Source organism: Oryctolagus cuniculus, chromosome 17 (genome assembly GCF_964237555.1).
Source record: "Oryctolagus cuniculus chromosome 17, mOryCun1.1, whole genome shotgun sequence".
Classification (NCBI taxonomy): domain Eukaryota; kingdom Metazoa; phylum Chordata; class Mammalia; order Lagomorpha; family Leporidae; genus Oryctolagus; species Oryctolagus cuniculus.
Window position 1 is genome coordinate 21,000,856 of NC_091448.1, and position 67,612 is coordinate 21,068,467.

At 61.3% G+C, this 67,612-nt stretch overlaps 3 protein-coding genes across 3 annotated transcripts; all 3 read left to right on the forward strand.

The window, feature by feature from the left end:
• Nucleotides 1-32,339: 32,339 nt before the first annotated feature.
• Nucleotides 32,340-40,566, forward strand: LOC127484396 (keratin, type I cytoskeletal 42-like). Its single transcript, XM_070060702.1, has 2 exons — nucleotides 32,340-32,761; nucleotides 36,675-40,566. The coding sequence occupies exon 2, from the start codon at nucleotides 37,594-37,596 to the stop codon at nucleotides 37,843-37,845; it is 252 nt and encodes an 83-aa protein (XP_069916803.1). The 5' UTR covers nucleotides 32,340-32,761; nucleotides 36,675-37,593; the 3' UTR covers nucleotides 37,846-40,566.
• Nucleotides 40,567-40,705: 139 nt separating this feature from the next.
• Nucleotides 40,706-45,466, forward strand: LOC100344942 (keratin, type I cytoskeletal 17). Its single transcript, XM_002719383.5, has 8 exons — nucleotides 40,706-41,221; nucleotides 42,068-42,150; nucleotides 42,469-42,625; nucleotides 43,174-43,335; nucleotides 43,839-43,964; nucleotides 44,063-44,283; nucleotides 44,384-44,409; nucleotides 45,218-45,466. The coding sequence occupies exons 1-8, from the start codon at nucleotides 40,793-40,795 to the stop codon at nucleotides 45,310-45,312; spliced, it is 1,299 nt and encodes a 432-aa protein (XP_002719429.1). The 5' UTR covers nucleotides 40,706-40,792; the 3' UTR covers nucleotides 45,313-45,466.
• Nucleotides 45,467-51,660: 6,194 nt separating this feature from the next.
• Nucleotides 51,661-54,535, forward strand: LOC100341376 (keratin, type I cytoskeletal 16). The gene is made up of 8 exons (XM_002719157.5): nucleotides 51,661-52,264; nucleotides 52,706-52,788; nucleotides 52,887-53,043; nucleotides 53,157-53,318; nucleotides 53,411-53,536; nucleotides 53,810-54,030; nucleotides 54,108-54,154; nucleotides 54,277-54,535. Exons 1-8 carry the CDS (start codon nucleotides 51,746-51,748, stop codon nucleotides 54,390-54,392), a joined length of 1,431 nt encoding a protein of 476 aa, XP_002719203.1. The 5' UTR covers nucleotides 51,661-51,745; the 3' UTR covers nucleotides 54,393-54,535.
• The last annotated feature ends 13,077 nt before the right edge of the window (nucleotides 54,536-67,612 follow it).

Genomic DNA, 67,612 nt, shown 5'->3' on the forward strand with positions numbered 1-67,612 from the left:
AACTTGCCAGGCTGAGTTCAAAATGAAATCACAAGGGCCTCTTTGTTCAAAAACGGTTATGAATTTCAAGACAGCGACAGCAGAGCCAAATCCCTGTAGGTGGAGTCCTGTGGGACTTGCCTGGGTCCCATGGCCATCCGGCACGGCCGCTTCTCAGGCCGTCTCTGCTCTGAGTGGACACGTGGGTGTGCGTGGTAGGTGCTTGCTTACTGGGATCGCACGGGTCCTAGCTCTGGGCTGCAGCCTCCGCAGTCCTCCTGGACAGTCCAGGGGCAGAGGGCTCGGAAAAACACCTTTCAGTTCCAAAGGGAGCTACCGGACTGGCCTCGTTGCACAGAGCAGGGAGGTGGCCCTAGGCACCCTAGACAGGTCCTGGCTGGCCGATGCCCGGTGCACTGGAAGCGGTTATTGCCACACACACACTTTGCCCCAGGCGGGATGCAGGTGAGAGGGCAGTCCCGTGGCAGGTGCCCAGGGCAGCGGGAAGATCAGTTCTCAAGTGGCCGTAAGCTCCTGGGTGACTTTCCTCTCTCAGGACTTCAATTTCATCCCCCGGAAAAAAAAGGCCTGGCCGATTTCCTTGCTGGTGTCAGGGCTGTGGCTGTGTGCTCCTTGCTGGCAGCATTTCGGGAAGGGGTCTACTGGAGCCCATCTTCCCGAGGCGGGAGGTCGTCCCAGCCCCGGGGGCCTGTGCAGGCATCATGGCACCGGGGTTGCATGTGGGAAAGTGATGCCCACAGCGAACGCCCGCTTCCTCATCACTGTGCTCCTGGCTCTGGGGTGCTATCCCTGGAGCAGCCAAGGGCAGGGCACAGGGCACAGGTGCCGAAGTGCCCAGGGAGCACCTGCACTTCCTCCTGCCTCGGAGACTCAGCCTCTCCCAGCCCTCCTTCTTACCTCTGTGCCGTGGGTGCAGTAACATCCTTCCCTTAGCTTGTGGAGGGGATTTAAAGAGAAGAATAGGGGCTGGCGCTGTGGTGCTGTGGGTTAACGCCCTGGCCTGGGGCGCCAGCATCCCATATGGGCACTGGTTCTGGTCCCGGCTGCTCCTCTTCGATCCAGCTCTCTGCTGTGGCCTGGGAAAGAGTAGAAGATGGCCCAAGTCCTTGGGTCCCTACACCCACGTGGGAGACCTGGAGGAAGATGCTGGCTCCCGGCTTCGGATTGGTACAGCTCTGGCCGTAGCAGCCAACTGGGGAGTGAGCCAGTGGATGGAAGACTTCTCTCTCTCTGTCTCTGCCTCTCTCCGTAACTCTGTCTTTCAAATAAATCTTTTAAAAAATAATAAAGAGAAGAATATGTGTGGCCAGGCAAAAATACAAGGCTATGGCATCATCAGGTAGATTCAGCTTCTCAGAGGAAAAGGGGCAAAGAGGGCTTTTGAGAGCAGCAAGAGACAGGGACAGAGGTGGGCACCGCCCCACCGCGACCTCCATGGGAGATGGCAAGGGCATGGCTGTGTAGGACGTTCTGGAACCCTTGGCCTCAATAAGATTCCCCTGGGCCCCCAAAGCGGCACGGGAGCAGCAGAATCTGCTGGCAGGGAGGTCCCCTGGGGAGGCAGGTATCTCCATGGCAACCAGGGCAGCCAGATGATCTGGTCCCAGGGCCCCTCTGCAGCTCCGGTGCTGCAGAAATCCCCGTGACCCAGCCAGAGTCAAGAGGAGGGCTGGAGCCCTGTCGATTCCAGGATTGGGTTTTCTGAGCAGCCTGCTGGGATGCTAATTGGCAAAGATTTCTCTCGCCTAAAAGTGATGTTAAAGGAAGTCCAACCGGTGCAGTATCTCTTGCATTCATTGCTCCGGGCCTACCTCCCGTGCGTGAGAGTGACTGGAACAGCCCCTGCCCCCACGCCTCCACCGCATGCGCACTGGAAGGGCCCAGTGAATGAGGGCTGCTACTCTCCCAACTTGGAAACGGAGCGGCCTCTGGCCGCGCGCTGACCAGAGCTGCAAGGTCTGCCTGGGTCATCGTGGGGGTGCATGTCGGGTGTCGCCTGCGGTTCTGCCTTCAGCATATCGTCAGCTCTTCAGATCCACCCAGCCTCCATGCTAAGGGTGGGGACCTCATGGGGTGCTGGGAATGATTGCCCTCATCATCCAGGTGAGAAGAATGTGTGAAGTGCCCCCTCTGGGCCAGTGTGTCACTTGTATTTCAGCCCCGTGTCCCCCTTACCCAGTGCAACGCAGCCAGGTCTCTCTCTGGCTCTCACTTTCTCTCCCTTGGCCCAGGACTCACTGCTGCCAGCCCACGGCGGGCACGTGGCTCAGATCCTCCCTGCCAGTAGAGTGCCCGCCTTCCCCATGCTGCTCTGCTGCTTCCCACCCGCCCCCTCCTGCTGTAGAAGCCCCTGTAAGTGGCATGGACGGGGCAGGCTCACTGAGTGAGGAAGGCAGAAGAAAGCCACAGCCTCGGGGTGGCCAAATGGCACTGGGTGGGGACGAAGCAGCAGGGGCTCGGCTCCTGCAGGAGGCGGAGATGGCTCAGGCCTGGCATCTGGCTCCAGGAGTCCAGCAAAGGGTCAGATGCCGCTCCAGTGAGCTGGGTGGCAGGGCCAGCACAGGTGCAGGGGTAGGAGTGGGGGTTCTGTCTTCTGGCTGGGTGTGGGAGGTGGAGTGCCCTGGCTGGGCCCACCCTCGCCAGTTTGACCACCACTGCTGGCCCCTTTTCAGCCACACCTCTGCGCCCTGCCCCCAGCACTCAGCTGTTCTCCATGTGGCACCTGGAGGTGCCCAGGCCTGGGGATGTGCCACAGGTGTCAGACACACAGAACATTGAGGACTTAGCATGGAAAAAAGAAATCCTGTGAAACAGCTCAGCCATTGGGACATTGATTATGTATTGAAATAATACTACCTTGGATACATTGGGCTAGAGAAAATATATTACTGCAGTTATTTTCTCCCCTTTCTTTTTCTACTTTCTCCAACACGCGGCCACTAGGAAATTGACAGGTGTGTGCGTGGCATGCGTTATATTTCTGCTGGCCAGTGCCGCTCATGGTGATTCTAAACCCAAGAGAGACGGTTGGCACACACGGCCAGGCTGTGGTCCCAGGCACAGCGGCCCCCAGCCTTCTCTTCGGCCATCTGCACCCTCCCTGGTGCCCTGCTCTCCCCTCCAGTGCTGCCAGCAGCCTGTGTGTGTTCCTCAAAGCAAAACCAGCCCTTCTTAGCCAACTGCACCTGCACCCCACTTAGAGAGTGCTCTGAGGTTCAGGTGTCCCTGTCGCCTGGCCCTGTGCTGTGGGATAGTCTCACTCCCCCAGGTGGCTTACCTAATATCCCCACTCTGAACTGGGTCCCTCCTTGGGCCAAGAAGGTGACAGTCCCCCCCCACATCTTCACTTGCATTGGCCAAGCTGCTCCTTGGGCCAGCGAGGGATGCATGTTGCACCCGAGTGTGAGCTGGCACAGTAGGGGTGCCCACCTCACCCTTGGCCCTGAGCAACCCCAGGAGGAGTTCTGGGCAATAATTTATTTTTTATTTTGTGACATTCACAGTTACTGTGTTGTGTGTATCACCCTCTGCCCCTTGGAATCCCAACAAAGCATCGTTAGCCTGGCAGGGCCTCTCCCTGCTGCACTGCCCGGCCACCCCATGGGGCCAGGTTCCCCTGGGGAGGAGTCTACCCTCCTGGGAGGCTGGCTATCTCTTCAATGTGCCGGTGTTGGGGTGTGCACCCCAGTTCCCTGCCTGAGCCCAGCGCATGCTGCACCTGCTTGGAGGGTGAGTGTGTGAAGCCACGCAGCTGTGGCCATGAAGCTACTGTGGTGCACAGCCTAGGGTTTAAAACACACTTTTTAAAAAAGATGTATTTTGTTTATTTGAAAGGTAGAGTTACAGAGAGAGAGAGAGAGAGAGAGAGAGAGAGAAAGAAAGTCATCCATCCGTTGATTTACTTCCCAAATGCCTGCAATGGCCAGGGCTGGGCCAGACCAAAGCCAGAATCCCGGAGCTTCTTCCTGGTCTCCCATATATGCAGTGGTCCAAGTACTTGGGCCATCCTCTGATGCTTTTCCAGGTGCATTAGCAGAGAGCTGGATCAGAAATGGAGCAGCCAGGACTTGAACTGGCACCCATATGGGATGCTGGCATCGCAGGCAGTGACTTAACCTGTTATGCCACAGCGCCAGCCCCTTAAAACACCTTTGATCTTGGGAAGGTGTCCGATGAAGCGGCTAAGATGCCGCTTGGGGCTCCGTTTCCCATGTCAGAGTGCCTGGGGTTCCAGGCACACCCTGGGAGACAGCAGCTGAGGCCTCAAGTATTTGGGTTCCCACTGCCCTTGTGGGAGACCTGGGTTGAGTTCAGGGCTCCTGGCTTTGGCCTGGCTCAGCTCCGGATGTTGTGGGCATTCGGAGAGTGAACCAACAGATGGAAGATCTCTAACTCCTACTCTCTCCATCTCTCTGCCTTTCCAATAAGATGAAAATAAAGTTATAAAAGTTGAAACATTCTTATCTTCTTTATTTAATAAAGCAATGACAGAGCTCCACTGGCAGGTGCGGTGGTGGGCACAGGTGCTCCCGAGGACCCAGAGAGTGGGCAGAGCTCAGCCCTGGTACAGAAGGGCCAGCACTGGGAGAAGCCAGGGGGGGCACAGAGACAGGGCACTGGTGTGTGTGTGTCTGAGTGTGAGTGAACATACCCCCATGCTGAGTGAGAGTGTGCACACGCGTGTGAGTTTTCTTGCTCCCCGGATGCTCCCAAGGTTCTGAGAGCTTCCTGCTCCTCGTCAGCTCTGGCTGGGAAGGAGCCCCCAGGGCGTCCCTGCCGGGGGGGGATGGGGTTTGGAGACAACGGACCTGCTGGGATGCTGTGCCGCGACTTTCTGCTGTGGGTCCTATGTCCCTCCCTGTGTGTCTCAGGAACAAAGCACTCGATTTAGGAAGGAGAGAGGCTCTGGTGCTGGCAGAGTAGAGGATGAGCCAATGCCAGAGGATGGAAGACCTCTCTCTCTCTCTCTCTCTCTCTCTCTCTCTCTCTCTCCTCTCTCTCTCTGGCTTCCGAATAAATAAAATCTTTAAAACAAACAAACAACCACCAACAGGTAGGGTGATTCTTTGCTAAGCTGCCCTAACCAGACTATTGATTTTAAAAAGATTTGCTACGCTACGGCGTAGCAGGTAAAGCCTCCATCTGCAGTGCCGGCATCCCTTATGGGCATGGGTTCGAGTCCTGGCTGCTCCATGTCTGATCCAGCTCTCTGCTGTGGCCTGGGATAGCAGTGGAAGATGGTCCAAGTGCTTGGGGCCCTGCACCTGCATGGGAGACCTGGAAGAAGCTCCTGGCTTCAGGTCGGCCCAGCTCTGGCTGTTGCAGCCATCTGGGGAGTGAACCAGCAAATGGAAGACCTCTCTCTCTCTCTGTGCCTCTGCCTCTTTGTAACTCTGCCTTTCAAATAAATAAATAAATCTTTTAAAAAAAGATTTGCTTACTTACTTGAAAGGCAGAGAGACGGGGGAGATCCTCCGTCTGCTGGTTCACTCCAGTGCCTGCACAGTTGGGCTGGGCCAGCCCAGTGAAGGAGCCGGGACGCCCACAGAGGTGGCAGAGACTCATGGGCCACTGCCTCCCAGGTGTGTCAGCAGGAAGCTGCACTGGGCCGCAGAGCTGTGAGACACAGGCACCTCAGCTGTCGGCTTAGCCCTCTGTGCCCCCGCGCCCACCCCCAGCCGCGTTCCTGCCGAGGGAAGGCCAGGGCGATAAGATGGGGGATTTGGGGTAAACTGACTCTGTAGTTTTGGCTAAAACTGGGCCAAGACAGAGCCCAGGCTGGGCTCAGCCAGAGGAGCCTGTCCAGTGCGAAGTCAGGAGAGAGTGCTTGCCAGTGGCCTAGAGAGTGCAAGCACGGCCTTGAGCAAAACTAATTTCTGTGTGTGTGTGTTTTTTTTTTTTTTTTGCATTATTATGTTGTATTTTAAAATTTTACTTATTAATTTGAGAAGCAGAGAGAAAGAGGGAATTCATGCTCTTATCCCCTGGTTCATTCCCTAAATACTTGCTGTAGTCAGGGCTGGGCTGGGCTGGGCTGGGGCTGGAGGCCTGGATCTTAATCCATGTCTCCCACGTGGGTGGCCGGAGCCTAAGCACTTGTGCCATTTCTGCTGCCTCCCGGGTGTGCACTGGTTAGCAGGAAGCTGGAGTCTGGGGCCAGAGCTGGGGCGCACACTCAGGGACCCTGATGTAAGACACAGGCGCTTTAACTGCTAGACCAATGCCCACTCCTATTTTATTTAAAATTCTTGGAGCTGGCATTGTGGTGCGGCAGGTAAAGCCCTCATCCCATATCAGAGCTCTGACATGAGCCAGTGGCTGGAAGACCTCTCTCTCTGCCTCTCAAATAAGTAAACAATTAAAAAATACTAGTTCACTTCCCAAAAGACTGTAACAGCTGATATGGGCCAGGGTGAAGTTAGGAGGTTGAAACTCCATCCTGGTCTCCCACATAGGTGGCAGAGGCCCAAGCACTCGAGCCGTCCTCTGCTGCCTTCCCAGGCACATTAGTAGAGAGCTGGATCAGAAGTGGAGCAACTGAGAGATAAATAGGCACCCATATGGGACGCCAGCATCGCTTTACCCACTGTGCCACAACGCTGGTCCCCTAAATAAACAAGTCTCAAAAATTGCTAAATTCCCTTGTTGTAAAAATAATATGTGCTTTTTAAATTGTTTTTTTTTTTTAAGAATTATTTATTTTATTTGAAAGTCAGAGTTACACAGAGAGAGGAGAGGCAGAGAAGGAGAGAGATAGAGTCTTCCATCCATGGTTCACTCCCCAATTGGCCGCAACGGCTGGAGCTATGCCAATCCGAAGCCAGGAGCCAGGATCTTCTTCTGGGTCTCCCATGCAGGTGCAGGTGGCCAAGGAATTGGGCCATCTTCTACTGCTTTCCCAGGCCACAGCAGAGAGCTGGATCTGAAGAGGAGCAGCTGGGACGGGAACTGGCGCCCATATGGGATGCCGGCCCTGCAGGTGGCGGCTTTACCCGATATGCCACAAAGTCAGCCTCAAGTAATATATGCACAATATGCAAAAGCCAAACCTTTCCCATACATTCTGAACACTTCACTTTTGACACTAAATGTGGAGGATTTTTGCACACCAAAAATCAATTTTCCAGCCCCCTGACACCAGCAGGTGCCCTGCAATTCAGGTCAGTTCTGATGTGGGCTGTTGGAGTTCGCCCCAGACTGCTGGGTTAGGGGCTCAGGCCCCCTGGGGCCATTCCCGGCTCAGACACCAGGGACAAGCATGGACTTCACACACCTCTGGCCAATCAGCTGGGACCAGAGGCTCCCTCAGCACCCTGTGCTTCTGGGCTCAGGGGACATTCTGGTACTAGATGGCTAGTGTATTGTAAAAGGATCTAACCGGAAGGTCGCTCTTCTGATGGGAGAGCTGCCCAGGCAGGGGATGCAGTGTGGGCCTTTCCTGGCCCTCCTGGGGCCCCACCCTGCCAGGGCCCCCAAGAGCCCTGCGTGGGGAGTTTTGTGAGGTTCCACTGTGCTGGCTCTGGTGACTAAACTCAACCTTTGGCCCCTCTCTCCCACCCGGAGGGCAGAAGGTTCCAGTCTTCTCATCACCTGCTTGGTTTCCCGGACAACCAGCTCCCTACCCTTGGGGGCTTCTCAAGGTCACCTCAGTAACAGGGCTCCAAGGTTCCTGGGAGGGGCTGCTGTGAACCACACAGGGGGATCCTGGAGCCCTGATGACTCCAGGGCTCTGTCAGGACCTGGGGATGGAAGTGAACTCGCGCTGACCCCAGGACAAAGGTCAAACACACAGTGCCTCCTGGATCCCCACGTCACAACGCCTACTGTCCAGTTTAAAAAAGATCCGACTGCTGTGTCTGCCTGGGTAAGCAGTTTCAAGCTCCAATGTGAGTGACCGTTCTGGGGGTGGGGTCAGGGAGAGAGGGAACAGCGAGCTCAGAGGTAGAGTTGGCCTGTTTTGGCTTCACCTTGTCTTAAAGACTTCATTTTGGAACCACGTGTGTATTTCACGTAAGTATAAAGGTGTTAATTGCAATGGTGCTTGTATCAAATCTGTGTAAATTCACAAGTGCAAGGCAATAAAAGAAAACCACTACGGATCAACTTTAAAGGGTGCTGGGAAACATCTCATTATTGTGAAAACTAGAAAGTAATGGAAATGCTTTATTTCCTTGCCTTTCCTGTAACAACTGTACCTTAACAGAACCAAACTGTGGCAAGGAAGTGAGAGAGACTAGCGCAGAGAGGCAGAGAGAGAGAGAGAGAGAGAGAGATCTTCCATCTGCTGGTTCATTCTCCAAACGCCCACGGTAGCTGGGGCTGGGCCAGGCAGAAGCCAGGAGCCCAGAACTCCATGTGGGTCTCCCGCACGAGTGGCAGGGACCCAGTCACTTGAGCCATGACCTTCTGTCTCCCAGGGTGTGCATTAGCAGGAAGCTGGAGTTGGGCGCGCGGCCAGGACGCACCTCAGCCACTGTGCTGAGACGCCCAGCCCAGGGCTGATTCCTTGTGAAGGATTCCGGGGTTAGACGGCTCAGGCTGAAATCTGAGAGTGCATTTCAGCAGTGAGCGACTGGGGACTGCAGCTCCGGCCCAGACCACTTGGCCTGGGGTTAGCAAGGGGGGAGGGACCACCTCGGGCTGTTTCAACACGCAGATTTCCCAGCGTCTCCTGGGAAGGGCAAGCACATGGCTCCCTGGTTGCCACACTGGCCTGCGGGGACAAGCTGGTCCCTCCGGCAGCCACGGGACGGCCGCATCCTCCCTTCCCCACAGCTCTCAACCTCTTCTCTCCCTCGGCTTCTGTGACCCTCTCTCAGACCTCTGCCCCTGCTCCAGAGGTCTCAGCTTGTCTCCTCAATCCAACGAGGCAGCTCCTTTGATTATCACCAGTTTATAGGTTGGGGAGACCACGTCTCAGAGAGGGTAAGCGGCCAGCCCAAGGACACACAGCTCCTGTGACCTCCCAGCCTCTGGCTGTGTCCGAGGCCAGCTCTGCCAAGTCCCTTCTTTCTTTTTTTTTTTTTTTTTTTTTTTTTTTTTTTTTTGACAGGCAGAGTGGACAGTGAGAGAGAGAGACAGAGAGAAAGGTCTTCCTTTGCCGTTGGTTCACCCTCCAATGGCCGCCGCTGCAGCCGGCGCACCGCGCTGATCCGATGGCAGGAGCCAGGATCCAGGTGCTTTTCCTGGTCTCCCATGGGGTGCAGGGCCCAAGCACCTGGGCCATCCTCCACTGCACTCCCTGGCCACAGCAGAGGGCTGGCCTGGAAGAGGGGCAACCGGGACAGAATCCGGCACCCCAACCGGGACTAGAACCCGGTGTGCCGGCGCCGCAAGGTGGAGGATTAGCCTATTGAGCCACCAAGTCCCTTCTTTCTGCAAACCTTACAAAGCCCCAAACTCCTGGGCGGGCGTTGTGATGCCCTGTCAGAGCGCCAGTTCCAGTCCCGGCTGCTCCACTTCCAATCCACTCCCTGCTAATGTGCCTGGGAAGGCAGCGGGAGATGGCCCAGGAGTTGGGGCTGGGTCACACACATGGGAGACCCGGATGCAGTTCCTGGCTCCTGTCTTCATCCTGGCCCAGATCTGGTTGTTGTGACCATTTATGGGATGAACCTGAAGATGGATGATCCCCCTCCCTCCACTCTGCTTTTCAAATAAATAAACAAAACAATCTGTTGCATTGTGTGCATTTCCCCACAATCACACACACACACTCACATACAAACACATATATACACACATGCTCACACACACACACTCATGGCAACACACGTGACACCATGAACATCTCAAACTCAGGCTCCTTCCGCCCCAAGGCCGGCTGTGCCCGCTGCCCGGGGGGGCCACTAGGACCTCAGCAGGCCAAGCCCCTGTGCTGAGACCCGGGCAGCCCCTTGTGGGACCGTCTAGGGACGGGGTCCAGCCCGGCTCGCAAGGGCTCGCCCACCCCGCGCCAGGAGTGTCCCCTCTGCTCCTCGCGGCTGGCCAGCACGAGGGCAGTCGGACCTCCTGAGAACCCGTCTATCCCGGGCGGGGCATCCGGAGTGGCGCCCCTCCTGTGCGCCGGCCCAAGCCTGCAGGTTCGGGGCTCAGCCCCCCGCGCCCCCCGCAGCCCTGGGCGTGCCCTGCCGGGACCTCCTACACCGCCTTCCCCCCGGCAGGTGTCTGGAGCTGAGTTTGGGGGCCGGTCATTCGGAGCCACCCTGCGGGGCTGCACTGGCTCTCCGAGAACCCGGTCCCAGGGACTGGAGTCGCGCAACGCCAGCGACCTGGAGTTCCAGGCGCGCTTCCCGCCATGGCCACAGGGTGGCAGCACAGACCGGGTTAGCGACGCGAAGTCGCCTCCCGCGCCCGTCGCGCGGGGTTCCCGGTCCTCACCAGGCGCCCAGACTCCTTCAGGTGGGCGCAGGATGGTCTCGCCCCGCTAGGGTCCCAGGGACGAGTGGCAAGTACCCATCGCAAAGACTGATGGCCCGACCCCTGGCCGTGTCCCCTCCCCGCGGGGGGCCCGGAATGGCCCAGCTTGGCGGCTCCCCCTTGCAAGGCCCCTGATCCCCCCTCCTCTTAGAGGCGGCAGTCGGAGGGGCCAGCAATGTCAGCTGAGAGAGCTGGAGGGAGGACAGGAGGTCCATGCAGGGCCGGGGACCGGACTTGGGTGAGGACGCAGAGGGCACCCCGGGGAGCCGCTATCTCGCCGCTGGGCGTGGCCCTGAGAGGCGGGGAGTGGCCCTGAGCATCAGGGGCGTGGCCTTCCGCTCGCTCCGCCCTGCTCTGCTCTGACGTTGGCGGTGCCGGCTTGGCCAGCAGAGGGCGCCGCGAGCTCACAGACGCAGTCCAGGGTTCCCCTCAACCCTCCGCCCGGGGCTTGTCACGGTCATCCGGGGCGGGTCTCCGCGCCCATCAGGGACGCGATGCAGGGGAGGGCGAGGGCAAGGCTGGGCAGGTGCAGGAGATGGGCACCGCTACCCCCAGCACTGGGACAGGGAGAGCCCTGAGGTCCCAGGCCAGCAGGGTGTCGTGCCCGCTCTGGTGACCGTGCGTGGGCACGAGTGTGGGTGGGGCGGGAACCGGGGCCAGCTGGGCGGCCTGTGCCTGAGCCCGGGTGAGAGCTGTGGCGTAGGAATGACGTGAGGGCCGGGGCAAGGGGGGGTGGGTGGTGGGTGGCAAAGGCTGCCTGGTGCCCGGAGGCCTCCGCCCTCAGGGGCCATGGGGAAGAAGGAAGTGGACGGCCCGGTTCCGCTGAGAGGAGCCGAGCACCGGGCAGGGGAGCCGCAGGCCCTGCGGGGGTCTTTGGAGCCATCGCGTTCGATTTCCCTCGCTCCACAGGGGGAAATTGAGGCCCGGGAGCGAGGGGAAGCCCTTTCCTCCAAACTGGCTTCAGTTCTGGGTGGCATGTGTGTTTTTTTTTTTTTAATCGAGTTTGTTCATTTATTTATTTGAAAGGGGGAGAGAGAGAGAGAGAGAGAGAGAGAGAGAGAGATCTTCCATCCACTGGTTCACTCCCCAGATGCCTGCAAAGCTGGGGCTGAGCCTGGCCTAAGCGGGGGGCTGGGGACTCAGCCTGGGTCTCCCGCGTGGGCAGCAGGGACCCAGCTTTCGGAGCCGTCACCTGCTGGCTCCCAGGGTGCGCACCCGTAGGAAGCTGGAATCAGGAGCTGGCACTCGCACCCGGCACGCAGGTGTCCCAAGCTGCGTCTGCAGCGCCGCTGGTGGCCCGTGACAAGGTGCAGAGCACGGAATGACGGGAGCTCCCCAGGACAGGGTCAGGTGCGGAGAAACCACAGCCTTGTCCCCCGCCCCCGGTCACCACCCCTGCCCCAGCACGGCCTGCTGTCAGCGCTGTGGCAGGACTCAGGATGAGCGACAGACACAAGGCTACACAGCCGTGAGGGAAAGAGCAGGGACGCGGCCAGAGCCTGGGTGCAGGGCACCCTCCCCGGCCCCTGAGACTGCGGGGTGGGGTGAAGGCTGTCTTGGGAACTCGGGGAAGGCTCTATCTGCGCATGCCCCAAGGGCCCGCGAAGCCTGCGGACAGGGAACTCACCCTGTGGGTGGGCGGGGAACTTAGCAGGCCCCGGATTTCACCCTCAAGGAGGACAGGACATGTCGGTCGCCAGAGCTGCTGGTCTTTGAATGGCTTCTTCCCTGCCTCTTCCCAGGCCACGCCGCGCTCCTGTTACCCCCAGAGTCAGGTGACACGGGCTAACTTGGCTGCCCTGGGGGCCGCCCCTGGCCCGGTCCCTGGCTGCCCTCGGCCTCCGTCTCCCTCCCCCTCGTCCTCCGCGCCCCTGCCCGGCCCTGCCTGGCTACCTCGCCCTCTCGCTGCAGTTGCGTGTGTGCTGCCTGTTGTGGGACCCCCACACCTTCGTGGGCTCAGCGGAGCACGGCTCTCCCACAGGCCGGGGCCGCACTGTCTTGTTCCCCGCTGTTTGTCCAGCGCAGCACTTGCATAGGAGAGGGAAAGAAAGAAAAGACAGCTGCATTTGTTGCAAGGAAGAACGCAGGAAGGACTCAAGGCCAAATGCAGGGAGGGGAGCCGCGGCTCAGCCGACCACGGACTCTCCGGCCACGGTTCACGTTCTGTGCTCAGTTTCTGGGGGAACTGGTGGGCTGGTGGGGCCAAGGGCAGCAAACTTGCTAAGCCCCCTGCTGGTACCATCACACGATTTCTCCCCAAATAACAATCAAAGGCGAAATGAAACATTTTTAGAGACGCTAGCTCGAGGGCTTCAAGCCCTGCGTGAAACCATTCGCGTGTTGCTCTGGGTTACACGCACACCGGGCTGCACCTGGTGAACTTTCGCGAGCCCTTCTGGGCGTCCAGCTGCGCTTTCCCACGTGGCCACCAGGTGGCGACAGACCCTAAGAGTCTGGGCTCCTCGCGCCCCGGCCTGGTCCCGACCTCCGGCAGGGGGCGATGCTGCTCTTCCGGATGAGCGGGTGAGGGCGGCTGCAGAGGTTGGGCCTGTATTGTTTCTGCAGGGCTGGGGGAGGCTGGGCGCGGCCCAGCGTGGGTGGAGGGGGCTGGGGGTGGCAAACGTCCTAACAGCTGTGGAGGGGAAGGCTGTGGGAGCCTCTTACTCGTCCTCATTTGCACGGTGCGGACTTAACCCTCGAAGGGCCAGATGGTATTTTAGGTTGTGCCAGCCTTGCACCTGCTTAGCTCTTCCCCTGTATAAAGCAACCCACGGGCGAACGGGCCTGGCTCTGCGCGCGCGTGCGTGTTGTGTGTGTGTGTGTGTGTGTGTGTGTGTGTCTGTGTGTAAGATTTATGTTATCATTTATTTGAAAGGCAGAGCTATAGGGAGGGGAGAGAGAGATCTTTCATCTGCTGGTTCACTCCCCAGATGGCTGCAATGGCTGGGGCTGGGTCAGGGTCAGGCCAAAGCCAGGAGCCTGGAGCTCCATCCAGGTCTCCCCTGTGGGTGCAGGGCCCAGCTGCTTCCGCTGCTTTTCGAGGTGCATGTGCAGGGAGCTGGATTGGAAGTGGAGCAGCCAGGACTAGAGCTGGCTGACATGGACTCTGGCTTTGTGGGTGGCAGCCTGGCCCATGGCGCCACAGTGCGGGTTCCCAAGAGATCTTCACATGTGCTCACCACCACTTGTACCACATACGATTTTTGTTTTTCACAGAATAGTATTTTGATATATATATTAACATGTTTTATTTAGGCCGGCGCCGCGGCTCACTAGGCTAATCCTCCGCCTAGCGGCGCCGGCACACCAGGTTCTAGTCCCGGTCGGGGCGCCGGATTCTGTCCCGGTTGCCCCTCTTCCAGGCCAGCTCTCTGCTGTGGCCAGGGAGTGCAGTGGAGGATGGCCCAGGTGCTTGGGCCCTGCACCCCATGGGAGAACAGGAAAAGCACCTGGCTCCTGGCTCCTGCCATCGGATCAGCGCGGTGCGCCGGCTGCAACGCGCCGGCCACGGCGGCCATTGGAGGGTGAACCAACAGCAAAAGGAAGACCTTTCTCTCTGTCTCTCTCTCTCACTGTCCACTCTGCCTGTCAAAAAAAATGTTTTATTTACTTATTTATTTGAGAGAGTTATAGACATGGAGAAGGAGAAACAGAGAGGTCTTCCATCTGCTGGTTTACTCCCCAAATGGCCAGGGCTAGGCTGATCTGAAGCCAGGAGCCAGGAGCTTCTTCCGGGTCTCCTACCAGGGCACAGGGGCCCAAGCTCTTGGGCCATCTTCTACTGCTTTCTCACGCCATAAGCAATAGAATAGGAATAGGAAGTGGAGCAGCCGGGACATGAGCCAGCACCCATGTGGGATAGCAGCGCTGCAGGCAGAGGCTTAGCCCAGTAACCACAACACCGGCCACTATTTTGATATTTAAAAGAACTACCTAAAAATGTAAAAATCACCCTCAGTCCTTGGGCTGTACAAAAACAGGCAGCGTGGCCCCGATCTAGGCCGAGTGTCGGACCAGTGCCTGGCACACGGCGGGCGCTCGGTTAGTGGTGGGTACTGTTGGCCCCGAGCAGGGGTTCTGTGAGCCCTGTTCCCGCAGCCCCAGGTCTCCCCGCTTACAGAAAGCATCTACTGAAGCCGGCTGCCCCCGTCCTCGGGGCAGTGCACCTCGGGGCAGGCATTTGGCCCAGCGGCGCCGCCCGCTGCATGTTGGAGTGCAGGGTTCAAGTCCCGGCTCTGCTCCCATTTCCAGCTTCCTGCTCATACGCACCCTGGGAGGCAGTGGGTGGAGGCTCAAGTGTTTGGGTCCCCGCCACCCACATGGGAAACCTGGGTTCACTTCCTGGCTCCCGGCTTTGGCCAGGCCCAGTCCTGGCTGTTGTGGGCATTTGGGGAGTGAACCAGTGGATGGTCTGTCTCTCTGCCTTTTAAATAAAATAAGCGAATAAATGGTTTGACTTTATTGATGTGCTACTTACATAAAATAAGGTGTACCTGTGTTAAGTGTAGAGGTCAGGCGTTTTGACAACTGTCTACACCTACGCAGCACCATGGTCAAGGTAGGAGGCACTGAGTCGGGGGGCACCCTAGGGCTGAGGCCGAGGCTGTGGGGTGGGGCAGCGAGCACCCCCCCCACCACCAGTCAGGGGCAGAGCCGGCCTTTGTATCCCTGCCAGGACCCTGCACCCAGTGCCTCCTTCTCCGCCCTCCCGCCTGCTGTCCCCGCCCCTTTGCAGCTGTGTGCACACCTTCTCCAGGCCCGGCTGCTCCAAGTGCGGCCTGCAGCTGGCAGCCTTGGCGTCCCCGGGGGAGCAGAGTCCCAGGCCATCCCCGCCATCATGGCGGCGGCACTGCCATCTGAAGTCCTGCCCCGCCCTGGACAGCGGTGGCCACGGTCGCTTCCGCCCAGTGCTGAGGCTGCCCTGGACCTGCCCGGCCGGTGCCTGACTCACCCCTGCCCCGGCCAGGAACTCACCCCTGCCCCGGCCAGGAAATGCACGGGCTCCCAGTGGGCACCCAGCCCTCTTCCCACGGTCTGGAACTTGTCACAGAGGGACTTTGGGCAATGCTGGCCCCTCTGGTCTCAGTTTCCCTTCTTTGTAAATTCTGGCAGTTGTGGGCCACACAACTCCTGGGGGGCGGCACCGGTGGTGGGAGGGCCTAGGACTGGGAACCAGAGGTTTGGAGTGAAGGCTGTTGGGATGGGTGATGAGGGAGGCGGGCCGGCTGCCCCTTGGTGTGCGGGGGTCTGCATAGTGGTGGAGGGAAGGGGTGGGATTGGCCAGCAGCGGGTGGGGGTGCAGGGGCCTGGGTCTGGCCTTGGTCCTCACCGGCTGCAGGCTGGTCCTGCCCTGCACCTCTCTTTGCCTTCGTATGAAGGGTCCAGCCTTCCTCGGGCCCTGCCCCTGGTTTGTTCGGCCTGCTCGGGGCTTCCTCTGGAATTCAGGGGGCTTCCTGTGTGAACTGTGAGCTCCAGCGTCGCAGGCAGAACTGGAGGCCTGTCCTCCCCGGAGCCCATGTTGGCCGGGTGGGGCCCGCACCACCTGCCGCTCCGGGGGTCCAGCTCTGCAGGGCTGCAGTGGGTCCTCCCGGGCCCCGCCCCGCGGCAGCTGGCACGGGCAGGCTGCTGGCTGGGTTTTTGCCAGTGAGGCTTGGGCGAGCAGGTCTGGATCCGACTGACGCTAGCTCACCTGTTTACCCAAAGCAGAGGGCTGGGTGTCGGCATCTCCTGGAGGCGTCTGCAGCCCTGCTCAGCACCCAGAGGGGGCCCTCCTCCTCCCCCAGGACCTCTGTTCCCAGAGTCGCAATCTGGCCAGGACACCACCACTCAAGCCTCAGCTCCCCACGCCCCCTCCGCGGCCTTCTTGCACTGTCAGCGTGACCCTGTTGGCTGTGTGCTTCTTGTATGGTGCAATGGACAGGGCCTCTGTCCGCCTCCAGCACCAGCCAGGTACCCAGCTGGGGCTCCGTAAGTGATCTGTGGGGGCCGGCACTGTGGCTCAGTGGGCAGAGCCGCTGCTGTGACACCGGCATCCCATGTGGGTGCTGGTTCGAGTCCTGTCTGCTCCACTTCTGATCCAGCTCCTTGCCAGTGCACTGGGAAAGCAGCTGAACATGGCCCAAGAGCTTGGGCCCCTGCACCCTGGTGGGAGACCTGGAAGAAGCTGCTGGCTCCTGGCTTCAGCCTGGCCCAGTCCTGGCTGTTGCAACCATTTGGAGAGTGAACCAACAGATGGAAGCTCTCTCTCTCTCGGTGTCTCTCTCTTTGTAACTCTGCCTTTCAAATAAATAAATCTTAAAAAGAAGAAGAAAAGGGAAGTAACTTTGAAATGACCAAAGTTCTTAAAGCAAACAGACGGATCTGTGGAGGGGAGGTGGGTGTTTGTCCCTGGGCTGAGGCTGTGCGGGGACCTGGGCACAGGTCACCAGGGCTCGTGGGCTGTCGCTAGGCCATTGCTGCCAAATGCAGAAGAGGCAGCCCCTGCCCTGGGGGCCAGAGGCGCGCGGCGTCCCCTCCCCTGCACCAGACTGCCCGGCACTGACCGCAGTCCTGGGCCCAGTGCTCAGGAGGCATTGGCTCTGGCTGTCGGCGGGGATGTGTGGAGCCCTCACAGCCGGGGACTCCTGGGCCCCAGGATTCCCTGCTGGGAGCCTGACCCGGCCACGGGCCGTCAGCAGGAGCCTGCTCGGCTGTGACAGGCAGAGCCCAGCACAGGAGGGAGGCGGCGCTTAACAGACAGGGAAACTGAGGCCCAGAGGCCCGGGCGCAGCCGTGGTGCCCTGAGCCAGGCTGGGGTGTGGTCAGTCCTGCGGGTGAGGGCGTCACAGCAGTGGTTCCTATTGCGACCTCAGACCCGGGCGCCCCCTGAGCACAACCTGCCCTGCCCCCAGCCCCCTCCACCTGGCCTGGCCTGGTTTCCCTGAGCCAGCACAGGCCGGGCTCCAGCAAGTCTGAATCAGCCCGGGGAGCTGCGGATCCCAGCCCGTCAGCCCGACCTCCCTGCCCTGGGGCCCCGGGAGCGGGAAGTGACTGCTCCACACCCCAGGTCCTCCCGCCTGCCCTCCCCACCCACGCATTCAGCCCGGGGCCCAAACAGGGCCGGGAGCCAGGCCCTTCACCCCTCCCTGGTAACAGAGGAACAACACTGGAGACTGTCTGTCCTGCCAACGCCGCACCCCAGCCTGGGCCCCCAGCCTGGGCCTGCTGAGGAGGGAAGCAGCAGGGCCCCCAGAGCTGGAGACACTTGCCAGCCCTGCCCCCCAGCCTCCAGGCTTCGTGGGCAGGGCTATTGCCTGGCCCCCCGCCCCCAGCCCCCAGGCCCCAGCCCTGGCCTTGGCTCCCACTGGCCCTCAGCACCCAGCCCCCAGCCCTGGCCTTGGCTCCCACTGCCCCCTAGCACCCAGCCCCCAGCCCCAGCCCTGGCCTCGGTTCCCACTGGCCCTCAGCACCCAGGCCCCAGGCCCCAGCCCTGGCCTTGGCTCCCACTGGCCCCCAGCACCCAGGCCCCAGGCCCCAGCCCTGGCCTCGGCTCCCACTGGCCCCCAGCCCCCAGGCCCCAGGCCCCAGCCCTGGCCTTGGCTCCCACTGCCCCCCAGCACCCAGCCCCCAGGCCCCAGCCCTGGCCTCGGCTCCCACTGCCCCCCAGCACCCAGGCACTAGCCCCAGCCTCAGCTCCCAGCACCTTGCACCCTCAGGCTTGGGAGCAAGAGAGAGGGGCAGAGCACAAGCGAGCGGAGGGGCACGGGAGAGGTTCAAGGTGGGGGGCGGGGCAGGGAGGCTGCAGGCCCTGTCCTTACAGGTAGGGGACAGGTGGGAGACTTGGTTGCAACACCCCCCCCCCAGGGCTTGGTCCCCTGAGCCCTGTGAGGCCACTCAGCGCCATGTTTGGGGGCTGGCTGGGTGGCCAGGGAGGGGCGTGATCAGGGCAGGGGCTGGGAGGGCAACCACAGGTGTCCTGGCCCTCTGTGGCCAGGACTTGGGACCATGGGAGATGGAGAAGGGCAGCGGGGTCTCCTCTCCTGGGAGCCCCCTGTGTGGGGGACAAATATGGTGCAGTCTCCAGGGAGCACCTAGTCCGGGGGGAGCCCCAGCCCCAGCCAAGGGATCGGGATGTCCCTTAGGTGACAGAAGCTGGCCAGGTGGAGCAGGGGCTGCCAAGGCCTCACGGGGCCTGGCCAATGCGTCTGTTTCCCGGGGAGAGGCAGCTGGAGGCTGGGGGTCTCCCTGCTCCCTACCCACACGGCTGCCGCCTCTTTCTGGAGCTGGCGGCCCCCCAGGCCCCAGGCCAGATTGGAGTTGCGAGTGATTGGCCGATTTCTCCCTGGCCTCTGCCCTGCCAGCCACGCCACCCCTGCCTCCTCATACAGACAGGAGTGTCTGGGCCTTGGTGAGTCCCCTGCCCGGGTCCCAAGGGGCAGATTGCTGAGTTCCAGCACCCAGCGCCTGGATGACCTGGAGGAATGTGCTGGGGTGCGCTCCGAGGCCCACAAGGGCAAATCCCACTGCGTCCCTGCTGTCCCCAAGCTGCCCCCGCCCTCAGCCCTCTCCCAGCCCAGATCCCAGGTTCAGCCCCAGGTGGGCCGATGGGCAGGGCGGAGTGGGAGCGCCTGGCTCCTGCTGAGGCTGCTGCTGGCCCACCCAGGCTGAGTCAGAGCTTTCCCAGGGCCAGCCCAGGCGGCGTCCACATTCCTCTCCAGCGGGGTGTGCCTGGGCTTGGCCCAGCCAGGTGTGCTGCGCCCCGCCCAGGCCCCTGCCCGAGCCAGCTCAGCCCTTGGCCTTGGAAGGCAGCGACTGGCAGCTGCCTGAGACCGGCTGTGGGAACTGCTGCCCTTGCATGTTCCTGAAAGGAGGGGGGGAAGCCTGCTGGAGCCCCAGGTCCCTCGGCGGTCCCTAGGGCTCGGGGTGCCCGCTCCTCGGCCCCTACTCACACCCCTTTTCTGCTTCTGCGGTTGGTTAGCGGGAGGCTGAGGCCTGATGGTCTGTGGTCGTGGCCTTGGCCTTGTTTGTGGCTCAGTCATTGCTGGGGGCAGAAGGCAGGGCACTCTGGGAGCGGGGTGGTGAGGCCCCCGCAGAGGCTGGCCGTCCCCAGTCCCCAGGGAGGTCTCTGTCCTAACTGGGTGCCAGGTGGGACCCTGTGTCCGTAGGGGAGGGGGGACTTGATCCAACATCTGCCACCTGGGCCTGCTTCTCCCACACAGGCTGGGCTGCTGGCACTGCTCTGTAGGGGTGGGGAGGGGGTCAGGGTCAGTCCTGCCCGCTTCCTTGCTGTGAGATTCCTCCCACAACTGCAACCGCCTGTGTCCTCTGCCTCAGTATCCTCTCCTCTCACATGTTCCCCAAGGCCCTGGGTTGTTGGTGGATGGAGTGGGATCTTGGGACTGGGGAAGAGTTTGGGGGCCTGCTGGGCTCCACGGGACCGCCCCCCCCAGGGGGGGGCTCTGCCCGCCCGGCTCTGTAGCTTCCCCTTCTCAGGCCAGGCCAGGTTTCTGGCTGGGGGAGGGGACAGGCCTGAAGCTCTGGGATCTGGGGGCCCCGCCGCTGTTTGAGTCCTTGCTGCAGGGCCACTGCTGGCATCTCAGCCCCCCCCGGGCCTGGCCACGGGGGCCCCCTGGGTCCTGAGGCCTCAGTAGTTTTGAGCCCCGGTTCCTCTGCCTCAGCTACAGCCGATGCCAGGGTTGGGGGGAGGCTGCAGACGGCACTGCCCAGGCCGTGGAGTGAGCAAAGGGGCCCTGGCCCTGGGTGGGTGTGGGAACCCCTCTGCATGGGGGGTGGGGTTGGAAGAGTGAGGGCAGAGCTGGGCGGGGTGAGCAGGAGGTGGGCACAGGCCCTGCTGTGAGGGCCACAGAGCTGCTGGTGGCAGCAGCGGTGGGCAGAGCCGCCTTGGATGTCCCAGGCTGGGCCAGGGACCCCTCTGCTCCTCCCTCCGCTGCGCCCTCCCAGCCCCCGCCTGGCTGATTCTGGGCTGCATTCCGGGCAGAGGCTGTTCTGGGGGTCTCTGGGCACCCCAGCCCCCTGCCCAAGCGCGCAGTCTTCACTGCGGGAGGTGGAGCCTTGGCCTCGGAAAGCTGTGCTGTGGCTCTGTGTGTGCGTGTGTGTGTGCGTGTGTGCATGCGTGTGTGTGTGCATGCGTGTGTGTGAGCATGTGTCTGCTCAGTGCGTACCCTGGACTGCATGTGTGTTGGTGGGGGCAGGCGACTCCTCGCATATGTAGGTCAGGGCCCTGCAGTCGGATTCTGAAGCCTGAAGGATTCTGGGAACTGGCCCTGAGCGCTGGGCCCAGGGCAGCCTGGGAAATCTAGAACAGGTGAGAACAGGCGGGAGGGGTGTGCCCAGCAGGAATGTGTGGACTCCACCCCGCCTCAGCCAGGACTGGGCCCCAGCCAGGGAGCCAGGCCCCCGTGCCGTCCTCCTGCTGTCCCAGCTCTGCTCTGCCTGTCCCCTGCTCCCTCCTGAGGGGCACTCCCCCCACCTTGCTGGCTGTGCTGCCATGTTTGGGGACACTGGCTACTTTCCTGAAGCTCCCTGGCTTCCTGGGCTGTGTGTTTCTGGCACTCTGCACTGACGGAGCCTTCCTCAGGGCCAGGGCTTTCGCTCCTGCGTGTCAGGACCACGCCGGGCCTGCGAGGGACAAGGGTCCCCTGAGCCAGTACTTGGGACCTCCAGGGGAGCTCTGCTCCAGGGGTGGGTGCTGGGGGCAGCCTGCCAGCCCTGGGAGTCTCTGCAGAGCGGCCCTGCCCTCCTGCCCTGCACACCGTGGCTTCAAGAGCGAGCCCATGCTCCTCAGGGCAGCCTGCCAGGCCCCTGCCACATCCCCCCAGCAGCTCTCCTGTCGGCCACTCTTCCCTGAGGGCGTGGGCCCCCGTGTGCCCCTGGCTTTGGCCTGGGCCGGTCACCATGCCTGGAAGGCCAGGGTCTACTGCGGCCTGGCTGTCCCAGGCCTGCTCAGACGCCCTCGCCAGCTGCTGCGTCTGGGGTGCACCAGGGACCCTGTGGGCGCTCCCACAGCCCAGGCTGCCTAGGCCCCAGGGGCTCGTGGGAAGACCCGTGAGGCCCAGGTGTCTCCTCTGGAGTCCACACTCCCCATGCTCCGGTCCCCAGGCCCAGCCCCCTCATGAAGGGAGATTGGGAGCTGGGGAGTCCCGGGCTCTGCCTCTGCTTCCTGCAGCCCCAGGGGGCCGCCCCTGCCTTGGGAGGGGTCTGCTGACACCCCTCTTGAGAGCAGAGAAAGTACAGGCTCCAGCCTCCCCACCCCCATGCCAGGGTCACAGGCCGGAGCGGCAGTGGGGGCTTTGTGCGAGGGTGGACGAGTGTGCAAAGTGGGGTTGTGGAGGCCGCCAAGCGTCTGGGTGTGAATGTGTGTGCGTCTGGGGAGGCTGTGACCGTGCTGTGCACACGTGGGAACCTGCATCCGTGAATCCACGAGCGTGTATGTGCAAGTCTGCGTGAACGTGTGTGGGAGCTGTGGGTTGAGTGTGTGAACGTGGAGTCTGCGTGGGAGCCTGGGAGAACGAGTGTGAGTGTGTGTGAGGGCCACTTGTGAGGATGGCGGCCTGAGTGTGACCGTGTGTGAGCTGTGTGTGTCAGTCTGTGAGTGGGTGACTGCACACCCATGCGTGTGCCAGGGTGTGGGTGTGCAGCGTGGCCTGCAGGCGTGCCAGCCAGGACCCAGGGAACCCTGGCGTGAGCGCTGGGGAGATCGCGGGCTTTCGGGGCTCAGCTTTGCTCCAGGAGAGCAGAGCGCACTTAGAGGGGCAGGCGGTCTTCCCACGGCCCGGAGAGAGCTCAGCGGGCAGTGTTTATTTTTATACAGGTAATACGGTGTCGATTGGAAATAACGTTGACAAAACAGGGGAGGAGTTTTTAAACGACGGTCCAACGCACACCGGAAATCCCCCTCCAAGGTCAGCACGCGCCTCGGACGCCCGTCGGTCCTCCTCGCCCCTCCGCCCCGCGGCCGCGCCCCCAGCTCCGACTCAGTCTGATTCTCCTTTGCAGGTCCAGCTGGAGACCGGACTCGGCTCGGGCGGCTCGGTGCTGCCCCCTGCGGGCGGCAGACGCCGGCTCCCTGCTGCTCAGCCCGGGTCTGCGGAGGAGCCGGGAGAGGCGGGTGCGGTCGCCCCGCGCACACGCACACGGCGCACGTGGCTGCAGGTGGCACGTCGACCACCCCGTTCGTTTGCTCTGGGCCCCCAAGGGGTTCCACATCCTGGGTGCGGGGCTCCTGCAGCACCTGCGCTTCACAGGGAGCTCGCGGGCGGAGGGCAGGGGGTCCCCACGGCTCCCCCCCAAGCAGGGGCCCTCAGCGCTGCGAAGGAGGCTGGCTTTTGGGGAACAGCTTAATGGAAAAACCTACCGAGTGTGCGGGGAGGAGGGAAGTGTTAGGGGGGTGGGGAGGCATGCCATAGGCCGGCTTCAGGCGGGAATTTTGTGCCCATGGGTCAAGAGGCAGGGGAATGGGCACAATGGCTCGCTAGGCCTGGAGACATGGGGTTCATGGGTCTGGAGAGGAAGGGGCAGAAGTTGGCAGGGGAAGGGTACAAGTGCGTCCCTCCCCCCGCCGCAGGCGGCTCCGCCCGGGACGACGAGTGCCCGGCCTGGCCGCCAGAGGGCGCTCCCGTCACGGGCTTGAGGCTCCCGGTCTGGTTCTTGGAAAGCGCTGGGGCCCGGAAGTCCCGTCGAGAAGTACGGGGTGGGTGCAGCTCTTTCCGCCCTGCTCAGGCTTCCGTCTGGGCAGTTTCCAGCCCCCTGTTTGCAGGGGGCGACCTCGAGATCTCCTCTAGGACCGTTCCCGGAGTCTGTCAGGGCCCGCTGGTCTTTCTAGAAAGTTCCCCAGTGGTGCAGTCCCGCCATGCCGGGAGTCCGGCCTGAGCCTCCCAGGGGATCCCAGCGCGTGTTCCCTGCCCTAGGGGCTGCAGTCGCCCACAGGGAGTCGCCCTCAGCCTCCAGGAGGCGGGGGCCGCGCCTGCCACCCGGACACCACCACCGCGGTGATGGTGGACAGGGCCTGAGCCCCGCTCGCTACGTCCAGAGACAGCGGCATCGCGGCCCTCGTCCTCCGGACCCTGCGGCCTCACCCCCGGTGGCGGCTCTCCCCCGGCCCTACCTGGTATTCGCGGGGCCTTCTTTGAGGTGCCCGGCACCCGAACATGGACACGAGAGAGACAGAATTAATGAATGTGACGGGAGGGAGTCACCTGCGTGGAGAAAGGGCAGAAGACAAAGCTGAAAACCAGGGCAGGGCAGGGCAGCCCTTGGGACGCCAGCATCCCTGTGGGAGCGCCGGTTTGCGTCCCGGCCTCTCCACTTCGATCCAGGTTCCTGCTATGGCCTGGGACAGCAGCGGAGGATGGCCCAGGCCCTTGAGCCCCTGCACCCGCGTAGGAGACGCTGAAGAAGCTCCTGGCTCCTGGCTCCTGGCTCCTGGCTATGGGCCCGCCCAGCTCTGGCATTGTGGGGATTTGGGGAGTGAACCTGCAGATCTCTGTCTCTTTGCCTTTCAAATAAAATGAAATAAATATATAAATAAATAAGAGACAGGAAAATAAGTTATTCCTAAATAAAGAATATCTGAACATAGAATATATCTGAATATAGAATATAGACTAGAATTAGACTTCGCTTAAAGGGATGGAATCCAAGACCGTAGGGAGCTCTTTCCAACAACTAAGAGAGGTAAAAATGGAAAACAGGGCAGTCTCACCACCAGGACCACCACCCGAGCTTGGGGACACCAGTGCTGGCGAGGCAGAACCAGGGGAGGGGGAGTGGCTAGTTGGGGGGAGGGAAGTTTTGAATGACTTGACTTTTTAAGAATTATTTTAGGCTGGCTCTGCGGCTCATTAGGCTAATCCTCTGCCTGTGGCACCGGCACACCGGATTCTAGTCCTCGTCAGGGCACTGGATTCTGTCCCGGTTGCTCCTCTTCCAGTCCAGCTCCCTGCTGTGGCCCAGGAGGGCAGTGGAGGATGGCCCTAGTGCTTGGGCCCTGCACCCGCATGGAGACCAGGAGAAGCACCTGGCTCCTGGCTTTGGATCAGCGCAGCACGCCGGCTGTGGCAGCCAATTGGGGGGTGAACCAAGAGAAAAGGAAGACCTTTCTCTCTGTCTCTCTCTCTCACTGTCTAACTCTGCCTGTCCCCCAAATAAATTATTTTAAGAGTTACACAGAGGGAGAAGGAGAGGCAGAGAGAGATAAGTCTTCCATCCGCTGGTTCACTCTCCAATTGGCTCAACAACCGGAGCTGCACTGATCTGAAGCCAGGAGCTTCTTCTGGTCTCCCATGCGAATGCAGGGGCCCAGGACCTTTGGCCATCTTCTTCTGCTTTCCCAGGCCACAGCAGAGAGCTGGATCAGAAGTGGAACAGCCAGGATTCGAACTGGCATCCATATGGGATACTGGCACTGCAGGCGGTGGCCCTACCCGCTACGCCACAGTGCTGGCCCCAATAATTATTTTTTAATACTGTGAAAAGATTCAAAGACACAGAAAGTAGAAGGAACAGCAAAACACGCTGCCCTCCACCCTCACCCAATTTTGATCATTGCCAACTTGCTGCCTTTATAAACATTTTCTATTTATTGATATAAGAGACAGAGACAGACAGACATTCTCCCATTTGCTGGTTCAGTCCTCGGATGCCCTCAGGGTCTGGGAGCCGAAACCAGGAGCCAGGAGGAGCTCCGTCTGAGTCTCCCACGTGGGCGGCAGGGATCCAATGCCGAGTCACCACCAGCGACTCCTGGGGTCCTCGTTAGCAGGAAACTGGAGTCAGGAGCCACCGTTGGGAACTGAACCCAGGGCGCGGGCATCTGGGTCTCTAGGCCTAGGGCAGAGTGTGTGTGTGTGTGTGTGTGTGTGTTTTTTTTTTTTTTTTTTTTTAGAGTGGACAGTGAGAGAGAGAGACAGAGAGAAAGGTCTTCCTTTTGCCGTTGGTTCACCCTCCAATGGCCGCCACGGCCGGCGTGCTGCGGCCGGTGCACCGCGCTGATCCGAAGACAGGAGCCAGGTGCTTTTCCTGGTCTCCCATGGGGTGCAGGGCCCAAGCACTTGGACCATCCTCCACTGCACTCCTGGGCCACAGCAGAGAGCTGGCCTGGAAGAGGGGCAACCGGGACAGAATCCGGTGCCCTGAAGGGGACTAGAACCCAGTGTGCCGGCGCCGCTAGGTAGAGGATTAGCCTAGTGAGCCTCGGCGCCGGCCAGGGTAGAGTGTTTTAAAGTGCTTGGTTTTCCTCTGGAAGAAAACCTGACCATGGCGTCAAAGAACCACATTTCCCCTTTAACCCAGCACCACCGTGGCTGCGCTTTCCCCTCCCGGTGTAGCTGCTAAGGCTTCACTGTGCCGGCACTGTTTGTAAAGCAAGGGCGTCCTGGAGCTGGGGAGGGTCTGGGAGGGGCCGAGCCGGCCACGTTGGCTCCTGGTGGTGGTGGCTGAGACGGACCGGGGTGCACCTGTGGAAGGTGTTACTCTCCCGGCAGCTGGAGCCCTGGCGAGGCGGGGAACTGTAGTCTTCAGGGTGACACCTTAAACGCAGCTTGGCAGGGGGCGAAACTCGCTTGTGCTGAGGGACAGTGTCTGGACGGGTCAGCACCAGTGGTGGCCTCCCTTTCCCACCCTTGTTTCGGCTGTTCTCACGCCTGTATGCCTGGGGATTCCCAGAGCAGGTTCCAAGGAACCCTAGTCCCACAAGCTCCTCCTGGAAGTGACCCCATGTCCGAGTCAGTGTGGGACGCACTTCTTGCCATGGGGAGTCACAATGCGTGCTAAAGGCTCAGGCAGGGAGCGGAGGGTGGGCCCTGCAGTTGCAACGCCCACGTGCACCGTGGAGGACCTGGGTTCTACCCTGACTCTACTCCTGACTCCAGCTTCCTGCTAATGCAGACCCTGGGAGGCAGTGGCGATGGCTCGAACAGTGGGGTTTCCGCAACACACACGTGGGGAAGCTGCATGGCGTTCCTGCATTGTGGCTGCTGCTGCCCAGCCCCAGCCGCCGTGGGCACTGGGGGAGAAGGAGATGGGAGCACTGTCTGTCTGTCTGCCTCTCCCAGCCGAGGGGCTCGGGACTTCGAGGGAGCCAAGGCTGTTCTGGGGGCAGTCGCTGCCTGCGGAGCGCTGGGCTGAGTCCCGGCGCTCTGCTTCCCACCCAGCTCCCTGCCGTTGCGCCCTCGAAGGCTGCAGAGGACGGCCCAGGTCTTTGGGCCCCAGCACCCAGGTGGGAGACCTGGCGAAAACTCCTGTACCCTGGCTCCAGCCTGGCCTCGCCTGGCCATTGTGGCCATTTGGGGAGTGAACGAGCGGATGGAAGACCTCTCTCTCTCTCTCTTTCTTTGATGAGAATATGCCTTGGCCTGGCCTACAGGCCATGGATCATGGATCTCAGCCTTGGCTCTCGGGAGCACCACTGGGGGCCAGCTCTGGCCGTCAGCAGTGAGAGCCTCTGCTCTGTGAGGTCGGCCCTGACCCTTTCTCATCTCGAGTGGCTCTGCTCCACTCGGGCCACGCTGTTCCTCGAAGACGGACCCCTTAGTGCAGGCTCGGGGCCTTTGCACAGCTGTTACCCTGGCCCGGAACGCCCTTCCCTGGACATGGCTCCCTCCTCCATTCCACTCCCCTCTTCCTGTCGCTAGGAGAGGCCCTGCCTCTCTGGTTGGTTGATTGCCTGTTGTGTGTTGTGTTCGGCACTGGGCACCCAGTGAGTGTTCACCTAACAGTAGCTGAAGGAACGGGTCCTCTCCAGGATCCATTCTCCATGGTACTCCTGTTGCTGACCCAGCAGCAAGTCCCCAGGAGCTGCCTAAGGCACCCAGGGCATTGTCCCGCCTCTGCCTGGAAGATTTCCCGCCTGGCCCAGCCCTGTCCTGGCTGTGAAACCCGGCTTGGCTGTCCCTCCCTGCGAAACCGTCTCTGGCTGCCCGAGTCGCTCCCTCCACGCTTCTCCCAGGGCGCCTATACACACACACTTTTGTCACTGCACAATAACATTGTTTGTGCGTCTGTCTGTCTCCCACTCACCGGCCTGTGCTCGTTAAAGGCAGGGCCTGGCTGACTCAGGTCTGAGTTCTGAGCACCCGGCCCAGTGACTGCCACGCAATGGGTGCAGTGCAGGAGTGGTGCGTGAGGTCCAGCTCCGCATCCCGCCGTCTGCGTCCACTGGGGGAGTCGTCGAAGTGGGGCCCGAGGGGGCCCGAAAGCTGCCTTTTGGCTGGAAAGAGTTAGCACCCCTGCAAGGGAGAGCGCTCCTCCCCGTAATTCTCACATGGCCACAGTGGCTGGCTCCTTGTGGTACTAGTGTGGATCCCTTTCCTACCGGGACTGTAACAAGTTAGCACAAACGTAGGGACTCAGAGCCGCACACGGGGCTACAATCAGGGTGTCCACAGGCCTGCGTTCCTCGGGGAGGCTCAGTAGAGGGTCTGCCGGCATCCCTCGGCTCGAGGCCCGGGGCACTCTGGCCTCTGAGATGTGACCTCATCCCGCCTCCCTCCTGGGAAGGCTTTGTGTTGCACTGGCTCACCGCTGCCGTGTCCTGTTTGCCCCGTGAGGTGCGCATTCCCAGGTTCTAGGTATCAGGATGTGGACATGTTTGGGTTTGTTGTTCTGCCCACCAAGGCGCGTGGCTTCCCCTCCCTGTCCCGAGCCTCCGCCTGGCCAGCTCCAGAGCCGCTGAGAACTCACCGACCCCTGGTCACCACAGGGCCCAGGGCTCACTGCTTTTCTGTGTTAGCTTCTTTGTCATCCCCAGGAAGGGTTTGGTGTCCACATCTAGAACCCTCGTTTTGCAGAGGGAGGGGCCGAAGGAAGGGCCTTGCCCAAGGCCACACAGAGGCCAGATCTGACTCCACGTTCTTTTTTTTTTTCTTTTTTTTCCTTTAAGATTTATTTTTTATTTATTTGAAAACACAGTTACAGAAGGAGGGAGAGGGAGAGGCAGAGACAGAGAGATCTTCCATCTGCTGGTTCATTCCCCAAATGGTTGCAACAGCCAGGGCTGGGCCAGACCAAAACCAGGAGCCAGGAGCTTCTTCTGGGTCTCCAACATGGGTGCAGGGGCCCAAAGACCTAGGCTGTCTTCTGCTGCTTTTACAGGTGCATTAGCAGGGAGCTGAATTGGAAGTGGAGCAGCTGGGACTCGAACTGGCGCCCATCTGGGATGCCAGTGTTGGAGGCAGAGGCTTTAGTTGCTCTGTCACAGTGCCGACTCCTAACCCCACGTTCTTGAACTTGGAGCTCTTCTCACAACATCATGGCGCATGGCCACAGATTCCACAACAGAGCTGTGCTTCCTGCCCCAAAGCCTTGCTGGGGTGGGTGTCCCCTGGAAGCGGCTGAACACCAGGCCCCAGGACCCTGGCTCCCTAGGCAGAGGCAGCAGGCACAGGGGACAGCAGGGCTGCTGAGGGTGGCGGAGGGGAACTGGCTCCTGGCTGGCTGGTTGGGGGCACTCAGCCTCAGGGAAGGACGAGACAGGGCTTGAGGGAGGAGGCAGGAGCGGGGGCCACGCAGCCCGGCCCTGCGGAGGGGGCTCCTGCCTGCGCCTCCTGCTGCGCTTCTAGAAAGCGTGGCCGACCTCCCTCCCTGATGGTTCTTCCCAGGCCCTCCTCCTTTCCTCATCCTTGTCTTTGCTGCGTCTCCCCACATCCTCCTGCTCCTCCTCCCCCGCTGGTCAGGGTGGGTGGTACTGTGATGGGTGGTGCGGTCTGCACCTGCCCGGACAGCCGAGGGGCCGCTGCGGTAGGTGAAGGCGCCGGCCATGCTCAGGGCATCCTGAGGCTTGCACAGGGAGACACAGCCACTGCCCGGAGGGCGTGTCCCAGCGGAGGGGAGAGACACGGCCTCTCTGGGTGCCCGCTGCCCCTGCCCCTGGGGGAAACCACTCCTGAGCAAGAAAGCGCAGGTCCCTGTGGGTGCCCCCCGTGGGTGCCTCCCTGAACAGGGAGCCCCCAGCCTGCACAGGGCCTGGGGAAGGATGGGCAGAGTGGGCAGGTGCAGCCGGGAGGGCGGGGCCTGGAAGGTGGGAAGGAGCTGTAGGGAGCCCCTCAGTGCTCCTGACTTCCTGTTGCCCTGGGCCCTCGGGGGCCCCTGAGCCAGTCTGCAGGGTGAGGTGGGGAGGGGTGCAAGCCCCAGACCTGGAGGGGGAGCCCCTCAGAGCTGCTGCCCTCTCCAACCCTCAGGAAGGGGGAGCAGAGAGAGGCTGGGAGGAAGCCTCCTGGCCAAGCTCCGGCCTGGGTGGCATCCCAGACTTCCTGTCCATCAGCCCGCTGCCCTCCCACTTGCGGTGCCCCGACCTGTCCTGGGCTTCCTCGGGACATTCGGGCCTCCAGGTCCTCTTTTGGAAGGGGCTGGGCGGCTGATGTGGCTCTGCCTGGAAACACAGGTGTCTGTGCACCCAGGCCTGTGGTTCCTGGAACAGTCAGAGGGGTGTGGAGAGGGGCAGCGGGAAAGAGAGGCTGAGTCTGCTTGCCCTGGGGAGGGAGCCCCTGGAGTGTGCAGGGGGCCTAGGGGACCCCCCCCCAGGTGTGAGGCAGGGCAGCAGTGTCTGCAGTCTCCCAGGCCTGGGGGGGCAGAGGGTGGGGCCCCTTCAGAGGCAGACACAAACCATTAGTGGGTGGATGGGGCGGGGCTGCCCCGGGCTCAGGATGGAGGCCGGAGACAAAGGAGGAAGAGGAAGATTCCAGCCAAGGGTGTGGTGGTGATGCCCACTTCTGAGAGGGGTGTCTGGCCGGGGAGGGGAGTGCTTAGGTGTGAGGCGAGGGCAGGGACCTGTGGGCACCTGCTCGCCAACCGCGCCCAGCGTCCCGTCCCGCGCAAGGTGCCTGCAGGTGTGGGGCTCAGTGTCTGTGGGGTGCGGGGAAAGCAGCTGACCAGGCCCTCAGGGCTGGGCCTGCAGGTGGAGTGAGGCTCTCCCGGGTCCTCTCCTCACCAGCCAAGCCCAGACCCCCATGGAAGCCCACCTCAGGCTCCTGGGGCCCTCACTTCCTGTGGCCCCCGATACTGCCCCTGCTCCTTGTGGAAGGGAGCCGGCCGCCTCCCCAGCCACTACCCCAGCGCTTGCAGGCCACTGCGGCACGGCAGCGCAGCCCCGGCTCTGATCCTTCCTGCCCGGTCCACCTCCTCCTCGGGGTTGACGGCTCCCGGTCTGCCGGGCCTGTGGGACCTGGCGTGTTGAACGTCAGCCTCTGGATTGGTCTACACTCTCAGCCCTCCATCGACACAATGGGGCGCCTCCCCACTGGGCTTGCTCAGCCCCAGCTAGCCGGACCCCACACTCAGGCCCTCAGTGGCGGGGGGGTGGGTGGGTGGGTTTGGCCTCTGGGGAGGCGTCCAGCCATCTCCCCCGGGGGCTGGAGAGAGGGAGCCCGCAGCTCTTCTTCCTTCTTCTCTGCCCTCCGTGCCGCTGGCCAAGCTGCCAACAGCCCGGCGTGGCCCCTCCGTGCTGCCAGGGGCCGCTCCCTGCCGGGGGTGGAGAGCAGGCCCAGGCAGGAGGAGGCGCTGTTCAGAGGACCTCCGTGTGGCCCTGGGCAGGCTCTGCCAGGGAGAGTGGGGGCTGCGGGAGGCCCTGGCTGCAGGCCCGGCTGTGACGCAGGTGCTGGGCTGCCTGGGCTGCTCACGCACCAGGGCCCTGTACCGTGCTTCCCCACAGTGCTCCCTGGGCTCCTCAGCCTTGCCAGGGGTAGCCACACAGTCCACAGGGCCAGGGCTGTTCTCCCTGGGGTTCCAGCTCCTGCTCCGTGCTGTGGCCCGGACTGTGCCCTTTGCCCCGAGGGGAGGCCAAGCTGCGCCTTCAGCACTGGGGGGGGGAGCCCTCGGGGGTTGGGCTAAGGAGGGTTAGGGTGCATTCTCGGCTCTCCCCTGGGCCTGGGGAAGGTCGGTCCACAGGGGCTGCTAGAGCAGGTGCAGGGGACCTGAGGCCCCGGGGGAGCCGGAGGCTGGGGTGGGGGCTGCAGGGGGAGGCGCTGGGGACAGGGGCGCCGCGTGGCCGGGCCTCCTCCCCAGGCCTCAGCTGGGCTGTGGATTTGGTGCTGGAAGGCAGGGTCTTCCCCTCGCTGAGCCCAGAGGGAGGCTGCCTGGGGGAGGCCAGGGTGGGGGACAAGGCTGGGAGCTCGGGCAGAGAGGGGGTCCTGGGGGGGTGGGGAAGGGTCCTCACTCTGTGTCTATCAGCTGGCATAGTGCCTGTGTGTGGCCCACTCAGGTGGACCCAGGCTCTGTTGCCCCTCCTCTCTCAAGACAGTCCCTGGGTGGCAGGAAGTTCCTCCTTCTGTCTAGCCTGGTGCCGGTCTGACTGTTCTCTGGCCTTGGCCTCCTGAGCATCCTCCCTGGGGTGGGGGTGGGATCAGGGTAAGGTTGGGGTTGCCTTCTGGGACTCCTCAGGTGAGGGGCCCCTTCCCAGGAGGGACCACCTCCTCTCTAAGCAGGAAGTCCTTCCTGCAGTCTAGCCTCGTCATGGGAACTTCAGGCCACATGGAAAACCTGATTCCCTCCCTGTCCCCACGTGTGGGCAGAGCGCCCAGGCCACCCGTGCGCCGCCCGTCCCTGCCCTGTCCCTCAGGCCCTGGCTGCCCCAGGAGGCTCCCCATTCAGACAGGCCCGGCACAGAGCTGTGCGTCCTGGCAGCGCCGAAATCATTAGCGCCACCAAGATCAGCGGGTAATCTCCTGGCTGCACTGGGCGGTGCCAGCGCCAGGATGCGATCCCGCGGCTCCCTGGCAGGGGTGCTGGCTCGGGGACAGGGGCGTGGCTGGGAGCCTCCCCAAGGCCTCCCTGCCCCCTGCCCCAACCCCCGCCCCACCTCCCTTTGCTCATGTTCTCTCCAGAGTCTCTCAAAGCCCTTGGGAGAGAGGAAGTCCCCCCGTTCACAAAGGAGTTCCGCAAATGTAGGGCCTGCAGCCCGCCTGGTTTGTTCTGCTCAGATGCAGGGACTCCCCCAGCCCGGGCGGGGCTGGGTCTCCTCTCTGGACTTGGAATCCCCCCAGGGAAGGGGCAGGCAGGGGTCTCTATCAGGGCCACAACCAGGAATGCTGGGTAGGGGGCTGACTAGCTGCCTGGTCCCTGGGGCCTGTGGAGCCTGGTTCTGGGCCTTTCTGGCTCCCAGGGCCGGGCTCTCCGGCACCCCCTCCCCCCCCGCCGACAATGAGCTCAGCCTAAATGCATGAGGACGAGGTTCACCCTGCCCCTGGGCAGCAGCTCCAACACCAAATTTGTTCCCAAGCAGACAACGGGGCGTTGAGCGGTCACTGCGTAAAAGCAGGCTGTGTCAGGACCAGACCCTGCACTCCACCCGTGGACGCCGTGGCTGCCACCGGCTGCAGCATCCGCCAGTTCTCAAGCTCCGGCTCCAACAAGGGTGCGTGCGTGCCACACGGGGGGTCCTCCTGGACTTCCTGCGCCCTTGCGGGGGGCGCCTGCAGGGCCCCAGCCTCCTGGGAGCTGGCAGCTGTGGCAGCATGTCCGTCACCTTGTCCCGCTTCTCAGCAAGCTTGGGGGTGGCTACGGTGGGGGCTACTCCTGCAACCTGGGTGGGGACTTGGGCTCCAGCTTTGGCGTCTCGGATGCCCTGCTGGGAGGCAGTGAGGAGACCGTGCAGAGCCTCAGCCTGGCCTCTGATCTGGACAATGTGTGTGCCCTGGAAGAGGCCAACACTGACCTGGAGCCGAAGATCTGTGAGAGGCACCAGAAACAGGGCCCCGGGCCCGCCCACGAGCGCAGCCCCTACTTGAAGATCTGCGGGGCCAGGTGGGCGCGTCCTGCCCGCACCTGCTCTCCTCGGCCCTTCCTGTCGGCTCTGGCTCCGTCCATCCCCGCTGCAACCTGCGCCCATCGTTCAGTCTCTCCTTCATTCACTTCCTTGCTCCGGACCCGGCCCTGCGGCCGTCTCTGATCCCAGGCCTGGAGGTTGCCAGAGCAGACTGCCCTTCCTGGGGCCGCACTGGGGCAGGTGCTGGAGGAGACAGGGGAAACCTTCGCAACCATGGTCTAGGTGGAGAGCAAGCGTGGCCACGGTGTGGAGATGGGGTGGACCCGGGTGGCTGCTGGGAGACGACGCTGGCTCTTCTTTTGTAGATTCATTTTCATTTATGAGAGCGAGAGCGAGAGCGAGAGCGAGCTCTTGCAGCCACTGATCTACTTCTCAAATGCCTGCAACAAGTGGGGCTGGGCCAGGCTGAAGGCAGGAGTCTGGAACTCCGTCTGGGTCTCCCATGTGGGAGGCAGGGACCCAACGGCTGGAGCCCCGGGTGTGCGTTAGCAGGAAGCTGGAATGGGAAGCGGGGCTGGGGCTGGAACCAGGCGTTCTGATACGGGACGCAGATGTCCCAAGCAGAACCTTCACTGCTGCACCAAACGCTTGTCCTGAATCTCTTGCTATTGCAATCTGCTCTAACACTGCTGCCCTACCTGTCTCACCTCCTCCAGGCAGTCCTCCTGGATGGATGGCACTTGCCTTCTATCCCCAGACCTTGGGGCCCCTCTGACATTTTGGGGTCCAGGCTATGCCCTGTTCATCGTGTTCTTTATAGTCTTCATGGCCACTTTTGTCATGGGTCCCCCATGCTCCCTCCAGGATGGTCATTCTGGGGTCGGGTCTCCCCTTGCTAACTGTGGAATCCCTGAGGTCAGGAGCTGTGCTTTTCCACCTAGACTAAGCTAGTCTGACGGAGGAGACAGCACACACCCTCTCGTGCCCCCTAAGAACAAAGGCCTTGGCATTCTGTAGAAGTAGCCCCTTGGATCTTCTGCACAGACCTGCCCTGTGTTGCAGCCCCCAGGGGGAGGTGAGAGTTGAAGGGGTGAGTGGAGCAGGCTGGGGCCTGGCTGCCCCCCAGGCGGGGTGGCCTGTGCAGCTTCCTGGGTGGAGAGTTGGGCTTGGAGCTGCCCTGCGAGGGGCTTTGCCTGCTCCTGCCCGGGACCTCCACCGGGCAGGGGATTCCTGCAGTTTCCCTTTGGAAGCAGAATGCCTGGCGGTGCCAGATCAGATACTGGGCTTGGTCAGGCGGCGGGGAAGCCGGGCAGCCCTGGTGAGTCAGCGCTCGGAGCTTTGGGGTCAGCCAGCTCCTCACCCCCGGCCCCTGCTCCTAGGGCGCCACGTGCCGGGCTCCTCCCCTGGACCCACAGCCCCCTCCTCACCCAGGCTGGGCTGCGTCCAATCAGCCTCCAGAGCACAGAGGCGGGTGTAGGCTGCAGACTGAGGCCCGGGGCGGTGGGGAGGGGTAATGCACCGGCCCTGGGCTCAGCCTGTTGGACCTTCTTGCTCCTAGGCCAGCTCCCCTCTACCCCGGGCTCCATGCCCCTGCTCCTGCTGGGCAGCCTGGAGGGGCCGGGCTCTCCTCTGCCTCCCAGCGCCCCCCCCCCCCAGCTGGAGCCTCTGGGGGCGTTTCCAGTGGAGACAACAGCCCCTGCTCCTTCCAGGGCCCCTCCCTTCCCGCTCTCCTTGCAGCCACCCAGATGAACTGTGGGAAGAGGGAACTTTGCCCTAGGTCTGAGGCGGGGCCAGCCAAAACCTCATCAGTCAATCAGCTAACTAATTAATCATTTAATTAAGCAAAGGTTCCCTGGGGGCCAGCACTGGGCCGGGCGCCGTGCCCAGGGCTGAGGATTCCAAAGAACGAGACAGACATGGCTTTGTCCCCTTGGAGTGCAGAGTCTAGCGGGGGAGGAAAGAACCGGAAAGTCATGGAAATGGGTCTAAAATCACACAACCTGGAGAAGTGGAATGAGAGAGAGAGATGAGCAGGGAGAGGACACCGGAGTCCAGGAGGGCTTCCTGGAGGAGGGAGCACCTGAGCCTAGAAGTGCATCTAGTTGGGAAAGAGGAGTGAGAGCGAGTAGGAGGTGGGTGCAGAAGTCTCTCTCCTGGCATCCCTGCGGACCTGTGCCTGGCATTGTAGCCCCACCACTCTGTGAGCCCCCCGAGGGTCTGGGGTGGGCCCCTGAAATTCCTAGCAGGGATCTGAGAGGAGACCACAGGGACCCTCATCATCCTCACTGGCAGTGAGAAGGGTGTGGCAGGGTCCCTCTGGGAAGCGTCTCTCCACGTCCCTGTCTCTCCCAGATCCTGGCAGCCTCGTGCTGCAGATTGTCAGTGCCCACCTGGTGGCTGGCGACTTCGATGACTTCCGCACCAAGTGGGGTTGGGCTTCTGGGCTGCCCCGGGGCGCCCGGAGGTGGGCCCTGGGCTCGGCCTGCTGCGGCTCTCCATGACCCACACCTCGCAGCCAAACCTGTGTATGAGCTGTGCAGGGTGCTGGACAAGCTGGCCCTGGCCAGGCCTGACCTGGAGGTGCAGATCGAAAGCCTCAGGGAGCAGCTGGCCGACCTGAGGAAGAGCCCCGAGGAGGCGAGGCCAAGGCAGGCCAGACACTGCTCCATCCGGTTCCCGGCTCTGGTGGGTCCCTGACCCTGCCCTGGCCTTGACTCTGACAAGAGGTCCCTCTTCCCAGAACTATCACCCTCGTCCCTTGAGGCTCAGCCAACTGTGTGGTGACACTTAACTAATGAGGGAGTGAATCTAAGAACACACAGTGCTAATTATTGTCATTAAGGCTTATAGCAATCGTCATAGCAACAGGGACACTGGCCCGGCTTGCGGCACTTCCTGCACTGGTACCCGCAGCCCGCTGGGAGAAAGCCACGTGCTTCCCTCTTTACCATTGAAGAAACGGAGGCTCAGCGGGGTTCAGGATTTATCCCAGGCTGCACAGCGGCTTCCCGTCAGGTGCGCGACCAGGTCTGACTCCACCTCCCTGACACCTTTCCTGCCTCCTTTGCCAGAGAGCTCCTGGGAGCCCCAGGCTCACCCCCGGGATTGATCTAGGCTGTGCTGGGGGCCTCAGGAGGCCCGGTGTCCCCCTGTACTGTGCCTTCCCGCTCAGCTGACCCCGGGCTGGCCTGAGCTGAGGGCAGGGGTCTTGACTTTGAGGTTGGCTCCACACTGCTTCCCTCCAGCAGGGGCCCAGCTCTGATTGCAAGGCTGTGCCTTGGGGTGGGCAGTGGGGACCCGGTGGTCAGGGCGCTGAGTGCAGTTGCCAGTGCTCTCCTTTGCTGTGATGGGGAGAGGACCCCTTGTCCCCTCAGGGCGTGTCAGGGAGATTGTTGATTTCCGTGGCCCCTCGGTGCGAGATCTGACAGCATCTGCCTCCTGACTTCAGGGTGAGGCGCTGCTGGCCTGTCTGTCTGTCCATCTCTGCACTAGTCTCCCCAAGACAAGCTCCAGGGCCTCTTCCCAGGGTGGCCCTGGGTGAGCTACTGTTCTCTCTGCCCAGGAAATGACCACCCTGCAAGGCCAGGCGGGCGGTGACGGCAGCGTGGAGATGGACGCCACCCCTGGTGTGGACCTGAGCCGCATCCTGAACGAGATGCGTGACCAGCACGGGAAGGTGGCAGAGAACCTCAAGGGCGCCAAGGACTGGTTCTTCAGCACGGTGGGCGGCCGTGTGGGCGCAGGTGCTGCGTGCAGGTGCGCCTGGGACGCTCGCAGACCTGCTTACTGGGCCAGCTGGAAGCACTTTCGGAAACCCAGCTGGGCCAGCCACTGCGCTAGGTGTGAAACGTGGCAACCAGAGAGGCTTGGGGAGGAGGTCCAGGTTTCCACAGCTGGGTGAGGGCTCCCCTCCACGCGTGTTCCTAGGGCGTGTGTATTTGTGTCCGGCACTCTCATCCCTGGTAACTCATACCGAGGCTCCGTGGAGTCCCAGGGATGGTGCCCGGCATGGAAAGGATAAAACTGGTGCCTGTCTCTGAGCGCTGTGCGTGGCAGGAACCACGATTGCAAGTGCCTGCACAATCGCAAGTAGATTCCAGAAGCTCCACCATGGGCTTGAAGGTGACTGAGGGCAGGAGCCTTTGGGACCACACAGACCGGGAGGGGGGCGGGGTAGTTCTGAGAGTTACCCAGGGTGGGGTGCCCTGTCCCTGCCCCTGTCTTGCAGATGGAGGAGCTGATTTGCGAGGTGGCCCCCGACACCGAGGGAGGCCCCACAGAGCAGCGGTGCCGACGTCACCGAACTCCGCGGCTCTGTGCAGAACCTGGGGACGGAGCTCCGGTCCCCGCTTTGCACGGCAAGGCCTCTGTCCTCTTTGTCCACATCACCCCGGGGTGATCCACAGCCCCACACAGATCGGGCCCTCTCTGGGCTGTGCCACCTCTCTCACAGGCCCCAGAAAGTGTCGCTGGAGAACAGCATGGCCGAGATGGGGGTGCGCTACGGGGCCGGGGCGCAGCTGCAGGGGCTGATGGGCGGCGTGGAGCAGCAGCTGTGTCAGCTGTGCTGGGATGCGGAGTGGCAGAGCCAGGAGTACCAGGTGCTGCTGGACGAGAAGACGCGGCTGGGGCCGGTGATCGCCGCCGCCCGCCGCCCGCTGGAGGGCGAGGACGCCCTGCGAGTGGGGGCTACGGCTGCTTTCCCCAAAGGCCATGAGGTTTTCGGGAGGTGAGACTGAGAATGCAGGCTGGGGTCTGCCCAGGGTGGGCTGCGGGGAGCCAGGGAGGGAACTGCCAGAGGCGGGGTATGCAGAACGTGTGCAGAGGTCAGGGTGGGGCTGGGGGGCCCCTGGGGAGGCTGAGGAGCTCTGCGGGTGGGAGGGGCTGGGGGCGGGGAATCGAAGGCCCTGCCCGCAGAGGAGAGGTAGAGCTGGAAACAGCAGGCTGGGTGCCTGGCCCTGGTGGGAGTGGCTCACAGTCAGGGCTCCATAGATGCTGAAAGAACACACGGAGGAGTGGATACCTATGACCCCGGTTTCTGGCTGGGATGACTGTTGTTGGTGACGCCCTTACCCAGGCTGTGCTGTGGGGCAGGTGGGAGGCCGTCTGGCTCGTGGGCCGGTGGCAAAGGCTGAGAGCGTCCCGAGTGCTTAGTCACGAGCTCCAGAGTCTTGCTCCATGACCATGGCGGAGTCCATCTGCAGTCTAACCACAGCCTCTCTTGCTTTAACCGCCTCCTTCAGTTGGGCCCTTCAGGATATGGAAACATAAAACCACTTGCTTAGCTTCTCCTTGTAAATCCTGGCTTAGGAGCCGCAAAGTGGCCACAAAATGCCACCGGGCCTTCTGCCGGGCTGGGGCTGGTCTCGCTGCTCCTTGTGACCGTTGGCCTGAGCTGTTCTTTTCTGCGCACCCCCAGCTGTGATTTCCCTCTCCCCTCTGCCCAGGCCACCCCAGCTGCTGCTCCTCCCCAGCAGTGCTCCCAGGGGTCCAGGCTGGTCTCCCTCCCTGTAGCCTGGCCACCAGTACTCCTGGTCTGTGGTTTCCCAGCCCACCTGGGAAGGTAAGAGCCGGCCCTGCCCTGCTCACAGGAGGGGCCCTGTGGATCCAGAAGGAAGGAGTGGCTGAGAACCCCTCCGGGTGGGAGGGGAGGGGACCTGCTAGGCTGGTGGGTGGGATAGGGGCTCCTACCTGAGGCTCCTGTGCCCCCGTCCTCCTCCGCCTGCAGTCGTGGTGAGCAGCCGCCAGGACTGCACCGTCATGGAGGAAGTCCCGGCCAGGTGGTCTTGTCCCACAAGCAGGTGCACTGTGCACCCACTGAGGCCCCTTCTGTGTGACAGCCTGGCCTGCCTGGAGCACCACGGGGCAGCCAGGGCCCCCAGCTCCCAGCCCTCGCTGCTGTGCCCCATGTACCCGTCTGCACCCCACCCACGAGCTGTGGCTTTCTGTCTCCACTTCCTGCAGCCCCCACCCAGGGGGCCTCCTGGGTCTCCCCCAGTGACCACGATTCAAGCTTGGCCTGAAGTGCAGTCCGCGTGTGATTTGTGGTGGGCGCTGCGGCACTGGGGGAGGGGGAGAGGTTATTGATCCTCTGCGGTCGGCTCGCCACTGCCAGGCTGCCCGGCCCACCACGGGGCCCCGGGCGGACGCGGGGGAAGGAGGCGGAAGAATTGAGGGTGGAGGCGTGGGACCGTCTGCCAGGCCAGGGAGGTTTCTAAGAATCAGTCTGTGGGTCCCTGATTCTGTGGTTGGCCCCACAGACTTTCCGGGGACCACACCTGTTACACAGGGCTTCTTGCCTCAGCCCAGGGCGGGTTCCAGAGCAGAGGGAGAGGGGCTGGGCAGGGGGGTTTCCACAGGACCAGTCCAGGGCCCTGATGAATGACAGGGGGCGGCAGCAATGAGCCAGCCCAGGGAACCAGACCGGCTCTGCCTGGCTCGGGGGCGTGTGCGAGCGTGGGGGGCGTCCTGTTTGTTTTGGTGGCTTGGCAGCCGCGAGGTTCTTGGGGAATCTCTCGGCTGCTGGCGGGGGCTGTCTGGGCCTGTCTGGGAGGTAGAAGCCATCGGCAGACTGAAACACGACCACATTCCGCCCAGCAGGGCCTGCCGGGACCCCGGGACCCAGGCACGGCTGGGGATGGGGTGCAGGGCGGGGTGGGCCCTGGGGTGGGGCGTGCAGCCCGCCCTGGGAGGGGCTCCAGGAAGAGCCTGTCTTTAGGCTTTGTACCCCTCTCTGAGGCCTCTTGGGTGTAGAAGGGGGAACAGATCTCCTGTTACCCCCACATCCCCCAACCCCGCTCCCCATCCCACAGCCAAGCACCCCTTTGCCTGCCCCAGCCCAGGACCCCCACCTGTCAGAGGCACATAGGGAAAGGCTTGCAAGAGGAAGCTGGGCCACCCAGGGGTCCTAGGGATGGGACGGGGTCAGAAACCTGACCAGATGGAGGCTGGGCCCCTGGGTGCATTCCCCGCTCCTGGAGCTCCCTGTGGGTGAAGGGGCAGCCCGCATGCCCCGCTGTGGGGCCAGGAGGGGCGGTGGATACTGCATCCGTCACCCCAGCCCCCGTTTCCTGCTCTGTGACCTGGGCTGGTGTCCTGAGGCTGCCGGGGCTCCCGTGTTGGGCGGTGGCCTGGTGGATTTAGGTCCAGTTGCCAGGGCAGGTGGGCGCTTGGTGCTGGGCCGCCCTGTGTGTGGAGAGGGCGGGGGCTGCCTGACTTCCTGCCCCATTTCTCCACCTGCCCCCGGCATCCAGGTGGGCTGGGCTGGGGTGGCAGCAGCCCGGGAGGGCTGGGTGACGGTGACGTCATGCCTGCTCCTCTTGTCCGTATTAGGTCATGGGAAAGCGTAGCTGGAGGGCCTGCCTGAATCACAGGTGACGGGCCCGGGACCAGAGACACACACACACGCACATGTAGCCGCCCAGCACAGGGGTTCGGCGAAAGGAGGCAAAGCCCCATGATGGGAGGGGAGGGGGCCGCAGCCACCTGGGAGCTGGCCGGGCGCCAGGGGTGATGAAAGCCCAGGGGAATGGAAACAGCGGAGCGCGCCTGTTGTAATCGCTACGCCCACTCGCCGGCCTATAAAGGGAGCAGGCGAGCCCCGGCAGCACCACGCACCTCGGCAACTCTTGCCTCCTCTCCAGCCCTCTCGCCCCACGCCTGCCGCCGGCCGCTGCTGCCATGACCACCACCATCCGCCAGTTCACCTCCTCCAGCTCCATCAAGGGCTCCTCCGGCCTGGGGGGCTCGTCCCGCACCTCCTGTCGGGTGTCGGGCAGCCTGGGCGCCGGCTCCTGCAGGCTGGGGTCTGCGGGCGGCCTGGCTGGCGCCCTGGGGAGCAGCAACTACTCCAGCTGCTACAGCTTCGGCTCGGGCGGCAGCTATGGCGGCAGCTTTGGTGGCGGAGACGGCCTGCTGGCCGGTGGCGAGAAGGCCACCATGCAGAACCTCAACGACCGCCTGGCCTCCTACCTGGACAAGGTGCGCGCCCTGGAGGAGGCCAACACCGAGCTGGAGGTGAAGATCCGGGACTGGTACCAGAAGCGGGCTCCAGGGCCCGCCCCCGACTACAGCCACTACTGGAAGACCATCGAGGACCTGAAGAACAAGGTGGGCTTGTTGGTGCCCATGACTTCTCCCCCATAGCCCCTGCCCTAGGTGAAGGCCTGGCGTCCAGCCGGAGGCCGCAGCAGGGCCTCAGACAGCTAAGCTGCTGCCTGCTGGGCCAGGGACAAGCCCCTCGGAGACACGCTTTGCCCATCACGAGGGGCCTTGCCACTGCGTGTGGTTGTCAGATAAAACACGAGGCTGCATTGGAAGGCTGGGCTGGCGGCGGGGTGGGCACTGGGTGTGTAGGTGCCTCCGTTGTCTGAAAGCACCTGCCGGGGGCAGCAGGCCGGAGACGGGGGTGGGGCCGAGTGGGGAAGGCCTCCTGTGTGCCTAGTCTGGGAGCTCTCTTGGCTTCGTCATCCCTTACTGCCCCTGAAGGTGGGGGCTCAGAGAGTCCCTGATGGGGGGAGCATGGCTGCTTGCCAGAGCCCAGGGTTGGGGCTTAGCAGGGGCGTGGCTTCCGGTGTGCTAAGGGCACCTTTAGCCTCCTTTGGGGGAGACTCTCAGGGGCAGGCTTGCTGGCCGTGCAGCAGGAGACTGTCACATCTTCTCCCCATCGCTGGCCTGGGGACACGCCCCTGTGCCTCTCTGGTTCCCTGCACTCCTGGGGGGCTGGGCCAGGCTCCAGCCCGTGGTGGGGGAAGCAGGTGGTGGCGGGTGGGTGGAGGAAGTGGTTTTCAGCCCCTCAGGCTCCGCTTGCTGCAGCACCCTGCAGGGGAGAGGCTGGGCGGGAAGGGAGGGGTCTGGGAAAGGCAAGGCATCCCACCCTGACTGGGGCAGGGAGACCACCTCAGAAGCCTGGTCTGGACTGAGCCTCTGCCACCTGACGCCTCCCTTGTGTTCCAGATCCTCACAGCCACCGTGGATAACGCCAACATCCTGCTGCAGATTGACAACGCCCGTCTGGCTGCCGATGACTTCCGCACAAAGTGAGTCCGGGCTGGGCTGGAGGCACCCTCCCCACCCCAGGGCTCCTGGGCTGCTTGGGGCAAGGTCTAGGAGTTGGGGAGGGGTGTTCCGAGGGGCTGCTGGGAGCTCACTTTTCAGCCCAAGATACAGCAAAGGTCACTGGGTTCAGACGGGTGTCAGAGGGGAGGGGAGGTGAGGTGGGGGAAGAGGAGAGAAGCCAGGAGGCCGGGTGGGTCCCACACAAGCCCTCAGAGCCCTGGCAAAGGGCAGGCGAGGGGTCAGGGGCTCCACCTGTGAGTGCATGCAGCCTGGACTGAAGCATCCGGTTCCCACGTCAGGTTTGAGACGGAGCAGGCCCTGCGCCTGAGCGTGGAGGCCGACATCAATGGGCTGCGCAGGGTGCTGGACGAGCTGACCCTGGCCAGAGCTGACCTGGAGATGCAGATTGAGAATCTCAAGGAGGAGCTGGCCTACATGAAGAAGAACCACGAGGAGGTGGGCAGGCTGGGGCAGCAGGTCAAGGAGGCTGGGCAGGGGGCGGCAGGGCCCTGGGGCTGGGCCAAGGCTGATGCTGTGGGAGGGAGCAGAGCAGGCGCCGGGCTCATCATTGCCCAGGGCTGCCCTGCCTGCAGAGCCCTGGCTCTGGGGTCCAGAGCCAGTGTGCAGGGCAGCCCCCTCCACCGCTGCCTGCACCTCAGGGGCCTCCAAGGGCCTGCAGAAGCCTTCCTGCCTCTGTTGGACTCCTGCCTGAGGGCTGGGGACAGATGAGGCCAAATCCTGTCTCAGCTCAAATCTTCACATCTGGACCTCGCAGAGATGTATGGGAGTTAGAGGAGGAAGTGGGGACACCGGCCTAATACTAATTAGATTTTATCTTCAGAGAGTCTTCAGTCTGTTGGGGGAGACATAGTCTAATGGTGGAGGCAGGGCCTGTACAGGGCAAATGTACAAAAATCATTGGGGGGGTCAGAAGGTAGAGGCTAAACAGGACAAACGAGGAGTCCTCATCCCAGACACCCACACCCACTGCCCCTCCTCCATAGGAGATGAACTCCCTGCGAGGCCAGGTGGGTGGCGAGATCAACGTGGAGATGGACGCCGCCCCTGGCGTGGACCTGAGCCGCATCCTGTCTGAGATGCGTGACCAGTACGAGAAGATGGCGGAGAAGAACCGCAAGGACGCCGAGGACTGGTTCTTCACCAAGGTATGGGCTGCTGCAGCCCAGAGGCCTTGCCCGGGCTGGGGAGGCAGGGCCCTGAGCTCCAACAGGAAGCTGAACACCTGGCCCCTGCGGGTGTCCCGGCCTCGGAGATGGGACCTAGGGATCAGGACCACCCATTGCATCAACAGACGTGGAGCTAAGCTGAACCGGAATCGGGGGATGGGTGGGGGGCGCCCATGGAATGAAGGCGGGAGCAGGGGTTGCTTCCACGCTCCCTGAGTCGGGAACGAGCGCCAGGACTGGGCTGGGCTGTGCATCCTGGCTGGCTCCCTCTTAAAGGGATTCACCATCAAACGCTAACATTTCAAAGGGCCAGCTCCTGGGCTTTGGGAAGTGGGAAGCTGGTGAGAAGAGGCCGTCAGTTTTGGGAGGAGGCTGGGAGGCTCAGGGGAGGCCAGGAAGGCGGCCCTCGGGGCTGAGGGGAGCCCACGGTGCTGGCTGTCTCCGGGAGGGGACTCAGGCTGCCTGTGCTGTCTCGTCTGCAGACGGAGGAGCTGAACCGCGAGGTAGCCACCAACAGCGAGCTGCTGCAGAGTGGCAAGAGCGAGATCTCGGAGCTGCGGCGCTCCATGCAGGCCTTGGAGATCGAGCTGCAGTCCCAGCTCAGCATGGTAGGAGCACCGCCAGGCCTGGGGCTGGGCCTGGGGCAAGCACAGAGGGAAGGAGCAGCTTCATCAATCTCTGACCCTCTCTCTCTCCCCCCTTGCAGAAAGCATCCCTGGAGGGCAGCCTGGCGGAGACAGAGAACCGCTACTGCGTGCAGCTGTCCCAGATCCAGGGGCTGATTGGCAGCGTGGAGGAGCAGCTGGCACAGCTGCGCTGTGATATGGAGCAGCAGAACCAGGAGTACAGGATCCTGCTGGACGTGAAGACGCGGCTGGAGCAGGAGATCGCCACCTACCGCCGCCTGCTGGAGGGCGAGGACGCCCAGTGAGTGGGGGCCGGGGCCGGGGCTGGGGGCCTCTGGGCTGGGGGTGAGGCTGTCTCAGACCCACATCTAATCTCTCTCTCTCTCTCTCTCTTTTTGCAGCCTGACTCAGTACAAGCCAAAAGAACGTAAGGATCTCAGTGCCTGAGGGCTGGGGGCGGGGTGCATGGGCCAGGCAACCCCCTGCGCACTGCTGGGCGGGGTCCCTAAGGAGTTCCCGGAAATGAGGGCTTAGGTCAGGGACCCGTTAGGGTTCAGGGTTGGGTCATGTGAGAGAGATGCCATCAGATCTGACGGGTTGTGGAGAGGGCAGGGAGCACCAATAAAGTTTGTTACCCTGGAGGTCCTAGTCTGATGGAGGAGATGTGGTCCTGGGTCTGGGACTCATCTGATGGGGTGACAGGGACACAGTCTCATGAGCTTTGCTCTTGAAGCCATACAGATGGGCAGGAGCAGTCCTGGCTCTGGGGCCTGCAGCCTGGTGGGACCTGGGGACCTGGTCCTTGCCCTCTAGACCCCAGTCTGATGGGGAAGATTGGACCATAGCCCTGGGTTCCCACTCTCCTGGGGGTGATGGGGGCCTGGGGGTTGTGCTGGAGAGCCCAGTCTGATGGGGATCAGCCCTGGAGACTGCTGGGACAGGGTTCAGGCAGCATCCTGTCCACAGGGGTCTGTCTACGTGGTCTTCTTACAGGCCACTGATGGGTCAGAGTTAAATGCAAGACCCATGCAAGGCACCAGTGGACATAGGAAGAAGGGAGGTTGTGGCAAGGGGAGGAGCGATGTGTGTCTGCTGTGAGGTTGAGGGGCCACCAGAGGCATTCACAGAAGCAGGGAGAGGACTGGGAAGAGAACTGGCCCCAACTCAGGGGGCTGGGGGCTGGGCAAGGGCCCCTCGGCCCCCCACCCACCTCCAGGTGTCTGTCTCCCCTGTAGCCGTGACCACCCGCCAGGTGCGCACCATTGTGGAAGAGGTCCAGGACGGCAAGGTCATCTCCTCCCGCGAGCAGGTGCACCAGACCACCCGCTAAGGACTCGTCTCCCCCTGGACAGTCCCCAGGCGGCGGGGAGGCAGACCCGCCCTCCACCCAGCAGCCCCTAGCCTCTCCAGCCTCAGTCCTCGCTTCAGTCCCTCCCTCACCTCCCTCTGCCTGACACCAATAAAGTTTGTTGCCTCACATGTGAGATGTGTCCTCATCTTGGCCACTGAAGTGGGCACTGGTGACAAAGGAGTGGGCTGGGAGGATGAGAGGGGCAGTCTCTGGACACTGGATATTGACTTGGAGGTCGGGGTCAGCTCAGATCGAGGTTGAGAGTGGACTGGGACCGGCAGGAGGGTGGCTCAGGCTGGGCTGGACCCCAGGGGGATGAGGCATATCGGGGTGGTCCCAGGAGCTCTGTCTTGTCCCGGATGGCTCCACGGCTCGGGAGGTCAGGCAGTCCCCTCCTTGAGCCTCATTTCTCCTCCATAAATGGACAAGATCTCTGGTGCCGGCCGAATCATCTGATCAATTGCTCCTCCTCCAGAGGGAGCTGGAGGTGGGCGGGACTGGGAGAGGCACCAAGGTGGGGTGGGTAGGTATGGGGGTTGCAGGCGAGGGCCCAGGTAGCTGGGTGAGTCTCAGGAAACTCAAGAGGGGCTCCTGTTGCCCCCACCCTGGGAACAGGGAGCCAGAGCCTGTGCTTCTGGGGATGGCTACAACCCTGCCAGGTGTGGGAGAGAGGGTGGGGCCTCTCTCAGTTGGTCAGGCAGCTCCCTGTGGTCAGGTGGCTCAGACGGCTGCTGTAGGGGTGGGGGGAGTGTGACTGCCTCCCTGGCAGTCTGGCCTCCTCTGGTTCCCTACCTGAAGGTGGGTGGCATGAGGGAGGGTGGGAAACTACATCCTGGGGAAGAGGAGGAGGGGCCGTGTGCCCTGACCACGCTGGGACCCTCTGAGCCCCAGCCCAGTTCCTCGGGGAGGCGGGCGAGCCCCATACCTGGACATCCTCCTTCGAGTAAATCCGGAAGCTGCTGGGTGGGGCACCCTGCTTTCCTGGCTTTCTCCGAGGTGGGCGGGGGGTGCGGCAGAAGGGGCTAATAAGAGGAGGTGCCCCCACCCAACTGCCAAGCCGGGGATCTGGGCTGCTGTGGAATCCGAGCAGGCCCTGTAACACCCTCTCTGGCCTGGGGCCTGGAGGAGAGGCTGGGTCTGCAAGGTGGGGGCCGGGCAGGAGCGCTGACCCTGGGGTGAGCCTGCTGGGGTGAGCCGAGGGCCCTCTCTCGGCTGTGGGAGCCACAGGTTGTAGGAGGGGTGGGAGAAGCTGCGGACTTCCACCCCCAGCCAGAGTGCCTTCTGGCAGCCGGAGGTTCCCGCCACAGTGGCACCTGCAGGGCGCAAAGCAGCGACAGGATCTGTTCCGCCAGAGGCTGGTGCCTCTCAGAGGCCTGGCAGTGAACGTGGCATGGGCGGGATGGGGGGCAGGCAGGAAGGAGGCGCTATTTCCCCCAGACCCTGCACCGGCATCTAGCCAGGACCAGAAGAACCGGCCCTAGGCCACGGATGGCTCATCCTGGAGGGTGAGCTCATTCATTGGAGCGACAGCCACAGCGAGCGGGGGCTCTGGGAGAGGCGCCCCATTGTGTGGATGGGGCCACTGAGACTCCGAGAGCAGTGACTCAGCTCTTCTCCGCAGCCTGGCGTGTCGGGGGTGCAGCAGGGCGTGGGAGGGGCGGGCACCCCGCGCTCCACCTCCTGCCCCGCCTGGCTCTTTCCCTACCGTGGACTCTGGGGGTCCATCCTTGGAGACAGGGCGAGTAGTCTGACTGTGCCCCTCTGCTGGGAGGAAGCCCCTCCCCCAAAATGAGTGTTGGGAGGGCTGAGGTGGCCAGAACAGGGGAGCACCCAGGTGTGCCAGGAGAGCTGAACCAGAAAGCAGCGGCTGCGACACTGGGGTCCCCAGGGGGTAGGGTGGGGAAGCTTGGTGGCCTTGTCCAGGCACCCTGAGCAGACCCAGGTGGTTGGGGACATGTGCCTGTGGCTGGCTGGGGGGGCTCAGCAATGGGACTCCGTGAGGACTTAATGCACTCACACTCACCCCGCCCACAGCATCCTGTTTTACACACACACGCACACACACACACCTGCTTCCCAGGGACCCCTCTTCCCCACACTGATACCCTGGCAGGGACTGACCCTGCCATGTTCCCTACAGGGAGGCAGGTGGCTGGGGGAGCGCCCTGTCCGCGGTGTCGCAGGGCAAGGAGGACCCCGCTGGCCTGCCCCAGAGGGACAGGGCCTACCCCGAGGGGCCTGAGGGAGGCTCCAGTCTAGAGTGCAAGCAGGGCACAGTCTTAGGTCATCCCGCTTTGGGGAGCTGAGGGGACAGGCGGGCCCGTCACAGGGCCAGAGCCTGGAGTGGACAATTGCTCAGCCCTGGGGACCCCGCTTCTCGGTCCCCTTCCGGCCCCTGGTCCCCCTTGCAGTCGGACCACGTGGTAATGGGCTGTCTTTCCCACCCTCTGCCCCCACACTGGGTGTCTGGAGGCTCCTCTCTCCCGTCCTCTGGGTCCGAGTGCTCAGAGCCACGCTCAGCACGTGGCGGGGCCTTTAGAAGCACCTGTCGAGGAAATGCAGTGGTAGCCAGGGGTCCGCCAGGTTGTTAACCTCTCGTCCTCTAATCTGCTGCTCCCATTTCGCAGAGACAGAAGCTGAGGCCCAGGGAGGCCCAAGGGCTTGCTCAGGCTCTCAGCCCTGCTCGCCCTGACTCCAGGTAGGGCTGTCCTGGCTCAGTGGGGCTCTACAACTTCCTCCTGCCCAGGAGCCTGTGGTTCTGGACTCCCCGCCAGGGCTGGGGGCCCTGCAGCAGCCTCTCTCCTCTCAGCCTCCCTGCAACCCCTCCCACCCCTGCCCCTTGGGCTGCCTCCTGCCTCTCCAGCCTGAGAACCCCCTGGGGAGCTTGTAAAACAGCCCCAGGACCAGGCTTGTCCTGGCGATGCTGATGCAGGGGTTGGGAGCCGGGCGGGAGGAGGCAGGGGATTCTGATGACCAGTCAGGTTTGGGAAACCCGGCAAGTCTCAGCGTGGTATTGGCCAATGAGGCTTCCCGGCCGACTGAGCCATGACATGACTTTACAGCTGGGATGGGGCGGGGCCAGAGGGAGGCAGGAGCCCACTGCCTGGAAGGGCCGTAGCTCCGGGAGTCTGTGCTCTGCACCCTCCAGGGGGAAGGCAATGCCCCCTGCTCCTTCTCTGCCAGCTCAGACCCTGCGAGGCCCAGCTGCGGCCTCCCTGCGAGCCCCCTTCACAGGGTCAGCCTCGTCCCCTACTGCTGGAGACTCCAGCTGCCTCCTGTAGTGGGGGCGTGGCCTGCCTGGTGGGTACCCCAGGGGTTCCTGCCGTGAGCTGCTTTCTCCCAGGTCAGATCCTATGTTCTTGTATGGTCAGAGCCTCTGGTCATTCCCTCCTCCCCCAACCCCTGAGTGCTGGGCACATAGTGGGTATCTGATCTGTGGCACTGGCTGAACCACGTATTGGGTCACTTGGCAACTTTCCAGTAGCTTCCCAGCCCACACAGGTCCTAGAGTGGGAGGAGGGGATGGGCAGTATGTAGTTAGAGGGGAGGTGAGTGTGCACGCATGTGTATGCGTGTGCACATGTGTATGTGTGTGTGTGTACAGACTGGGGCAGAGAGGAAGAGATACCAGACCCTCCACTGTAAGAGTCATGTGGACCTTGGGGCTGGCGCCAGCATCCCATCTGGGCACCGGGTCTAGTCCCAGCAGCTCCACTTCTGATCCAGCTCTCTGCTTATGGCCTGGGAAAGCAGCAGAAGATGGCCCAAGTGCTTGGGTCCTGTAACCACATAGGGGACCTGGAAGAAGCTTCTGGCTCCTGGCTTCAGATCATCCCAGGTCTGGCTGTTGCGGCCATTTGGGGAGTGAACCAGCAGATGGAAGACCTTTCTCTCTGTCTCTCCCTCTCACTGTCTGTAACTCTACCTTTCAAATTAAAAAAAAAATAAAATAAAAAAGAGTCATGTAGACTTCAACTTGGGAGTTGCAATGGATTTGAGTTCCTGCTCCTCTAATTGTGGACTTCGACTTGGGAGTTGCAGTGGGGTTCAAGTTCCTGCTCCCGTGCTTGCACGCTGTTTAACCGTGGGCAAATCTTTCACTCCCCGGAGGGTGATGCGTCTGTGTTTGGACCTGAACTCCAGGCATCCGGCACCTGGACCCTGGGGCTTTGTCCAAGATTCTGGGACCCCTTTGCCCTTTGGGGGAACCAGGGAGGAGAGTATGGTGCTCCTTCTCCAGTCTGGCCTTGCAGGTGTGTGCATCAGCTCCGTGTGTGGCTTGGGGCCGGTGACCCGTGGGCCAGAGTGAGATGTGACTGCCACAAGCCCCCGCTATGCGGAAGGAGAGGATCTCCTGCCCCAGCAGAACTCAGGATGGGGCAGCTCCACCTCCGCAGAGGCCCTGCAGAGCAAGGACAGTGGTCAGCGCTGCATCAGCCCTGCAGCGCCCCCTGCCTTTGTGCACAGACCCCTGGCCTCCTTCCAGCCCTCAGCTCTGGGCCAGGTTCTCAGCCAGTGTCACACCCATCTTGGGCAGAGCTTGAGCCAGGCGGAGTGGAGGTGGGTGAGAATGGAGCTCGCCTGTGCCTGCGTGGAAGCCGGGAGAAGGCTGGAGCTCCGTGTTCTAGTCCTGACTCCTCGGGTTAAAGCCCGGCGACTCTGGAAGAACCGGCCTCTGTCCTCCCGCGACAGGGTAATTCACACATCAAGAAAGTGGTGCAGGGTGGGCATTTGGTGCGGCCTTTAAGGTGCTGCATGGACACTTGCATCCCATACCAAAGGGCCTGAGTTTGAGTCCTGACTCCACTTGCAATTCCAACTTCCTGCTAATGTGCACCCTGGGAGGCAGCAGGCAATGGCTCAAGAACTTGGCTCCCTGTCACCTGTGTGGGAAACCCAGACTGAGTTCCGGGCTCCCAGCTTCGGCCCGGCCCAGCCCTGGCTGTTGCGGGCAGTGTGGAGTGAACCAGTAGATGGAAGACCTCTGTCAGCCTCTGAATTATAAATAAATAAATAAATAAATAAATAAATAAATAATAAGATGGGGGGTGCTGAGACATGGAGGGAAGGTGGTGCAGGACAATGGAGTGGGCCCGGGCTGGGGGAGCAGGCGGGCCGGGCTCCAGTGTCAGGTCCATGCTACTGGGCATCCTGTGAGCTCTCCTGTGAGTGTCCCAGCGCCCTGGTCTGAGCTGGCGGCAGGAGTGACACCGGCTTGCAGAACTGAGTGGCACATGTCAGGCACCCTGAGACATGCCCAAGCCAGGTGGGGCCCAGAGACTAAGGCTGAATGACTGAATGTCTTGGGAACTGGGGACGTGAGAAGAAAGAGCTGGGGCTGTGTCTGTGCGGGGGCTCTGAAGTCCCTGGCAGGGTCAGGGGTCACATGCAGCATTAGTGCAAGACAGGGCCTGCCTCCCACCGTGCAGGTGGGTGGCCGGGATTAGGTGAGGGCAGCAGGGGGAGTGGAGAGGCCATATGCTGGGGGCGGCGTGTGGGTGCAGGGTCCTGCCTGGAGGTGTGGGGGGGACCCCAGACTGTAGCGGTGAGCTTGAGGGGGCAGCTGGACTGGAAATGAAGGCTGAGGGGCAGGGCTGGGGGGTGGTCCTCTGTGGCTGGTGCTGTGTCTTCCCCTTTTACAGATGAGAAAACTGAGGCTTGGTGGGGCTGATGGACCTGCCTGTGCTGTGCAGCTAGCAGGGGCCAGAACAGGAGAGCACCTCCCCGACTGGCTCTGCAGGGCCTGCTCTGCACCTCACAGGTGGTCTCTCAAACAGGGAGTAGACCCAGCAGGGGAAAGAGACTGGAGAGGACTCCTTAATCACTCAGGCCCCGGGAAGGGAGGGGAGGGGCCTCAGGGCACACAGCAAGCAAAGCACAGTGCAGCCACAGCCCAGCCAGCCCCCTAGCTGCAGCCCAGGACGCCCCAGGAAGGCATCGCTGACATCTCTAAGTGAAGGCTGTCACCCGTGGCGCGGGGTGGGGGGGCCGGCAGTCCCTCTGACTCACAGCCCACTAGGACGCGGCTGTCACAAAGTGAACTGTGCCCAGGCCCTGCCAGCCCCGGGGGCTCCAGGAACGGGAGCCGGGTTTCTGGCCGCCCAGCCTGAGTCACAACACATTTGTGTTTGTGCATTTTTCTCCCAGCCCCACACCCCCCGATCTGGGTGGGAACTCGAACCGGCACACAGCGAAGTGAGTCGGTCCCAGCTGAATAATCTGGAGTGGGAAGTTGGGCCGGGCCATGTGACGAAATCCCCAGGGAGCCTGGAGTCAGCAGTTGGCAGGGCCCCGCCTTCCCGGGCGCCTATAAAGCATCTGGGGCTGAGGCAGCCACAGCATCCTCTCTCAGCCTCCCCAGCACCTCGCTCTTCTCAGCCGGCTCCTCGCTCTCGCACCACCTCTCGGCACCATGACCTCCTGCAGCCGCCAGTTCACGTCCAGCTCCATGAAGGGCACCTGTGGCATCGGAGGCGGCTCCAGCCGCATGTCCTCCGTCCTGGCCGGAGGATCCTGCCGGGCTCCCAGCGCCTACGGGGGCCTGTCTGTCTCCTCCTCCCGCTTCTCCTCTGGGGGAGCCTGTGGGATCGGGGGTGGCTATGGTGGCGGCTTCAGCAGCAGCAGCGGCTTTGGTGGCGCCCTGGGTAGCGCCTATGGTGGAGGATACGGTGCTGGCCTTGGTGCTGGCTTCGGTGCTGGTTTTGGTGCTGGTTTTGGTGGTGCTGATGGTGGCCTCCTCTCTGGCAACGAGAAGATCACCATGCAGAACCTCAACGACCGCCTGGCCTCCTACCTGGACAAGGTGCGCGCCCTGGAGGAGGCCAACACCGAGCTGGAGGTGAAGATCCGGGACTGGTACCAGAAGCAGCGGCCCACTGAGGTCAAAGACTACAGCCCCTACTTCAGGACCATCGAGGAGCTGCGGAGCAAGGTGGGCGGTGCTGGGGGCTGCAGCCCTAAGAGGGGTCTTTAGGACACCTCTGTGTAGCAAACAGGGAGACCGAGGTGCTTCAGGGGAGTGCCAGGGCACCCAGGGAAGTGGTAGCAGAGGGTCCCTTTTGAGCATTTCTGTGTTGGAGCTGGGGTTGGGCCTGAGTCTTGGATTCCCTGCAAGCGTTCCCTGCACTGTAGCAGAACTCAGCTTCTCAGGCTTCCCAGCTCAGGGTGGCAGTGGTGGGAGGCGTGGGGTACAGGTGCACTCCTACCACTCTGACATGGGTGGACAAGGCACCCCTCTCTGGCCAGGGGAGTGGAGGGCCTGACCTGCCCACTGGTGACCCCCGGGGAGGCTCCTTTTGCCCCTCTGCCCCTCACCCTTGAGCGGCATGGTCCAAGGCTGACCAGGCCTCCCGTCCGTTCACCCCCGCTCCAGATCATCTCGGCCACCCTTGAGAATGCACAGCCCATCCTGCAGATCGACAACGCCAGGCTGGCGGCTGACGACTTCAGGACCAAGTGAGCACCCTGGGGGTGGGCTGCGGGTCTGGGGAGTGGGCCGTCCACCCAAAAGATGTCAAGGATGGAACCTGAGACTCCGCCATCTGTCCTGCCAGATATGAGCACGAGCTGAACCTGCGCCAGAGCGTGGAGGCCGACATCAACGGGCTGCGCAGGGTGCTGGACGAGCTGACCCTGGCCAGGACCGACCTGGAGGCGCAGATCGAGGGCCTGAAGGAGGAGCTGGCCTACATGAAGAAGAACCACGAGGAGGTAGGGTTGCGGCTGGCTTCGGGGGTACGAGCTTGGATTGGTGGAGTTCCCAGGTCCACCTGGAGCCAGGAGCGGGGTCCGCTGAGCTGAGTGTCGCCTGCCACCCCTTCTAGGAGATGCTTGCCCTGCGGGGTCAGACTGGCGGGGACATCAGCGTGGAGATGGACGCTGCTCCCGGCGTGGACCTGAGCCGCATCCTCAACGAGATGCGTGACCAGTACGAGCGGATGGCGGAGAAGAACCGCAGAGACGCCGAGGCCTGGTTCCTGAGCAAGGTGGGGCCGGGGGCCTCGGCGCCCCCGCAGGACGCCCCAGCCAGGGGGGTCCCGGAGTGCCTCACACTCGCTGGTCCTCTCTTGCCTCTCAGACCGAGGAGCTGAACAAGGAAGTGGCCTCTAACAGCGAACTGATCCAGAGCGGCCGCAGCGAGGTGACCGAGCTACGCAGGGTGTTCCAGGGCCTGGAGATCGAGCTGCAGTCCCAGCTCAGCATGGTACGAAGCTGCAACCCCGAGTCACCGCCAGGGCCACCCCTCCACACTGCCCTCTCCCTCCTCCCTGGAACGGGACTGGAGGGATTGTGGTACCCATTATCCAGATGGAGACATCAAGGCCCAGAGTGGTGCAGTAGCTTTTCTCCATGTTTTCTGGGCCATCACTACCCAGCTGGGAGCCCAAGTCCGTGCACCTCTAGGGAAACGTGCTCCAAGACCTGGAGGGACAGGGCCGTGATCTGCAAACATTCGTTCTCTCTCTCTCTCTTGCAGAAAGCATCCCTGGAGAACAGCCTGGAGGAGACCAAAGGCCGCTACTGCATGCAGCTGGCCCAGATCCAGGGGCTGATTGGCGGCGTGGAGGAGCAGCTGGCACAGCTGCGCTGCGAGATGGAGCAGCAGAGCCAGGAGTACCAGATCCTGCTGGACGTGAAGACGCGGCTGGAGCAGGAGATCGCCACCTACCGCCGCCTGCTGGAGGGCGAGGACGCCCAGTGAGTGCGGGCCCGGCCCACCCCAGCCCCTCCCCCCAGGTCCCTGCGCATCTAACGCCCCCTTTTCTCGCCCACAGCCTCTCCTCCCAGCAAGCATCAGGTCAATCCTACTCTTCTCGGGATGGTAAGCTGAGGACTGGCCCCCTGCCTGTTCCCTGGGGGATGGGGGCCAGGCCCCGTCCCCAGCGCCCCCAGCCCTCTGTCCCCGCTGCCCTGCAGCCGGCTCAGGTCCCATCTCTCCCACAGTCTTCTCTTCCTCATCCTCGACCTCTGCCGCTCGCCAGACCCGGCCCATCCTCAAGGAGCAGGGCTCGGTCAGCTTCAGCCAGAGCCAGAGCCAGAGCCAGAGCTCCCGGAACTGAGCCGCCTCTGCCGGAGCCCCTGCCCGCGCCGGCCTCGCCCCCTAGAGGCCGGACCCGACCTGTCACCCCAGCGCGGTTCCCAGCTGTCTCCCCCTCCCCTCCGCTGGTGGTGGGCTAATAAAGCTGACTTTCTGGTTGATGCATACCTGTGTGATCTCCATTCCTGAGCCGACGGGAAGGGAAGGTGAAGGTGCCTCCGGGGAGCCCCCTGGGGCCCCACAGCCTGAAAGAGGCAGGGATGGCAGGGACCTCAGGGGAGCTGGGAGGGCCTTCCCAGTGCAGCTCCATGGCCCCAGGGGGGCCACGGGGAGGGTGGTCGTGGGCTGCAGGGACAGACACTGGCCAGCGTTGCCCAGGGGCAGTCCTGCGAGGCGGCTGTGCCTGGCCTGTCTGTGGGTTGACATGCCCCGGGAGTCAGGGGGGCTGAATGACTTCCGGAAACCGTGCAGGCAGTGGCGTGATCGGAGTTCCACTCCAGTCCTGTCTGGCTACAAGCCCGTGCCTTTCTTTTAATAGCGCTCTGTGTTTTAACCCGAGGACTCCAGTGCTGGGCTCCCGACTCTGCTCCTTGCCCCAATTCCCGCACAGCGATGTCCGTGTGGGAGGCAGGGGGCAGGGGTGGGATGGGGTGCACGGGCAGAACTGGAACTTCTCCCTGCCCAGGCTGCTCCCCCCCGCTCCCCTGTAGCCTCCTTCCTGAAGCTGGCTACATGAGTGCTGATGAGTCCCCTAGGAGACACCTGTCACCCAGGCCCTCCTCTGTGTCCCCACGGCCACCACCACAGGGATCCTTCCTCCCAGGGCTGGGCACAGCTGCTCCCTGGGGCCCTGTTAGAACTTGGTCAAGGCCTACAACCAGGTGCCCTCCGGCATCTGCCTGTGAATCAACCCCACCCGACTAACCGCACGGCCCACATGGCTCAGTCACGTGCCTTCTTCCTGGTTGCCTTCTGAATTGAAAATATTAAAAAGCAAAGTTATGTGTGCATGACATCAGATTTTGTTTTTCTTTCTTTTTTTTTTTTTATGAAAAAGAACTCCCGCAGCTGGGTCCCACCCCTGCGTCTGCCTTCCGCTTGGCACTGTGGCTGTCTCTTCCCAGTGTGCCCCCTTCACCGTGCTCTGGCCTCAGAGCTCAGTGCTTGGCTTCCTGCTGGGAAGGCTTCGCTCCGGCTCCCTGGGACGACGCCGCCCTCCCCACTTCCTCCTCACTCCCTGCTCCGCTTCCGCCATGTAATCATATTTCTGGCAGAGGTGTGGGTGCTGCTGATGGTACTGTATTTGAATATTATTCTCTGTCGGACCAGTTTTAACCTAAGTTGGGTTATTTCTTCAGTTTGTTTCCTAACTCAGTGCCAGAGGAGTCCCCTCCTTTTTTTTATTAGTTTTTTTTTTATTTAATTTTAATTTTTAGGTTTTTTTTTTTTTTAGACAGATTCAGCCTGAGAAGTCCCGTCTTGATACGTGGAGAGCCTGACCCTCCTCTGGCTCTGTTTTTCAAACTTCGTGGTCCCCTCGCCTGCGCTTTGTCCACACGGTTTCTCACGGGCAGAAGCGCCAGTGTGTTCAGGAGGTGGGGTAAGCTGCACATTTAATCTGCCAGCTGCATCCAGGTCCTTGCTTTTTTTTTTTTTTTTTTTTTTTTTTTTTTTTTTTTTTTTGACAGGCAGAGTGGACAGTGAGAGAGACAGAGAGAGAAAGGTCTTCCTTTTGCCGCTGGTTCACCCTCCAATGGCCGCCGCTGCAGCCGGCGCACCGCGCTGATCCTGGCAGGAGCCAGGAGCCAGGTGCTTTTCCTGGTCTCCCATGGGGTGCAGGGCCCAAGCACCTGGGCCATCCTCCACTGCACTCCCTGGCCATAGCAGAGAGCTGGCCTGGAAGAGGGGCAACCGGGACAGAATCCGGCGCCCCAACCGGGACTAGAACCCGGTGTGCCGGCGCCGCAAGGTGGAGGATTAGCCTATTGAGCCACGGCGCCGGCTCAGGTCCTTGCTTTACACAGAAAAACCACCCCAGTCCTTCAAGCCTGCTGAGCACGACTCGTTGCCCTGTGATGGAGAACTGTTGCTTCAGCAAATGTGCCTCCCTGACCCCCAGACCTCGGGGGAGCCCACAACTCAGACTGCACCCCGAATCCCAACTCCCAAGGATAACCAGCGTTAGCATCTCGGTAAGCTCCTTCCGTAGGAGCGCATTCTAGAACTAAGTTACCCGAGCCTGGAGACTTTGCATTCTGCTTTCCTGACAGAATACGAGAAACACTCTCCTGTGTTCGTGTAAGTGTCATACGTTTCCAGTGCTGCTTCCGCTGCGAGCGTATTTTTTAAAAATATGTTTATTTATTTATTTGAAAGTCAGAGTTACACAGAGAGAGAAATAGAGGCAGAGAGAGAGAGAGAGAGAGGTCTTCCATCCGCTGGTTCACTTTCCAAATGGCTGCAACAGCTAGAGCTGTGCTGATCCAAAGCCAGGAGCCAGGAGCTTCTTCCGGGTCTCCCACGCAAGTACAGGGGCCCAAGGACTTGGGCATCCTCCACTGCTTTCCCAGGCCGTAGCAGAGAGCTGGATCAGAAGTGGAGCAGCCAGGGCTCGAACCGGCGCCCATACGGGATGCTGACCCTGCAGGCAGCGGCTATACCCGCTTCGCCACAGCGTCAGCCCCTGTGAACGCATTTTTATTTTGTTTCTGGTTATCACTTAAAGCAGTGCAGCCATGAACCTCGTTGTGCGAAGCTCTTGCAAACATTTTGAATTCTTTCCTTAGGCTAGATTCCCAGGGGTGCAATTACCAGGCAAGAAGATCCAAATGCTGTCAGGCTCTTGATCCCTATCACCAAGTTCATTTCCAGAGAAGCTGTGCCTATTTGCATACTGTGCCAGCAAGGAACCTGACTGCCTGTTTCGAAACAGCCTCCCGGCTCCCTCCGTGCAGTCATCTGTCCCGGCTATGACGGACGGGGTGGGAGGAGCCTTCCACACACACAGAGGAGCCCTCAGGTGCTCCTCTGGCTGGTGAGTGGTTCTGTTAAGGAGAGATCAGAACAGAGGGCATGCAACACCCACTACGGGGCTGAGGGGAGTGGTCCCTGCCCAGGTCTTCAGACATGAACTTCACATCAGGGGACCCCCAGGAAGCTCCCCGAGACAGGGCTCCGCTTGACAGATAAGGAAACCGAGATGGAAGGTGGGTAGGGAAAGGTAGCTTTCCCAGGGGACTCTCAGCTCGCAGGTGAACCTCAGGAGAGCCTCTGGATGCCCCTTCACAGGCGGACAGCTCCAGGCCCCCGGGAATGGGGCCGGCCCTTCCATCAGGAGGTGCTCTGTGGCCTGGCTCTGTCAAACCAAGAAGAATGTCCAAGCAGGCTGCGTTCTGCTCTTGGCTGCCTTTTCCACGAAGACCCTAGCACCTGGGCCAGGAGGCTGGGAGTTCTCGGGGTGCCTCGTAACTCGTCTGTTGCGAGCACACCCTTGGATTCCTTCTGCTTGAGTATGTGACCACGTTTGTGCAATGCTGCCTTAGATAATTGCAGCGAGGGCTGGAACAATGACTGGAGTGAGAATTAATGATAGCCCATAAAGTGCAGCTGCTGATGTCAACGGACAGGGGTGAGCGCCCAGGACTCTGTTTCTTTGGGCCCATTGTTTCTGGGAGCTGTAAAAATGTTTGGGCTCCTCCTAGGGTCTGAGATAAGCAGCTTCTGCTTGCCTTGCCCCTGCAGTCGCTTGTGGCTGAACACCCAACTTCTCCCTGGAAGACAGACACAAACACGACTTTTGTTTGGAGACTCAACAGCACCCCTTAGCCAGCACCCAACACGCAGTTTGGGCACTCAGGAAAGATAGGAGGGGCTAGGGTTTGGAAGCCATGTGCAGGGTATCTTCTGAGAAGCGACTTTTGTGAGTCGGAGTCCCAACATTCCAGGTGCCTCTCACAGGGCATAGGGCAATGTCTGTGGGTTGGTGTGGATGGGGTCAGTGCAGACGGAGACCCCTGGCGGGCTTCGGGCAACTCAAGGGCTGTAAGAGGTGGCAGCTGTCCAGAGGGGTCTCCATTTCTGACCTCACTGCTGGGTCATCATGTCTGCTTTTCCCCAACACTTAGAAGAAGATTGTTATGCATAAAACAGACATTTTAAAACATATTTCATTTTTATTTGTTTGAAAGGCAGAGCAACAGAGAGAGAAAGAGATAGAGACAGAGAGATACCTTCCAACTGCTGGTTTACTCCCCAATCGGTCACAACAGTTGGGGCTGGGCCAGGCTGAAACCAGGAGCCAGGAGCTTCTCCCAGGTCTCCCATGTTGGTGCTGGGGCCCAAACACTTGGGCCATCCGCTGCTGCTTTCCTAGGCACATTAGCAAGGAGCTGGAGCAGAAGCAGAGCAGCCAGGACTCAAATCAGCACCCTTATGGGATGCCGATGCTGCAGCTTAACCCACCATGCCACAGCACTGGCCCCTAAACAGACATTTTTTTTTAACCTTTGCAACTTTGAGCTATCATCTGAATAGTGTGACAACATGAAAGGGCATCTAGAAAGTTTCAGAAAGTGAAAACATTCACCTTTTGTTCTGTCCCCAGAGTTTTCATTCTCCCAGGTTCTTTTCTTTCTTTTTTTTTTTCCCCAAGGTTTATTTATTTACTTGAAACTCAGTTACACAGAGAGAGAAGGAGAGGCAGAGAGAGAGAGAGAGGTCCTCTGTCTACTGGTTCATTCGCCACTTGGCTGCAACAGCTGGAGCTGTGCCAATCCGAAGCCAGGAGCCAGGAGCCTCCCCCGAGTCTCCCACAAGGGTGTAGGGGTCCAAGGACTTGGGCCATCCTCCACTGCTCTCCTAGGCCATAGCAGAGAGCTGGATCGGAAGTGGAGCGGCTGGGACTTGAACCGGTGCCCATATGTGATGCCAGCACTGCAGGTGGTGGCTTTACCCCCTACGCCACAGTGCCGGCCCCACCCCCAGGTTCTTTTCTAACTCCTCACCTATGGATATACAGTGAAGCTGGCTGTCACATAAGGGACTTTATTTAATGTGAGATCAATGGAAATCAACGTCAGTCTAAAAGGGCCTATTTATAGCAACAGAAGATGGAAAACAAATTTTCTATTGGAGGTGGGCGATGGTAGGAATACTGACACAGCCTCACCACGGGATGTTGAGCCATTGTTACAGCACAATCAGAGCTGTGACGAGGAGGTGAGGAGGGGAGAGAGAGGCACAACCCAGAAAGGCCCGTGGATGACGCTGATTCCATTTGTGTGAATCAAACAATAACCAAGCCATCACCCCTCGTTTGTGTGTGTGTGTGTGTGTGTGCAATTACATAAGCACCAAAAGTGTGAGCCTCTTATCACAGATCACTGTGGGGGAGGGGAGAGGGGAAGAGGGCGTCGGAGAAAACAAGGAAAGGAAAAAGCAGGCTGTGCACAATTTTGCGCACCTACATAGAATTGTGTGTGTGTAGAGGGATAAAGAAATTGAACAAAAAACTTGAACACCAAAGAATCAGCTAATTAATTTGATGAATACCATATCAGCTTCTTAATTAAAAACAGACTGCAGGCACTAATCTTCTGAAATCTTATATTACTGTAAATAAATTAAGCTTTTTTGAAGACTTATTTTATTTATTTGAAAGGCAGAATGATAGAGAGAGACAGAGATCTTTCATCTACAGGTTCACTCCCCAAACAGCTAAGACGGCCAGGCCTGGGGCAGTCCGAATCCAGGAGCCTGGAACTCCATCCGGGTCCTCCATGTAGGTGGCAGGGTTCCAATCCTCTGGGCTCCGCTATCTTCCCAGGCACACCAATTGGGAGCTGGATCAGAAGTGGAGCAGCCGGGACTCCCACATGGGTTGCCTAGTCGTAAGCAGCGGTTCTAAGTGGCAGGTTAGCCACCACGATAAATATATTTTTAATTTCCTTTGTGCTTAGATAATAAAATGAGCATACAAATGAAAAGTGATAACCAAAGGAAATAAAATCAAACATAGGTGGTGTGGAACGATGGGAGGGGTCTGCACTTTGTGAATTTGGGCGGATACCCCCATGTCTCTGCGTCTTCTTAGCACCTACCTGACGGGGTTCCTTTGAGGGTTAAGGAAGACCAAGTGCGGACAAAGCACACTGCGGGTACCCAGTCGACGTTTGCTCCTTCTTCGCGCTCCCCTTTGACACTTTTCAGAGCTGCCCAACCTGGGGTTGCCTCACTTGATTCTTGTGGCCAGGCTGGGACGGGCAGCTGTGTCTGCTTTCTGAGGCTGAGCTGGGGCCGCCGCCGCCCCTCCCCCTCCCCGCCCGCTCCCCTGACTCGTTCTATTCTGCTGGGAGGAAACTGAGGCTCAGCAACTGCCCCAGGTGCACGAGTGGTGGGCGGGGCTCTGGGCCGCCCTGACCCCACCCCCATGCTCCCCGGTGAGCAGACCTCCGGCCTGGATCAGGTTCACAGAGAAGGTGAGATGTAGCCAGGGCCCCATGAGGTCAGCCCACGTCCACTTACAGCTGCTCTGGGGCTCCAGTGGGTGCCGGGTGGGGCTGCAGTGGCGAATGCTGAGCTGGCCTAGCCTGGAGTGGGTTTCCTGGGGACAGCGCCTGCCTGGGGAAGGGTGCTCTTCTTCATCCTCCTCTCCCACAGGTGCCTGCAGGGCTGAAGGGTGGGCGGCGCCCACGGTGGCCGGCCTTGGCTGATGCCTCCCCTTCCCCTCCTCCTCCTCCTCCTCCTCTTCCAGGTTAGGTGGTGGAGACCGGGCCCTGGAAGCTACAAAGGCCCAGGTAGTGGCTCCTGTTTTCCCGGTTGCCCGGATGGCCATGAGGCTTGCAACCTTCCTCGGCTCTGTTGGGTGGGATGAGACCCTCCTAGGAGCAGATCTGCCTGGGTGTGGACCCCAGGCCGCTCTGTTGCTGCCTTAGTGTTGTTTTGAGCATTAGAAGACACAATACAGTTAAGAGCTGACCCGTGGGAAGCCCACAATGCACCTCGGCTTTTGGCTGAAGCTGCAGGAAGGTGTGTTTTACTGCTAGGCTGGTCTGGTTCTGTTCTGTGCCCCAAGGAGACTCGATTTAGGGTTTCGTTTTCCTGCCTCCTTTCTCTCCCACTGCCCCCAGCACTGCCGCCATCCCCAGTACCCTTATCATGACCACCATCCCCACCACCACCACAACAGCCACACCATCATCCCCGTACCACCTCCATCGTCACCCCCACCAACATCGTCACCGCTAACCTCACCAGCACAACCACCACCAGCACCAACACCATTATCACCACCATCCCCGTACCACGATCACAGTCATGATCCCCACCACCTACAGTAACCACCACCATATCCCCAGGACCATCACCCGCACCCCCCATCACCACAACAATCTCCCCCAACCATCCCCATCACCACCCCCCATCGTCCTCCAACATCCTGGGGATGTTGTCCCCAGATTGAGTTGGTTGATCCCACCTGCTGGTTCATGCCTCAAATGCCCACAATGGCCGTGGCTGGGCCAGGCTGAAGCCAGGAGCCTGGACCTCCATCTGGGTCTGGAACACCCATGTGGGTGGCAGGGGCCCAACTACTTGAGCCATCACCTGCTGTCTCTTAGGGTGCGCATGAGCAGGAAGCTGGAATTGGGAGCAGAGCCGGCGTTCAACCCGGGCACCATGATATGGGATGTGGGGGACCTCACCACTGTGCTGATCATCCACCCTCAGCTTCTTGGCCAGAGACCGCCCCTGTGCAGGCGTTGGGCGGCCACTCGTGGAGCATCGTGTCTCTGAGTCATCTCTTTTCCCATCAGCTAAGAAACCCAGGCGTGAGGGCTTCAGGGGCTCGTCCAGGGTCACTGACCAGCTTGACCCCGCTTCCTTCTGAATGGGGAGGCCATGAGCCCCGACAGCCTGGGGGAGGCGCTGACTCTGCTCCATGCCTCTCTCTGATGGGTGGAAATGACTCCTTCTGTTTCCATCTGGGAGGCTGGGACCACCTGGGGACCCCTCTCCCTGCCCTCCCCGTTCCCTCTGTCCTGCCCTGCTGTCACTCTGACTCCTGACTACAGTGCGACTCAGCCTTGGGAGCTGGGGTTCCCACAGCCACGCCCCTGCGGGGAACACCCTCTCCCCACTCCACCCTCCAGGACTCTCCCTTCTTTCAACGCTGAGTCAAAAAAGCGCACCCTTTTCAGGAAGGCTCCCGTGTGCTCCCCACCCCACCCTGGGCTTGGTTGCCCTCTGCCGTCAGACTGGACTGTCCCCAGGGCCAGAGCTGAGTCTGCACCCGCAGACCCGCGTGATGAGCAGGCTGAGCAGCCACTGCGAGGGGTCTGTTTCCTGCCCCCTGGGGCACCACAGCTAGAATAACACAGAACCCAGAGTGCTGGGGAGGGGAGAAGCCAGGTGGCCTGGGGTGAGGGGGCGGGGCTTCCTGGGAGAAATGGTTGGATAATAGCAAACCTTCCTTACCCATTTTCCCTTTCCTGTCCCACCCCCGACCAAAATGTGTCCCACATGGACATCAGAGCGGTCTTTGTGAAACACACCCCACAGCATCTGTCCCCGGCACAGCCCTCCAGGGGCCCAGAGTCTTCGTCGTCACCAGGCCCCGCTCCCTGCTCAGCCGGAGCCGGCGGCTGCAGCCTCGCTTACCTGCACACAGCTTCACAGCCCAGTGTCCTTCCTCCCGGCCTTCGCTTCCTCAGCGTCCACTCAGCTTCAAGATTCATTCGGTCGGAGCCCCTCGGAGCTGCCCGCCCACCTGGCTCCCAGGCAGAGCTGACCCCTCATGGGCTGTGCCCATTCTTCACTCGCCTGCCCACCACCCCCACCCTCTGACCTTCCGCTCATCCCTTGACCCACTCACCCATTGGTGTTTCTTCTTTCCATTCATTCATTCATTCATTCACTCCTCTCCTGCCTGCCCACACACCACGCACACATCCGTCCTTTCACTTCCCTAGCTTCCACCCATCCACCCGTCCATCCTCCCAACCATTCACATCCATGCACCCACCCTGCACAGCTGCCTACCCACCCACCCACCCACCCACCCATCCACCCATCCATTCTCCCAACCATTCACATCCATGCACTTACCCTACACACCTGTCTACCCACCCACCCATCCACCCATCCATCTTCCCAACCATTCACATCCACGCACCCACCCTGCACAGCTGCCTACCCACCCATCCATCCATTCTTCCACATTCCCTTACCTTCTTCCCTTCCCCCTCTTCCTTCCTCTCCTCCCTCTTCTCTCCCTGCCTTTCTCTGCCTTTTCTTCCTTCACTGAGTATCTACTTATGCCACACAGGAGGCAGAAATCCCATCAAAGCTGAGCTGTGTGTTCACAAGAGGCTTGGTCCTAGAGAATGTGGGGGATTTGGGTAGGGGGAGGATGGTTTGGGAATTGAGGCAGAGGCTGGGAGATGGAGGGGTATATAGGGTCTGTGGGGGTCTGGCCTGTTGGGGCTGGGATTTATGGTAGGGCCTCCCAGGTAATGAGCTGCGGAATTTAAACTGCATTTTCCCTGGACCAGGAGCTAATGGGGATTTGTGAACCAATCCATTGCCGGCCCTTGGCCACCTCACCATCTTTTTTTTTTTTTTTAATTAAGATTTGTTTATTTCTTTGAAAGTCAGAGTTACACAGAGAAAGGAGAGGCAGAGAGAGAGGTCTTCCATCCACTGGTTCACCCCCCATTGGCTGCAACGGCCAGAGCTGGGTCAATCCAAAGCGAGCCAGGAGCTTCTTCCAGGTCTCCCACGTGGGTGCAGAGGCCCAAGAACTTGGGCCATCTTCTACTGCTTTCCCAGGCCATAGCAGAGAGCTGGATGGGAAGTGGAACAGCTGGGACTCGAACCGGCGCCCATATGGGATGCCGGCCCTGCAGGCAGTGGCTTTACCCACTATGCCACAGCACCAGCCCCATCTGCATTGTTAACAACCTGGGCCTGAGCAACCCCACACGTTCTCAGAACCCTGCGTGACATTGGGTCCATAGACAGCACTTCCGAAGGGGCTCTGTTGTGGGACTTCGGACAAATCCCTTCCTCTCTCTGGGCCTACCTGTGTGCTGACAAAGGCAGTCTAGAGGGCCGCCGAGACCTCCTTCTGCTCCAGCTTCTGTCATTGAAAAGCGAGGCTGCAGCCAGCCTGGGGTTGAGTCCTGGCCGGGCAGCTTCCCTGCTGTGGACCCTGGGAAGATCCTCAGCTTCCGGAGTGTGGGATGGTCAGCCTCTGTCCCGTCAGCTCTGCAGTGCAGCCAAGCGACTCAGCAAGGCCTGGGCACCGCAGGGCTCGGCTCAGCCCATCCGCTGTGTCAGGCCAGGCTCTTACGATGGTGCTCGGCCCAGACAGGCCAGCTGGCCTGGGACACCAGCAGGCAGCAGAGCTCTCTGGGGGCAGGGGTGGCGCTCCAGGCTCCTGGCTTCCTGCTGCACCTGCAATGCTGCCTGCCAGCCCGGTCCCGGCCCCCACGCTAGCCCTGCCCTCTAGCAGCAGGGGCTGCTCAGGCCCCAGCCCATTGTCCCTGCAAGTGACAGCCCCAGTACGAGGGGACTTCAGCTTCTCTGTGCACAGATGGTTGAGCCCTGGAGGGGAGAGGAGGGAAGGGAAGGGCAGGGGTACAGGACTCAGCTAGGAGGAGAGCCCCGGGGGCCCAGGAGTCACAGGGATGGTCCAACTTGTCATTGGGCTCTGAGCCTCTCTGGGTCTCAGGCTTCCCACCTGTGGCACGAGGAGGACCCTGCCCGCTTGCTCCCCTCTTAGGACAGCGATTGGAGCATCCTTGGTGTCTCTCCGAGGGGAGCTGGCATGGGAGGGTTGTAGAGACACAGAGTGTTTGCAGATGCCTGATCTACTTTAGGGGCTGGACACAGGAGACCCCAGACCCCCCAAAGTCTCCCCTGAAAGTCAGAGTCCCTAGAGGGGTCAAAAAAATGAATGAGGCTTGAGCCCAGCAAGAAACAAGAACCCCTTCCTTCCCATGATGGGCACAAAAACAAGTGGGTCAGAGTTCAAGGAGAAACGATAGTTTTGTCAAGGTTTTCCTCAATATTTTCAGTGGATAACACAGAAGCTTTACCGCCACCTCCAAGTAGACACCACCTTTGCCAGGTGAGGATGCTGACGTCAGCGGCCATGAAACCCCCAGCGCACCTGCCATGTGCCCCGCGGGGTGCGGGAGAGGGACACGGCACCTGCTGGGGTTTTCTTGACGCAACGCACACCTTGATCTGATCACAAGGGAGGAGCAGAAGATTCCAAGCGTGGGGCGTGCTACAGAATGACCCATGGGAACGCTTCACAAGGGTCAAGGTCGTGAGAAAGAGGAAAGACTGAGGCACTGTCTTGGAGAGACGTGGGGACCCGGACTGGAACCTGCAACTGAGCAGGAACACTGGTGGAAAACTCGGTGAAATGCCAGGAAAGCTTGTGGTTAATTAATAGTTTTGTGTTCTTGTTAATTTATTCGTTTTGAACTTGTGCAATGTTTATGCAATGTGTGTGCAATTGGGAAGCAGGGTGAAGGGTACAGATAAACTTCCTGTACTACTTTGGCAACTGTTTCAGAAACCTTAAGATTATTTTGAAATTAAAAAAAAGGGGGGGCCAGTGCTGTGGCACCATAGGTTAATCTTCCACCTATGGCGCTGGCATTCCATACGGGTGCCTGTTCGAGTCCTGGCTGCTCCTCTTCTGATCCAGCTCTCCGCTACGGCCTGGGAAAGCAGCAGAAGATGGCCCAAGCGCGTGGACCCCTGCACCCATGTGGCAGGCCTGGATGGAGTTTCAGGCTCCTGACTTTGGTCTGGCCCAGCCCAAAGCAGTTGCAGCCATGGAACTGGAAGAGCTCTCTCTCCTTATCTCTCTCTCTCTATCTCCTTCTCTTTTTCTCTCTTTCTGTAACTCTGCCTTTCAAATAAATAAATGCATCTTTGGAAAAAAAAAAAGGGGGACTCTTTCCCGGAGAAGTTATCTATGGGTGAAGGCACCAGAGAAGAGGGCCGTGGGAAGTGTGGAGCCCCGACCTGAGGAACCCTGGTCCTGTGCTGAGCTGGAACCTGCTTCTGGTTGGCCCCGCCCGCATCTTATCACCGCCATCTCTCCTTGGCTCGCACGGCCTCGCTGTAGAAGCATCCAGTCTGTTACTCAGGTAGTGGGTTGGATAGCGTTCCCCCCAAATTTGTGTCTTTCTGGAACTGCAGAACATGACCCGAATCAGACGTTGGATCTTTCAGGTGTGGTTCAGGGTTCTGGGTGAGGGTGACTGCTAACCCTGGCATGTCTCCTTCTCAGGGACAGAAAAGGTCACGGAGACCCAGGGAGGCGGAGGCAGAGGTTGAGCGCTGTGGCAGCCACACGCACGGAACCTGAGGGGCCATCGGATCTGGAAGCGGCCGGGGGGAAGGTTGGCCCCCAGTGGTCTTCAGAGGGGGCGTGGCCCTGCCAACCCCTTGATTTGGGACTTCTGGCTTCCGGAACTGTGAGAAAACAAATTCATGTTGTCAGCAAGCCACCGAGTTTGCCGTGGATCGCTCTGCAGCTGTGGGGAACGCACAGGCACAGGAGGCCCTGACTTCCTGAGGCTGGTGCACACCCTAGATAATTCCGAGGTGTGCTCTCTCCCGTTTCAGGCCACGGCCCCCTAAAGGCAGGAACAGACTCTCCCACCAGACCAGGGGCTCTGACTCCCTCCTCAGGCTAAGCTGATCTGAGAGGTTCCCCTCTGTCCTGGGGGTGTCACATCTGGCTCCAGACTCAGTCTACACTGCAAGCTCTGTGGGGAGCCACTGGGCTCTGCCTCTCCCCCCCAATTTGTGTGGGGCTGCTCCCCTACCCCCTGCACCCTGGGCAGGCTGCAGGGAGGGGCAGGGAGGGGGCCCACACAGAGCCTGCCCACAAGAACCCCTGCTGCCCCGGGAAGCTGCTTCTCAAAATGCCACGGGCGCCTGGCTTCTGTGGCCCCAAGGAGGGGTCGGCCGGAGCGCCACGTCCTCTGCCCCTGCCCGGCGGGGCCCCTGCAGCTCCTGGGTTACTGAGCCCCTGTCTGCTGGGGAAGGCGGACTGGCTCCTCTCCCGGGCAGCTGGAGGAGGGAGGCCAGGCTTGTGGTTCACGCTGGGCCTCCTCTGAGGTTGTGTGCGTGGGCTCGGCCGCCGCTAGTTCCCGCCATCTTTATCTCGGGGATTGCCCTTGGAGGAGGGGTCTGTGGGCCTCTTTGGGCCTGCTC

Excerpts from the sequence above, each read along its gene's own strand:
- LOC127484396 (XM_070060702.1), top strand. The coding sequence starts at position 37,594 with ATGGCCGAGATGGGGGTGCGCTACGGGGCCGGGGCGCAGCTGCAGGGG.
- LOC100344942 (XM_002719383.5), top strand. The coding sequence starts at position 40,793 with ATGACCACCACCATCCGCCAGTTCACCTCCTCCAGCTCCATCAAGGGC. Across the intron at positions 41,222-42,067 it reads TCGAGGACCTGAAGAACAAG|ATCCTCACAGCCACCGTGGA; the intron begins GTGGGCTTGTTG and ends CTTGTGTTCCAG. Across the intron at positions 44,410-45,217 it reads TCAGTACAAGCCAAAAGAAC|CCGTGACCACCCGCCAGGTG; the intron begins GTAAGGATCTCA and ends TCTCCCCTGTAG.
- LOC100341376 (XM_002719157.5), top strand. The coding sequence starts at position 51,746 with ATGACCTCCTGCAGCCGCCAGTTCACGTCCAGCTCCATGAAGGGCACC. Across the intron at positions 53,044-53,156 it reads TGAAGAAGAACCACGAGGAG|GAGATGCTTGCCCTGCGGGG; the intron begins GTAGGGTTGCGG and ends CACCCCTTCTAG. Across the intron at positions 54,031-54,107 it reads CTGGAGGGCGAGGACGCCCA|CCTCTCCTCCCAGCAAGCAT; the intron begins GTGAGTGCGGGC and ends TCTCGCCCACAG.